Consider the following 72,089-nt stretch of genomic DNA (forward strand, 5'->3'; position numbering starts at 1 on the left):
GCTTTCTCTGTATTTTAAATGCATTAAACTTTTTCAAGACCAAGGTGAGGTGTTGAACTTCCATGTAACTCCAGAGCTTCAAATATATCCTCCTGCCATATGGATTAATGCTGCCATAAGAGATCTGTGCTGTCTGTTCATGGACTTCATCTTTGTATAAATCATTGCAGTATTTGCAGTAAACTGAATTCAGATTTAGCAATAAAAACAGATTTTTAGTCATTTAATTTGTTTTTAAGTATATTTAACCTTTTTTTTTTGTCTTCCTGGGAATCTTAATCTGTTAAGAAATCTCATTATGTATTTTTTAGAAACAAGGGCATCTTCTGGGCTGGGTTTCAGTTACAAAAAGTGTTACTGAGGTTACCTAGAACTGCCTCTCCACCTCCTTTAGCCCTTCCTCAGACCACTTTAGGAACCAGCAGTAAAGTACCAACAGCAGTAAAGTACCAGCACTGAGACATGGGTGGAAGTTTTCTTGTCAAGGAGAGAGAGGAGGAAAAAAAAAAAGGCACCTTGCTTTGACAGTTGAGAAATCTACTCTGCTGTTCAAGAGTTTCAGCCTGGATCAGTTGTGGGTGTTGTTTTTTTTTTTTTTTTTTTTTTTGCCCCCCCCCCCTTTTTTTCCTTTTTTTTTTTTTTTTGCCCCCCCCCTTTTTTTCCCCCTTTTTTTTTTTTTTGCAGTGCATTTCTGCATTTGATAAAAGTACTCACTGAAGTATGTTAACAGAGTTTAGATTATATATTTGTTACCAGAGACATGGCAAGGTTTACTCAGGAATACTGCATTAACTCTATATAACACCCATTGTAAAATCCACTTTATCTTGTTATGAGTCAGAAAAAGACCAACTCTTGTTAGCATGATGCCAGGGTGAAGGCATGGCCCTGTAACTAACATGATTTTTTATACAGCATATGTCCTTCCATAAATACAATAGTAAATGGAGAAGAAGCATGAAACTAGCAAAAAAACTGCTCCAAAATGAGTTTCATTTTATGTAAGTCCAACTAGTGATGCAAGTAAGTATTCATACTTCAGTCATTATTCAGCAGCCATCCTGCAACAATGGCTTGAAAACTGCTCCTTTAATCTATAACTTAATGATTATTTTCATGCTGCTTCCCTGCATACAACATGCATTTCTGATTGGTGCTAAGTAGGCACCAAGACATGCCAAGACCTGTACAGACAGATCGCATTGCAGAGATGTGTCACATTTTTCATATACTTTCAGGCAGGAAACAACATCTGGTCCTCTAAGTCCAGTTCAAGTAATTTCAGTCCATCATAGCAATGGGCTGCAGGACTGAGTGCCATAAAAAGTCATACTAATTTTGCATCTAAATTCTTGCTGTTTCAGGATTGGTGTTGGCCTGATCCTTACAGTACTGGCCTGTAATCAACGCTGTTCCTTAACATCCCTCCTGCTAGACCCACAGGACTAGATGTGTTATTTACAGAGCTTAGTAAAAAGCTACTGGACTCTTTTAACTGCCTCTCTTCTGTCTCTCCTCTTTGGTACCTGCTCTAAACCACTCTCTGTTTGTGGCCGGTGGCTTGCACAGAGCTTCGAAGAGCAGCACGCTGATCCTTTCTCAAGTTAAATCCTGCTATAGCAGCTTCAAACAAACAAAAGCCATGGCTCTTCCAATTAACCTGTACTAGCACCTATGACCCAAAGCAGCTGTCTTCCACCTCCTCTCTCCCTTTTTTCCCCCCTTTTACCTGTGCTGAGACAAATGGTGAGAAGGATCAGTGATGTTTCACTGAGAGCTGCTGCAAAACTAAGGTCAGGGAAATGTTTCATGGAATTTCTTCCTAAATTACAGGCTTGCACAGAATAGTCATTTCCAAAACTAATCATTCTGAAATCAGAGACCTTTTGAAAAATATTTCAAACATAACTAACCAACTCAGACACGTTTACAAAGTAAAACCCTTCCCACAGCAAAATATAACTTGCAAAGAAGTAAATTCTCATTTGAAATTCATTTAATAGCCTTATTTATTAAATACATTATGTAAAATCTACATCATTATTTCAGTTTTCCTGTTTACACACAAGAGGATTTTTTTTTCCCCCCCACATGATGCAACAAGAGCTTCCCATAGCTATCTTTCTATGGGAGATACAAACATTAAACACTACAAGAATTCCTGGCTCATTTAACTCTTTTTTTCATTGCCTTCCCTTTATTTTCCTCCAGCCCTGACAAACAGGCTTGTATTCCAAAAGTGATTTTTAAGCAGTTCCAAGGAAAGTCTGCTGCTATGAACTCCTGGAAACAGGGAGAACTCCTAGAGAGGTCTACAATTCTTCCTTTGACAAGAAGTTCTTATAGGAAAAGGCAATCCTTTTTTTTTTTTTTTTTCCTGATGTTGACTTGCAAAAATAACTTGAGTGCCACCACCTGAAACATGTTGATATACATGGCGCCATTTGTGAGAATTCAGGTACTTGTGGGATTTCTATTAGTACTAGGTAGAGGTATTGTGCAAATCCTCAAATGATGCAATTTCACCCCACTTTTCAGCTGCTGGCACTACACAAAGGGAAAAATAGGTATTAGCTACTTTCTTTAAAGCAACAGAACTACTCAACTACCTACAACCTACAGGTAATGTACATGTAAGTTTGTCATGCATCAAAAGCCAAATTTTAACAATATGTAAGAGGGTAGTATGTATTTCCTTTAGCTGCATCCCTGATCTTTGACAGTTATCCTATTCATATATAGAGGTCAGACTGCACCTTTACTCTGACAGCATTATCACACCATATCACATGTTGTATATCTGCATTATCCTAAGATACAACTCTCCTTAGTACTTAAACATTACCCTTTATTATACATCAACTAATTTCTATTTGTGTGTTTGTTTTTACAGAGAAAATGTTAGAATTATATAACCACTCTTTATGGTATTCAAATAAATCTAGATTCCAGATTTTTACAAGGAGGATGAAATGGTAGCTGTTTGTCCAATCCAACAGCTCTTGTGGTTCCTGTTCAAAGGATATGGCACATCCTGTGAAATGAACTAGCCACAAAAAAAGTCTCCAAACACATTAAAAATGTACACACACTGAAAGTAATTTACATTGACAAATAAGGAATGTTGTTAAGGCTGTGCTTCATAAAAAGGATGTCTAGGGTTAAGTAGCCTTCATCGAGGCACAGAATGGGAAGAGATGAGCACAGCTGTCTGTAGAAGAGAAGTTACGTCCAACCACTAGTGAGGTGTGCATGCACGCAAACACAATTTAAAACTGCACAGCTGGTCTTTGTAACAAAACTGAACATAGTTAAAAGGAAATACCATGGCATTTTTAATGGCCACAGTTTTACTTCATTATTAAAAACATGGCAAATATTTCCAAAACATAAAATTCACTAGTTGAATAAATGAAATATTTGAAACAAAGTGCTTCACAGATCTGAACCCTGCATGGTTGTGCCGTCTGGTCTAGAAGCATTTTGTAGACATCATAGGAGCATTTCACACAAAACTGAAAACGTCACTCAGGTGAATAAGAAACAGGACATTTCCACAGACATTTCTAAAGTTTTTCACTTTCAAGTAGTTGAGTTCTTCCAGCCACTGGGTTTTGTAACAAACGTGTGCTACAGCAGTATGGGTTCATGGATTCCTTTAGCAGCAAAGGCCTATTTCAAAGGGCACGTGGTCTTTTCGGATTGATCTGTTTACTGGCCTGTTCCTCCTCTTGTAGAGCTGCACGGAAAGATTTCACTTTATCTTTAATGAAAAAAAAGAGAGAATGAGTATTGATGTGCTTACGCTCATCACAGATCCTGCAACTACACGCTGCTGCTCCACAGCCTGGCCCTACCGCACAGCAAAGGACGTTCACTCCTCCACACGCACACAAGAAAAGGCTGAGGCTGCAAACCACAAGAGGACTGACATGGGCTTAAATTCAATACTCACCATACAGGCAAGTTGCTTAGCAACTCAGTCCCTTCCCAGATGCTGCTCCTGTCTCTAGGCAGGATAGATTAGGAAGCTGCACAGTTGCATTCCCAACGTGTAACCACTGCACACTTACATTCTGCTTCAAACTTACAGAGTACATGGCTACTTCCTTCTCCTTCCCAGGAGCTTCTAAACTGCCCTTAAAGGCAACCCAATTTGTATTTAGGTCTACAATCAGTCACTCCTGTGCAGTCTAAAACCCCCCAAATTTGATTCTCCTATATTTTACCATGAATGTAGAAAAGCATTCATGATTACATTTTTGAAGATATTCGCCATAAATAAACGTACCATTCCTAACAAGAGAATTGGAGAAACCTGAGGAAGGAGATATGGCATCCTTTCCTATTTCTATTCCTCTCCTTCCTATTCCCCTGTAATAAGCTCAAGAATGTGAGGAGCAGAACCAAAATGAAATTGTAAAGGAATCAATCCCAAAATGACAGGAATAGAAGCCGAAATATTCAGTGACCATTATGTGCCATGAACAGAGCACAAATGTTGCTGAGCAAAAGAACCTTTGACTTAACAGTAATTCTCTCCTGTAAAGTTGTGTATGTATCACACTGACCGTAAAGAAGCAAGGTTCTCCTAAATTGCCTTTGCCTCCAGTGCTTTTTTTCAAAAGCAGTATCTAATAATTATTAAAGACCTGGGAGAAAAATTGGTGCTTCGCCATTGCTGATATCTAAAATGGTCTTATTGTGAAATGGAAGCCATCATCTAGATCATAAAAAGCAAGAGAAAGTACCTCCACTTCTTTGCTAGAGTACAGCAAGAGTGGAAGAAGGCCAGAAGGCAAGAAGACCGGAAGACTGGAAGAAGGCCAATGTCACGCCAGTCTTTCTTCAAAAAAGGCAAGAAGGAGGACCCAGGCAACTACAGGCCAGTGAGCCTCACCTCCGTCCCCGGAAAAGTGATGGAATGGCTCATACTGGCCGTTGTCTCCAAGCACATGGAGGACAAGAAGGTGCTCAAGAATAGTCAGCATGGATTCACCAAGGGGAAATCTTGCCTGACTAACCTGATAGCCTTCTATGATGGAATGACCGGCTGGATAGACGAGGGGAGAGCGGTGGATGTCGTCTATCTCGACTTCACCAAGGCTTTTGACACCGTCCCTCACAACATCCTTCTGGGCAAGCTCTGGAAGTGTGCGATAGATGAGTGGACAGTGAGGTGGATTAGGAACTGGCTGGATGGCAGAGCTCAGAGAGTGTTGATCAGCGGTGCAGGGTCTAGTTGGAGGCCTGTAGCTAGCGGGGTCCCCCAGGGGTCAGTCCTTGGTCCAGTCCTGTTCAATTTATTCATCAATGACCTGGATGAAGGCACGGAGTGCTCCCTCAGCAAGTTTGCTGATGATACCAAACTGGGAGGAGTAGCCGATACCCCAGAGGGCTGCGCTGCCATCCAGAGGGACCTGGACAGACTGGACAACTGGGCGGTGAAAAACCTCATGCAATTCAACAAGGCCAAGTGCAAGGTTCTGCACCTGGGGAGGAATAACCCCAGGCACCAGTACAGGCTGGGGACCGACCTTCTGGAGAGCAGCTCTGCGGAGAAAGACCTGGGTGTCATGGTGGATGATAAGTTGACCATGAGGCAGCAGTGTGCCCTCATGGTCAAGAAGACCAATGGAATCCTGGGCTGCATTAAGAAGAGCGTCTCCAGCAGGTCGAGGGAAGTGATCCTGCCCCTCTACTCAGCCCTAGTGAGGCCGCATCTGGAGTATTGTGTCCAGTTCTGGGCTCCGCAGTACAAGAGGGATGTGGAGCTTCTGGAGAGAGTCCAGCGCAGGGCCACAAGGATGATCAGGGGCCTGGAACATCTGCCCTATGAGGAGAGGCTGAAGGAGCTGGGCCTGTTCAGCCTGGAGAAGAGAAGGCTGAGAGGGGATCTAATCAGTGTCTATAAATACCTCAAGGGAGGGAGTGCAGAGGACGGGGATGGTCTCTTTTCAGTGGTGGCCACTGATAGGACTAGAGGAAATGGCCGGAAACTGAAACACCAAAAATTCCATAGGAACTTAAGGAAAAATTTCTTAACAGTGAGGGTGACAGAGCACTGGAACAGGCTGCCCAGAGAGGTTGTGGAGTCTCCTTCTCTGGAGCTCTTCAAAACCCGCTTGGATGCAGTCCTGTGCCACGTGCTCTAGGTGTCCCTGTGTGTGCAGGGGGGTTGAACTAGATGATCTCTAGAGGTCCCTTCCAACCCTAAGCATTCTATGATTCTATACTGTGGGCAACATACCCTTAGAGGGTAAGCAAGCCATATCTGACTTGCTTGAAGTATTCTTGTAACCTACAGCAGATAATCAAACTGAGTATAATCAAATATTTTATCTTCTAAGGCTTTTTATAATGTGGTTTCAACAACAACAAGCCCCAAGTCCTAAACCCTTTCAATTTCACCAATATAGCATGTGTCATCCAAGGAGACCCAGAATATAAAATCAAAAAGGAAGACTCCCTATATCCTCATTCATCTGAATGAGGTACCAAGCTGACAAGATCATATGAAAAGATATGCTGAAGAGTCTCAAATTTGGATGCTAAAAAATATCTGTGATTTGTTTTCAGCAAAGAGAGGCTGACAAAAGACAGTCGGGAATACTGAAGAGCCAAAAGATACACTAATAACCAAGCTATTCAGGGCTTGACACAGCTCTAAATACACAGACTGAACATGACAGCAGGCTCCCTGGCACACTGGAGTACAATGCAGAAGGAACTGGGAGTTCCTGCTACTTGTTCCTCATTGCTTTTTTTGTTGTTGTTTTTTTTTGTTTGTTTGTTTGTTTTCTCACCCTTTTTTTTTTTTCCTCCTACATCCATCCTTTATTTTGTAACAAAGCAAAGGAAAAAAGCTGCAGGATCAAGCATGTATTTCCTAGAGGTAAAGCAGAGCCTCTTCCTTTAAACCACAATAAACTGAACAAACTTGCTCTTAGGCAGCAGAGCATAGGACAGAGCATGTCCTCACAGGACATGCAGAACAGCATAAAGGAAAATAACACCACACTCTTTTGCTATTAATGCACACAAAAGTGATTAAAATCAGTCTACCTCGAAGTTCAGTTAGAATATCAATTTTTTGCTCTAGAATTGCTTCGAGTTGGGTAGCATAAGAATCTACATCATAGTCTACTTCTTCTGTCATCTCAAGAAGAGCTTTTTCATCTTCCAGCCATCTAATAGATTCCTAGATAAAAGTTAAAGAAAAAATAAATACATTGACAAAGGTATGAATTTCAAAACAAACAGCTGAATTACTCCTTTTTCAAAGACGACCACACTTTTATTGTCTAGTCACTACACTGTAACAGAAAAGGTGGGAAAAGGGGGAAAGAAAGGAGGCGGGGAAGGTCTTGCAGCAAATAAGAATACAAGCAGGAGCTTAAAAAGCTTACAGACTAATGCAAAGCTATGCATGCAGGAGAACTGATTCTGTTAGAAATGCCTTGATTTAGAAAGAGAAAGCAGCTGACAGTTCTATGAATGCTGGATCTGAAATACTAAAATTAATTCCTTCCCTCTGTGCTCGGCAGCTTAAGTAATACTACAAGCAAACCCTATGTATATTTTTTTGGCATTCAGGACAGGTGGAGTTCACATTGGTGGCATAGTATTTATCTCATCTAATGTAAATATATACATCTAAGAATTAATGAAAGGCAAGCATCTCTAGAACACTACTTTTAAGACATTTTTTCACATTAAGAACTGTCTGGTACAGCTTAGAGACTGTGTATTGGTGCAGCCCACCTTCACCCATGGTATAAACCAACAAGCCATGCTGTGAACGAAGGGAGGTGAGCCTTGGACATGTTTCCTGCTGCTGACTGCTGTGGAGAGCTGCAGTCTCCAGCAGAAGGCCAGATGGACACAGACAAGCAGTAACGTGAGACCCATGTAGCTTGTCTCCCAAATTTGTAAGCATTAGGACACGGCTACAGCATATGGCATATGACTTTCACACTGTTGCACATTTTACCTCAGGGCTAGTGATTTTTAACTACTAAATTTCTACATCTGTTCTAAAATGTGTTATTTTTAGATGCCTTAAGTTAGATGTTAGTTAGTTAGATGCCTTAGGTTAGATGTTAGTTAGATGCCTTAATTGAGGAGATGTGTGTATTCCCTACAGAAGGTTTAATGTTCTGCTGTTCACTTGCCGCAGACATGCCAAATGGACAGCCCACCTTAGGGCTCTAAGGCTAAACATAGAAGCACCTTGCATTCACTTCTGGAGATAATTAATTCATACTTATTTTTATTACAACTTACTCTGCGAATGTAAAAGGATTCAAAGCACTAACCAGCATTGCCCTGTGTTGCCAGTACTCCTTCCAAAGACCCTGACTAGTGGCAAGAGGAAACCTTTACTTCTACCTCTACAGAGCAAGTGAACAGACAGTTAGAAATACTTCCGTCTCTTCTAGGGAAACTTTGTATCCCAGAGGGAGATAATCGTACTCTCAACAGAAATGGTGCTAATGGAAACATTTCTGTTAACTGCCCGCTTCAGCAAAGGAATATTGTCACAGATTAGACAGGGAAATTGGAAATGCAAGTCCACTCTGAGAAAGCTCCTTGCAATTACAAAATACGGTCATTAATGCTTGAAAATGACTAAAAGAGAATATATCTCAGTGTTAAAGGAAAAAGTAGGAGCTTTTCTTATGCTATCTTATCCATTTAGAACGTTTATGAAAAGAAAAGGAAAATTTTAGTAGATCTTTGTTGGTGATGAGAGACATACTTTTCTGTCATTCCAGAGAGTGGTGTTTATGGCTCTAAACTGTTTTCTTGTTTGATACAGTGAGCTCAGTGTAATAAAACAATTTAGAAATCTCTGTTTGACTGCAGTAGAATTACCAGATGTTATCCTGTATCTTGAGAATATGTACTTTTTTTTTTTGGAGAATCCTAAATTCCTGGGTTAACATAAAACAATGCAGAGTTCCATCTTTTACCTGAAAGACAGCCCTGTGATCTTCAACAACTTGTTCCTCCATTTCTACCATCTGTGAAACAGCTTCATGGAAAGTAAACAACTGTGGAGAAACTTCCTCTTCCTAAAAACAATAGTTAAGTTTGTTACACTGGAAAGAACTTGACTAAAGGAAATATACTGAACATGTTGCATTCCATCACAGAATATGAAAAGAAATACATGGAAGGTAGAATTTGTCAGAGATGGACTTAGAAGTTTATATTTCTGATATGAAAAATCTTCAAAAATTAAGGGAGAGGGGAATAAGATCAAAATGCTAACAAAGTTTAATTTAATTTATATTCATTAAAATTTTCCAGTCATACATCCTAGTGAATACTGAAAAACTGGGAATTCTACATAAAGAAAACAAGTCAAAATAGTGGAAGATGGAAGTCACAAGAGGAGAACAGTCATTTCTAGTAGGTTTTAGCAGCTACAGAAAACTTGTTTGCTGTCAGGGCCCTTTTTTTATGCACAGCAAAATAGACAACATTTTTTTGAGAACAAAGAATTGCATTCAATACATTTCATGGTATCAAAATGCACTTTGTCTGTTGGAAAAGAAGTATAATAAATGTAAAGGGAAAAATTTTAAAAAAAGTAGCTGTTAATATATGAGAAGAATGCAAACTATGGTATTATATACTGTGGCAACACATAGGACTTTTTCTTTAGACATGAATAGTTAACAATCAAAGGGGAAAGCAGACAGTTTGCTGTAATTAAAGTTTTAGCAAGACAGCATGGTTCTTTATAGCATGGCTTTGACTTTTTAAAAAATATACCACACAGCTTAATCAAATTCTACTTGAACAAGGAAAAAGTATGGTATGAAAGGATATTTAGGTGGAAGAATTGTCCAATAGGAAGCCCTAAGAATCACACAGAATATTCTTAGAAAATAGAGCCCTAGAAGAACTAGATACTAAAATGAGAAACTCCATGGAGAGGTACTTGAGAAAACAGAGAGGAAATAAGGTAGAATAGTAAAGATTTTTCTTTTTTTAATCTTTGAGCAGAATTTCCACAAACTGGGTTTTAATTCTTGTTGAACATTAAAAGAATAATAACTAGAGCTAACAATCATCTGCATGTGAAAAACAGCCTTCAGAGGATGCCTCTCAGTCCCAGTCCCCCACTCATCCCCCAGGAAGACATTTTGGGAACGTTTGTGGCTCTTTTTCAGCCAGTGGTCTGGGGTTTCACTTCAATGAAAATCAGGATGTGGGGAAAGAAAAATGATGTATAGTTGCATTTCTAAATGCAGAGAAAGGCAAATTGACTTGAAATGAGTGTTACATGCATGGAAAATAATGTTCAAAAACACTTGAGTATTAAATAAAGTGGATGGACTTCCCAGCATACTTCTAACTTCTCTAATAAGCAATGAAGCTATACTGGAAAAATGCAAACAAAACAATGTTCAAGCCTAGAGCAGACACTGTGTAGATGTTAGAAGTCCTAATCAGCAGAGAAGAAAGGTGTAAAACATTTTTCTCTCACCCACCAAGAAAATAGATTTTTCTGTATGGGAATAAATACCATAACATGAAAAGGTGAAGTGTCATGCTGTACTTATTAATGATATTGCTAATGGGCTATAAATAGACATTATTCTGGTGCGGTTCTAACACTATATTTATAATCACCTCTTTATATGCGATTCTGTAAACTACTCACATTTTGTTCACAAAGCAATTTGAGATCATCCCTCTGAGGAGAGCTCCCTACACCCCACTGCGTCTCTAGGTCATCGATCTGATTTGGAGCATGGTGTATAATTGGACGGCTATCTCCTGCAGCACTAGGATCAACCGTCAGTTCCTTCACTCTACAATCAGAAAATATTTCATTTTTAAATTAGTAACTTCCTACACAAAATAGTCACAATGAAAAAACAAAGCTCTTTGGATTTATATGCTATTATTTACTTCATTTTCTAAAGGATGATGATGTCAGCTTCATAAGTTTAATGTACTTCAATGCCAAAAAAGGCTCCTAAAAAGCACAGGCCATTGAATTTCAGCTATTACAGGTGAATTAAACCAAAAGGCATTTTTTGGTTAAAATCTTACTAGTTATGAACAAGTAAGAAGGGAAAAATCCCCAAATCTTCAGTGTTAATAACTCTTTAACAAGCAAAGAATATCTGAAAATTGTAAGGACAAGGTCATATACTCAGCACCCTAAAGATCTGACCATCTTTCTTTTTCTGTGCAGACAGTTTTGCTTTAAAGAAAAAAAATCAGTACCTCAGCTAGCTATCATAAGCAAAGCCCCCAAGGATTCTGAAGAAAATAATAACTTTCAAGCAAGTACCCCAGAGAATGAATCCATCTTTTAATTAAAGTTAATTTAATTCAAATAATCTCAAAGCTAAAATATCTTATTAAAATGTTAGACTCTTGCAGAATGAAAATAATTTAAGAGAGTGATAATCTGATTCAGGAAAAAATTTCATTTAAAAATGAGTTTACAAAGCAGACTATCAAAGTCTGAATTTATAGCAAGTATTAAAACAAACTCTTCATATCTAAAGGGAAATCAAGTTTTTTAAAGTAACATTTTTTACCAAAATGGAAGCTGTATTTCATTAATCTCCAGAAGATGAAATGTTTCCAAAGTATGTATGTATCAAAATTCCTTATATTTTTAATTAGGTAGCAAAAAAAGACATATGAATATTATTCAAAACACAGACTTGTCACAAATTTGGTCCACTAAATGTATAAAGGTGACATCGCCATTTCTTTAATGTATGAAGGAAAATAGTGAGCCTGGATAATGTTTAAGGAAGATGAACAAAAAAATGGGAAGATGATTAGAGATCATGCAGAACCATCACCTGCCAAACAAAATAAAAAGTATGTGTGATTCAGGCAAGGGGACTAATGAAAGGTTGGTCTGTAAAATTAGATAGCCAAACAGAAAACTTAAAAATAAAGATTCCATGTGTAGAATGAAGTAGACCTGGTGATTGAAGGAGAAAAGTCGTCATACTCATAAGAAGGAGAGAGATCAGAGCGACTGCCACTACCCTGTGAGAAGGGAATGTCCGAAGGACTAATTCCAAATTCCTTTACTCTGCAGCAGCAAAATATATCAGCAAATTAAAAGAAAATGTTCTCACAAAGACAGTTAAAATGACAACTCTTTTCTTAGTATTTGTCTTTAATAGTATAGCAAGAAAATAAATTATTTTAAAATTTAAACGTAAGTAAACATATTACATATAAACATAAGTCAGCATATCTAAACCTGCAAAAATGAGTCATATATATATCACTAACAAAATTTAACAAAACCAGTGATGCTTTTTTCAGGAAAGTATAATAGAAATGTTTTCAGAGGATTAATTCCAGATTTCACTTAGTTTAATTAATAAAATTTGGTATACATTCAACATTCTACTAAATTGCTCCTTTCATAACATCAAACCATTACAACTGTAATAGTTTGAATTATATACTGCCCGTTATCTTACACACACATGCCAATACTCAGAACCTAAAAAAAAAAAAAAAAAAAAAAAATCACTCATTGTTAAAAAAAAATATATTGATAGAAAAAGTTAAAATACTAAACAAAATACATGAGGTAACTTTACAGTGATAGACATCTACTATATAAAAACATCAAGGGTAAGAAACCAAGGGTTCAACATATATAGTATACTAGAGATAGGTTTTTAGTTTTTTGGAAGTGGCCCACAATACTGCCTACATGTCAGAAAAACATCTTTTGCATTAGACCGACTACCCCCTTGTAAAAAATGTACAGGGTCTTTTGCTGGAATCACTTTTGCAGCTCTTACTCTGTAAGAAGTAGAAAAGTCCAGCCACCGTGACCAAGGTGAATTTTCCTTCCTTATGTTACCTAGATGCCCCATACTCATAAGGATGGAAGTCACATAGAGCAGTCCAAATTGGACAGATTTGCTATTAGCTCCCTTGATGCAGACACAAGCACACTCAGCCTCTTGGAGGAAGCCTACTGTAAACCTTCCTATCTAGCAGTCCTTTTTGTCCAATTAGTGTCTAGCTGGAGGTCCCCAGACAAGCAGCAGCAGACGGAGATCAGTCTCTATAATTTCTCAGGCAAGAAAAAAAAAAAAAAAACAACCACACCCCAAACCAGGATTTCCAATGGGTAAAGCATTTGTTTTTGTCCTTTGTTCTTTGCAGCAAAGGGGGGAAATCTCTGGATTTTGCTGTAAAACCCTGGGCAGTTCTGATTGCAGGCACATAGGGGACGTGGCCACCCCATCGCCGCAGGCACAAGCTGTCAGAATTCCAGCTGGGGAAGCTCCTTTTACAGTCGCAATGGGGAGAGGTCAGCACTTACAGAGAGCAGTACAAATCTCAGAGGTGATCCATCAGCCTCTGGAGCTGCTGGCTTCTCTACATTGGCTACAAAGCCACTGTTTGATTAACTGACTCCTCACTTAGGTACATTGGATATTTGAACTTACGATGCATAAAATTTGAGCCACAGCAATTGCAGAGTTTGACAAGAATATTTGGTATATAAATAAACTTCATGTTGCACTTGGTCAACACATATTTTTGATAAATACACTTGGTATATATAAAACAGTTTGGCAACTCCATGCAATTCTACGGGGGTGATCATGATCATGAATACTAACTACCTCTAATGTAAGAGCTGATGTCTCCAGAGGAGGGGAAAAACTAATAAGCGCATTTTCCATATTCCCTGCCCTCCACACTATATCCATCTGTAGATAATGGCTTAAATGGAGTTTCTATTGATTCTGTTGTAATGATTGTAAAAAGTTACAAATTAAATTAAATATGTGCCCCAATGAGTCTTCTGATCTCAATTTTATTACGAAACGCCAGTATACTAAAGTTATTGAAGTAGCTAAAACAATCATGGAGCAACAGTATTCCAAATTTCAGTGATCGACACCTAGTATAACTATAGACAATAGTATTTTCCATACCTATTTGCGTATCTCAATGTATTTAGAGTGTTTTCACATGATGCCATTCCTGGAGAAATTGTAGCAATCTGGAGAAAACAAACTGCAAGTTAATAAATCATTTTGTAGAGATGGAAGGGTAGATCAATTCAAATTAAATTTATTTTTGATCTCCAGTCTCGTATGAGATCTACAAAAAAAATTGTTCACTACATACAGATGTTCTAATAATGACATCTCAAGAAGAGAAACTTCAAGTCAAAGCTTCAGTTTAATTTTTTTTTAACCATATCCAAAGCATTAAGAATTCAAGAAAATTTCAGTTAATTTCCCCCATCTGACAGTCTTGGTAACACAGCATGCAAATGCAAAACCCTCACTGAAAAATAAGACCCCTCAAAAAGGAAAACATGCAACTCAGTAAAAAACAATTCTAATGGATCCCAGAAACAATTACCAGATTTTTTTTTTAGACTTTTGAAAGCTGTTCTCCATTCAAGCATACTTCATGCTGATTGAAGAGATCTACATTGGCCACAGTCCAGAACAATACTTATTAACATTAAAGTACACGTTTAAGTAATTTCCCTGAATAAAGGATTTTTTTTTCCTGAATTTGAAAGCATCTGTAAATACTTGACAGGTAACTAAGGATCAGACATATCTGGAGTCTATCAGTCTTTCCTTTTCCAGTGAAATAAAATACCCTAAAGATCTCTCTTTTCAGCACTTAACAAAAACAACAATGTGATCAGGCAACATTGGCATCATTATTTGTCCTAGCTGCTCTCAGTAGTCCAGTTCTTTCCATCTGTGCCCCTTTCAGAAGAGCCATAAAGGTACTGTCCAGAACAACCACCCCTATGATCCTGTTCACTAAGATTTTTTTTTTTTTCTCCTGACAGCACAGCATCAGGAGACTGAAACTGATGGAGTTTAGATAATCCTGGTCTTTTCTTTCATCCTGCTCCTGACATTACTGTACAAGGGCAGAGGTAATCATCCTGAGAGGAATTTCTCCTACTGGGGAGGAAGGAAAAATACAGGGTGGGAGGGGGTTAGAAAATCTAAAGTATCTGCTTTATACACTAAGTTTCAACCCCTAATACTGGTACTCACCAGTTACTAAAGAAAAAAAGAAGAAATGTAGGTTTAAAATGATCATATGACTACATGTTTCTTTATTAAGGTTCCCAAAATTCTTCCAGAGTCACTGTTATGTGAAACGTGCATCTTGTGCAACTCTTGATTCCGTTTAATGTTCAAAGTAGATGACATTTGGCAACTGTCAGAATATCAGGGCCAGAAGGAGGTTACAACTTCTTCAGGTGTATAAGGAACAAAGTGACACTGAACGTGGGGTCTGCCATGCGGATAGCTCCTCGAGGGAGGGCACCCTGTGCACAGGACTCAGTCTGTTGAACAGCAATGTCCACTAACCCCCCCCCCCCCCCCCGGTGCCCCCACAACCCAAGGACAGAAAGGACAGGAGGCCTCCAGGCTCCCCTTGCTTCATATCCCCATTCATAGTTCCAGATGAGAAGGGTGGAGAGATCAGCACCATCTATGCTCAAGAGGATCTTTAAGACCAATACTTACTATATTGGCCAATTTGAATGTTGAATCTATATTGTATTGCTTATTAGCCAAAGCGGGAATGATGTCCCCTTTGGGACACCTAAGTCTCCAATGTCCTCCAAGCCTGAAGTCCTTCAAGCCTGGAAGACTGAGGGGGTCTGGACAACTGCAGCAAGTCAATGGCATGGTACTGTTTAAAAAAAATAAAACTATTCTATGTAGTTACCTTGCAGATTTCAGCTGATGATACATTACTGAAAAAAGGATGCAATTCATACTACAGCACATTTCCAAATTTCACAAAGAAGTTACAACTATTTAAAGACAATGGAAATAGTCTTTGAACTATTTAAGGACAAGAGCTTTAGTGAAATTACAACAACTAAGAAAATCCAAACCAACGTATTTAAGTACATCTCTTGGAAACAAACATATATTGTAAAGGGATGCTCGATTTTCCCTCTGATAGAGGGCTACTGGATCTTAAAAGGGATCACATTTTGATGAATTATCTTACATGTTCAATAAATAATATTCTCTAATCAAGTATTTTTTCTGTACTGTAATCTCTTTAATTAATGTTGCCTGTAACAGGCTAAAATATTTGGAGCAAACACAACCACTATCTGTATGCTACCTTGTAGCAGTTATAACAGTATTGTACCTGTAAAAATTCTTCTATACTGTAATTTTCCCTGTAAAGTAGATACTATTCTGAGAATATAGCAGTGATCTGCAAGAAAACTCCTCATTATTAAGCTAGTTTGCATTTTTAGAAGCTCCTAATACTATAATTAATTAAATGACTCTGCTGCAAACAAGCAATCAGCATACCTGCTGGATAAATACTCTTTAATTCAATAAAATACTATAACTTTTTGCCAGCATATTATACAAATATATATAAATATTATACAAACACACCTAAACACCAGTCACGCCATGACAAACCGCAAATACTGCAATGGAAGGATAAATAAATTATCTGGATAAAAGGGGCCAAAGGAAGAAACAGAAGATGGATGAAGCTCCTAGTAATGATGAGGATCCACTATTCCCCACACATGACCACTGGAGGGGAGAAATCCTGGCCCCCTTCCAGGGAACCAGAGAAGATTGGAGATGATTCTCCTCCAAGGCCTCTCCTACCTTTCCCTCAGTCCAACATATGCTCAGAAACCTCTAGACAGTGAGCTTCTTTCTCCATCTGTATTGCAGGAAAAAACAAGAGGCCGCAAAAGGGAGAGCTCAATTTATCGTAAAAATGTACACTGGGTTTCTTTTCTTTCCTTCACTCCTTTTCTTTCCATCCTTTCCTTCTTCCTGACTTTCAACCATAATTCAGCATAAAATGTAATCAACCAAGTAGTTTTTCCCAAATCAGTACCTTGAGGAAGAAACTTCACTAAGAACACTCTTGATAAAGATTGAATTTACACATTAAAAGCAGAACACCACAAATGGTCCTATTTTCACAAAACTCCATTGAAAAATAATAGGAAGAAAAGTAATGCCTCAAAATGAAATGATTTTCTTAACTATAAAGTGATTACAGGGTGAGAAAATTAAAAATAATTCAATTCTATTTCCACTCACTTTCAGAAGCATTTTTTCCCCTGTGATTCAGTACTACATTGAATACACTATTCAGGAAAATAAGCTTTATTTGGAACTAAACACCAGGAGAACTGACCACAGATTATTCTTGATGACTCTCTTAATGCATTTAAGCAGGACAAATGTTATGACAACTAAGAGGAGTAATAATTAAATAAAATAAAAAAGCTTCACTAAAACAGAGACATTTTGTTAGAAGGGGTAATGGTGAGAACTTGTAAATCATTCTCAAGTGTTGATACTTGTATATACAGAGAGTATTTCCAGAAAGGCTAACTGTCCATATCCTTTTCAGTAGTGCAGATACATGCGTAGTTTAGCTTTCTGATCCAGTATAGCATTTGTAGAGCCTTCTCACAATGGAAAGAAAACAATCCTATATTTTCATGTGAAAACTGAAGGACCACCATCCACAGTACTGACAGAGAATAAAAGATGAATAAAAAAAAATGCTATTTTACCACCACTTTCAAACTAGGACTATACTTAATAGCTAAATAGAAGATTAGGCTGTCCTAACTCAGTGGTTTTCAAGCTATGGTCTGCAAATATCTGTGGCTCCTAGACTAATTCCAAGAAATCTGTAAAAGGTAACAAATGCAAACAGTCCAACAGTTGCTGTCCACCACAGAGTTTGCACTTCCATAAGAAGTAATATTAAGAATGTACAAATAAAGCCACTTGAAAGCGAGTGTTTTTTATCTGTCCTTTCGACCACCTGAGAGAATTTTGCTTTTCATACTGATGCAAATACACATATATACAACTATTCATCCCATCTGTTCCAACTACTCCCTGCCTCAACAGCCTTTAGCATATCCTGATGCCTTTGATGCCAACTCTAAATTTGCCTGTCATTTAAGGACTGTACTCTCACCAGCATACATCCAGTTTACTCAGCCTTTCCCAAATTTCAGCTGAAAACTCTAATAAAATTAGGACATCTTTCAAAACAAACAAACAAACAAAAAAACCTCCAAAAAACAACACAGACTTACCATACAGGTACGGGAGTTCTCTCCTATGAATGAATCTCTTAGTACCTGAGTAAGTTTACTTGCTCTGAATGGTGTGTGAGCTTTATTTCGGCCTAAGGCTCTAATGCACTCCTGAAAGAACAAATAAGTTCGTGGTTATTCACCTCATCACAAAGGAAAACATAAATACTACAGATGCAACTTGAATTCATAAAATACAAACTCTGGATGTACAAATTTACCACTAAAGCTTGGATTCAGGAAGTGTTAGGCTTTTCTCTCTCGTTATGTTTGGTGGAAAACTAGGAACCCATACATAACTTAGTACACCAAAAATTTTCTAAATCTCAGCCAAAATGTTTACGCTTATTATATCTAACAAACCACAAGAAAAAAAAAATCAGTGCTGATGGTAAATCTGCAGACCAACAATAATTTCTGATTATCAGCTGCAAAAGCCTGAATGGTGTACAGCCTCCACCAACAGAAGAGGAGGAGTCACTGAGATGTATTAACACTATCAATTAAAAGCAGTAGCTTTGATTCCTGGCTCTACCACTGGCTTTCTTTACAGCTCAGAAGAAAACACTGGTGCATAAACTTTCTGAATGCTTCCCTAATCCACAAAAATAGTTAGTGTAGCTCCATATTCATACACTCAAAGTAAAAATACACCTGAAAACATAAGTCATTCCATGTTTCAAGATACTGGTAAAGTTAAAAATTTGAAATAATGCATCCTCTTCCACTCACAACTAGAGTATGAGGCTAAACTAATATTTGCAATTGGTTGCAGAGTTCCAGTGAGAAATACTGCACAGAAGTAAATATTACACAATTACTATAGAACAGCTAAGTACAACAGTATAAAGCAAGATTATATTAATTTAAACATCGCATTTATTAGCTGACTTTAGATCTAGTACCAATGGGCAAAATAAATTACTTTTACACACAAAAAGGGTTTAAAATGAAATTTCTATTTTGTTGTTGTCATTACTGTCATATTTTGGTCATTAATTCTTGTTCCTGGCTTTGCCTTAATACTTTTTATCCACACATCTCTTCCTATTTATGGTTTCCTTGGTACAGTTTCAACAGAAGTCTACATACAGAGTGTCTTTGAATTTTTTACAGCTGTACATCAAGGGCTGTTGAAATTAGCTCTGATTTTAGGAGGACTCATGGATGGAACGCTTTAGTGCTACACATACAGTTCTAAAACAGTTCAGCTACTCCTTCAATTGCAAATGTATCCTTGTGGCTTTTTGAAATTCCCTAGAAACAGCTTCTTGCAAAAGCCAGGCTAGAAACTGCAGACTGATAATCCAAGAAAAGCACTGCAACTGTGAAACAGCATAAAACAGAACTAAAAAGGGCGCAGAGTGAAAATGCAATGATACAGAATAGAACAAACAAGGGCAAGTAGGCTTAAACTCACAGACTCACAGAATGGTTGAGGTTGGAAGGGACCTCTGGAGATCATCTAGTCCAACCCCCTGCTCCAGCAGGGACACCCAGAGCACGTGGCACAGGGTGGCGTCCAGGCGGGTTTTGCTAAAGTGATTATTTAGAAACTCCCTAGCTGAATTTTATAGAACAGACAGAGCTCAGAAACTGAAATACTGAAACTTCTTGAATGTGAATTTCAAATGCAAACGCTAAAAGGAACTCAGTACTTATAGGTGAGCAAGGCAGTGCATTCCTTGAATTTTTTTCATTCATTTGTGTGTCACTACTATACTTAAGGAGAAAAGCAGATTAGACAGGAAAGGGACAACATATTTTCAACAAGTGATATCACAAACTAAAATCAGTAACAAATATACATGTTTAATTTTTGATACTGCAACCAACAAATTGAAATATTTTAATTTACTGTAATGATTTTAGCTTGCTCACTTCTGAAAAATTGAAATTGTATTCTTTGCTTAAGAGTATGAGGATTATAGGAGGGCACTCTCAGCTTTCAGATCAATGGAGTTTTAACTATTTTTGCTTTTCATCACAACTCAGAAAACCAGGTAGCAAAATGACAACACTACTTCCATGTAGAGACATTACAGAATTAACTTCTTATTCCAAAAATATGAACAGGTTAAAACATTCAACATAGACACTGATATTAACATGACAATAGCAAATCTTGTGTTAGCACCAAAGACCACTCTTCAGAACAAACTAGCTCATTTTGAACTTGATGATTAATATCTTCAAGGGTCTTAACTACCAATGGAGAAGCTGTATAATGTATTTGGGAATAAATGAGAAATGGAGAATTAAGATTTCATTAAGAAAGAGATATGTGTTATTTTACTGCTGTTTAGACCTCTAAAAGACCTCGACTTATTTCCCCTTCCCCACATAATTATGCAGCAGAACTTTTTACTATTACTACGAAGATAAGTTACATGAAAATTAACTAAATATGTTGTATGAGTACTGTACCAAAGGCACCAGGCAGTACAAAAGCTGCAAGTAAACTAACAAAGCAAAACCAAAATAGTTTTATTCCATCGCATTTGAAATAAGCAACAGGGACAACAAAACATTACCTGCATGATTTATTTTGATGGTAAATCAAAACAAACTGTAATTTTGTAATTACTGCTACCAATTTTTCAACATGTCATAGAATTCTGTAATGACACATAACAATTTTATGGTGTTTTGTGAGATCTAGTTATAGGTAGATACAAGTCTTCTCCCAAGTTTATATTGGGTATAAAAGAATAGGCTCAATGATTTGGGGTTTAGATTGTTTATATAAGATCAAAATGCTGATGCAGAGAGAAGTTAACCTAAGTAAACCTCCAGCAATAACAGAGAAAAATTTTGGGACATTCAAAATTACTCTTTCTCCAACTGAGACTGAAAAAAAATGACTTGCCTTATTTAGACTGGATCACTTTAGAACTTTATAAAACACAGGACAAAAATATTTGAAAATTTAAATAATTTTTGTTAACTTCCTCGTGTTCTGGATTAACACATGTAAATCTGTAAAGCAGTTGAGATGATTTGCTATACACAGTAGCCAAAAATGGATTCCACTTTCAAGAGTTATTTTAGTGTATTTGTTCTTTCTATCGTTGTGTTGTTTTCTCTTGTAGTGAATTATTTAGAAAACATTGTTTGACAGTGGTAAATAAACATGCTCTAAAAGTAAATTTTATTTCAATCTGTTCTAAAAACCCTAGTATACTAAGATCAATAAGAATATTTCCAATTAGCATCTCAGACCTTCAGTAACAAAGTAAGCTATTGCTTCTCCCATTACAGGTGTATATTAGAAAAGACTTCATATCAATTAGTGTGTGTGTGTGTGTGTGTGTGTGTGTGTGTGTGTGTGTTTTTAAGCTACATGAAAGCTGACAGCACACTGTTTCTGCAATGTTTCTACTAGGTAATTACCAAGCATACTTTCAGGCATTTAGAGGAAAATCAATACATTATTTTACCTGTCACACAAGTAGTCAATGTAGACAAGCAAAACCTGTGAGAACACCCATTTTAATAGTCACCGCTATTATACAAAGAAGGCTTCCACCTACTCAGATACAATCAAAACATTTCAGTTACCTTGAGTGCTAAAAGGCTCTTGTTTATTTCGGCACCTTCCAGCCGTGTCTGCCTATCTGCACTGGAAGTGTCTGCTCCTCTTTCATTTCCAGCCAAATCAATCAGAGAAAATTTACCATGCAATTTCCCTTTCCTTCGCAGAATAATCTGAAACACTGCATGGCTTCGAGATGAGTGCGCATTTGCAGAAGTCTGACCAGATGTCCTTCAAAGGAAAGGAAAGGAGGGAAGGACATATGACTACTGGCTGGAACACATGAAGGACTACACATGTTAAATATACTAAATATACATATTATAATATAAATATAATACTAAATATACTTGGAATGTTACTTTTTCCAAGGCAAAGTTCTCTGTCTTCCTATACATGTTGACAGTGTCTAACATACCTCTGAACACTACAGATACAACCCTAGTAATATGAACATACTATAGTTATACCTATTTTTCCATCTCTTCAAACAGAAATGGAAGATTAATAGTGTTCTACCTTTCTCTTAAAAGACAAATAATATCTTCAAATTAATCAGATCTTCAAATATCTCAGGCTATCAGATAGCTTACATGTAAATTGCCAATTGTGCTTTTTATCTGAAAAAGCAGCAGTCTATGAAAGACTGATTTTATAAATGATGAAGCTGGATTTTAACCAGTAAAAGTAAAAATATTAACCTCTGTCACTACATATCAAGGCATGCCTTAGTTCTAAAGAACTAAGAATCGGGCAGAATTCCAGATTATTAATGATGTGAAGTTAGGTCAGTGAGCTGGTTACATAAATGCATACAGTTTATACCCTGTAGAAAAATCAGTTCTTATTTCTCTCTATGAGGCAAAGCAACTCTGAACTACCTTAATTCAAAAGGCAGGCAAACTCAAAAAAAAAAAAGTTGATGTTCTGATTCTTTTATTTACAATGAAAAACTGGCGGAAGCCATGGGAAATACCTGCAGCTGTTGCCTATTTCAATAAGTTTCAAAACATCTTCAACACATTTGACTTCCCGTTCCTGTAATCCCACCACTTGAACTTGCTGTTTACCATCTTCTAACACTCTCAATTTTGTCTTCCTGTTCAACAAGTCAAAAACCTTAGGAAAGAGGAGGGAAAAGAAACCAAACAGTTAAAACAAAGGAGCTTTAACTCCTTTTATTTCAAATCCCATATCAAAATATTGCAAAGCATTCCATGCAAAGACATGATTGGAAAGCACAAAAAGTTTTTATACGACATGCTCACAATCCTTTGAAACAAAGAAATTCCTCCTTCCTCAGGAAAAGGCCAAGTACTTACCTTACCACTGTAGATCTCAAAAAATGTTGCATATACTTGAAGTTCTAGCTTCTTATAATTTGGCTTCTTTAGCATTAAAAACACATCTCGAGCTGTGAATACATTTTTAAAAAATCTTAGTTATGTATTTTCACTTAGTAAAGGTTAATTCCTACATAATACCCTATTTTACAATATCTCTCATATTTTGCAGTAAAACTTGTAGGGTCAAGTCAACCAAATCTAAAACACTGCAGATAAAACTAAACACATTCCAAGATAAAGATCCTGAAATTGGTAACTCTCTTATTGATCAGTTACATTTCTTATATATTTCAAGTAATCTACATATATCAAAACAAAGACTTTGCATTTAAGAATTACTTTTGATGATTACCAAAGCACCTGTAATGCAAAAATATAAAGGCCTTTTATTTGTACAACAGCAAGTAGAAAATTTATTGACTTCAACTAATTTGCCAAAAGACCAATAAAGTCACTCACCTGCAAGTGCATATATTCCTTTAGAACAATCTTGGTTCTTTCCTGAAAAGTCACCACCCATAGTCTAAAAATATAGAAAAAATACTTATACACAAGTATCACAGAATTGTAGCTTACACATTTGTGACTTATTAGAAGTCATTTAGTTAAGTGTATATTATTCATTCAAAGAAATATGTTGATGTGTAGAAGAAATACTTACATGGGTCTTTCCGCTGCCTGTTTGCCCATATGCAAAACATGTGGCCATTCCCCTTTCAAATATCGTCTCTACTAATGGTCGCGCTGTAAATCTTAAATGCAAAAGGAAAAAAAAAAAAAAAAAACCCATAGTATGTAAGAAGCTTTAAGATGCCACTACCACAAGGCCCCTATACATTTTACTGTCACACAGAACATCTCCAAACTAATCCTGAACTAGAAGCTACCAGTTTGAAGCCATTAGAATATCCTAAATGATTAAGCAAAAGCTACAAGCTCTCTCCCATTGATTTTGGAAAAAAAAAAAATATATCTCTTAAGCCCAAAGAAAAAAAATCCTTGTTTTAATGATGCAACATAGCACTACTTACTACATGGAGTTTGCAGCTCCCTAAACATAGCATTAGAAAATATGGAAGTAGGACAGATAAATACTTAAGATTTGCCAATACAGAAATTCTGCTTTTCAACTCAGCTTCCAAGATTTACTTGAGGTGACAGCTGGCCAAAACCGCATTACACTTCTAAATACTCTAAGAACATACATACACTGAAGAAAGGTTCCAAGAAAACATACATCCTAGCTCATAAGAAAGTAAAAATACAGGGACTCCTACAGAATTATTTGGCATGTTAGAGAATCACAGAGTATCACTTTTCTATTTTAGAGAATTAATTTCTGCTTAAAAAATGCACTCCTATTACTCCTACTCCAGCTGCTTATCACCATTACTTTATTAACATCTCCAAAAGCAAAGGCTAACTCTAACAGAGGAAGCGTCAATAAATCTTCTTTTTAAACTTCTTCCCAATATTTACATGCTATATATGTTTTGCGACAGAAACAACAATGATTATTTAGAAAAGAACTGAGGTGTTACAACCTCGTCTCATTCTATTTAAGAATAAACACAAGATCACTTACAGATATAATATGGAGAACACTGGCCTAGAAAGCTACTAAGGCTTATGAAAAATTAGAGTTTAACCAAATCATTGGTTTTAATTAAAAAGTATCATAGGATTCCTGATGAGCCACAGTTTTTCCCTTTTTTTCCCTCTCCAAATATTTATTTCCTTTATTCTCAATAGGATATTTCCCCATAAATAGGTATTGGTTCTTTTGATATTTAATTAATTTTGATATTTATTAAAAAAATTTAAAGCAATCTATTCACAAAGAAAAGCACACTACATGAAATCCATTTGAACCCAATTAAACATAGATATTTTGGCAATTTATAAATACATGGACTTAACTATACCTACTTTAAAATAAGGCAAAATACAAATAGACCTATAAAAAGGTTTGTTAGGGCACTATACAACTCCAAAGGGTACCAAATCAAAACATTCCAACTTTCCTTCCATCAATAATCTTTATTTATAATATTGATCTTTCAGAAATACAAACTGCAGTTTTTAAATCAAAAGACATATCAGTTCAAACTCATGTGTACACTCATGTTTAGTACTAAGGAAAACTTGCAACTCAATGTTGTGATTCCTGGATTCAGACATACTTACAACGCAGCTTAAGTAACAAAAAAAGAAAGAAAAAAGAAAAAGGGCAGAACACTTCTCACTGTCATACTGAAGGAACATGCTGAAGAAAATGGAAATAACTTATCACCCACTGTAACCCTGGAATTCTGGTGAGAGTGTACTATGATTCCTATTTTGCTCTTAATCCTTGTAGTACAGAAGTTCTTGAAATGGATTATCCTTCAAATAATAATCATCTCTGTGTCCTAATATGTCAGAAGAAAGAAGCCTGTACTACTACACAGACTTGACATTTACTCCTTCGGTATGGATACAAGTGCCTTTTAGTATTTTCTTGTATCATCATGAACTATGCAATCAATAAAAACCATCCAGAGGAAACTCAGCACAAAAATACTATAAACTTGTAAGCAAAAAACCAAAAACAAAACAAACAAACAAACCACTGTGCTTGCAACTATAAATGAGAAACAATAGGAAGGATGGAGATTAAAAGGATTGGTTATTAAGCAGTTAAAATGCCGAAAGGCACATCACCAGCCAGATGGGTCTCCCCACAGATTTTCTGTACTGGGAAAGAAAGGATACTAGAGATAGAAAAATTGCAGAGAGCAATCTCCAAGGGCATAGTTCTGCTGAAGTTTACTTCAGAAGACTCTTTAACAGACTAAACAGGCTTTCTTTTTGCTATCTTTCCCCTCTCAAGCATTAAACATCAATTTTCAATGACTTTTTATAATTCTTTTGTTACATATTTTCTCTTATGGGCAGACAGAACATTAGCCTCCAACATCCATCAGGAGACAACATTGACTTTCTCTTTCTAGCTATTGGATTAAAACAAAAAATAAGATTTTTCTCTTCCATTCCTCTCTAAGGCTATGGAAAGCACTTCTCAAACATAATGAAGCTCATCTCGCATCAAATTCCTTCCTCAATCAACATTCCTTACAAAATGTTTCACAGCATTTAGGCTGTGTACAAAGATTTTAATTCTTTCTATACTTGCCTGCTACTATTATCTACTTACTGACTTGGAACACACAAATAAAGAGTTTGTTCTAAACAAATTAACTCAATACTTGGTGGACTATTTTCAAAGCACTATGTGCATTAGTCTGTGCCAACCTGGAGAGTAAAACAGAGGAATAAAGGAAAAAAATAGAGATCCAAATACCTTTGGGGTGTCTTTTTAAAAAAAAAAAATCACAAAAATACAGCTTTTTGAGTAAGATAATTTATCTCCCCTGTACATTTGTGTTCCATCACCTAGATTGCTTCCAAAAGCCAAACTTGCTCGAATATCTCAGAAATACACTTTCTCCCTACCCTCTACTAATTTGTTTCCATCGGTTCTCTTTATCTTATATTCAAACTGCAAGCTCTGTGAAATTGGAACTGTCCTTTTGTTCTGAGTTTCTAGAAGACCCAAAATAGTAATTTTTGCAGTTGCTACATGGATACAATATTGTGTTGCATGGATACAATAACTGAATAACTAAGTAAAAGACAGCCAATGAAGCTTCTCAAAAATTCAGTAGCTGAGAAGGCAAACATTATACACTATAGTCTGGAAAGGTAGAACTATATCTACGATACGTTCAATATCAGTGGAGATGAGGATGCAGATGGAAAATTCAGTATAAATGGAGTTAAACCAAAAATACACAGACGGAAGTATGGAGGTAGCAATGCATATATCTCATGACACAGAGAAAAAGAGTGAAGTCCATGACCAAGATGAGCCCAGTTATTGACAGGGGAGATAAATGAGAAAAAAAGGTTCACAAAAAAAAAAAAAAAAAAAAACATATACACATACCTGTAAACCATTTCATTAGGAGCCGTGTCATCAAAGGCATAATCAAAACGAAAAGTTTGGTTTTCTAGGTACCTTGTTAAATCCACCTTTTGTTTTGGTTCATGTACCATCACAACATCTTTACTAGGAATTGTTATTACATCAAGGTCTTTCATTAAAGTCTCTACAACATAAGTGAAATTTTTATATATATATATATATATATATATATAAATAAAACTAGCAAACTTTTTTTTTAAAAACATTTTTCATTGTTTACATCCTTATAACATCTAAGACAAGACAGCTCCTCCAAATAACAACATTGCAATGGACCTGAGCTTCTGATACCTAGATAGCAATCTGCTAAATATGAGGTTGTATTAGAAGCATTCCAAAGTTGATTAGAAAAACCTAGATCACTAATTACAGTACTATCATTGTAGACTGGTACATACTCTATAATAGCATACAATGAATTCTACAATGGATTTGAGTCTTTTCCCTGTGGTTCATGTACTGTTCTATTGATTACTACCATACGCTTTGAGTTTTTAGGAAAAAAATGCTCTTCTGGAGACACTGAACTCTACAGACTAATGCTGCTTGTACTGTCAAACTTAAAAATAAAAAAGGAGGATGTTAATTTCTTTGTGTTTTTATTTTATACATTTTTAAGCTTTTTTTTTAATCCTTAAAGTCTAATATTCAAAGCTTTCTAAAAGAAATATCTTGCCTGTGTCCTAAAAGAGATTTTCCTTTGTAGATTACTACCTAACCTAAAATTTTAAGTCTTTACTAGAGAAATATTTCAGATCAAAATACTTTATAAAAATTGCCTCGTAAGCAGAAAAAGATGAAGAAAAAAAAAAAAAAAAAACTAATGATGCTTCCCATCACTGGGAATGAACAAAAGCCATCTAGATGTGATTTCAATACTGAGTTCCCAGGTTATATTTACTACACAGCCCTACAATTTACGGCTAATTGCATGAGATACAAGTCATCAAAACACAGAGAATTCACTGATCCATGATATGCACAAAAATAAAGATCCTTTGTACATATAGTCCAGATCACTAATGTGCCTGACTTGTGTTTCTATGTAAAATTTCTTAAGGCATACAATTCAACAATTTGATGTGACTTTATAAAATCAGATAGAAATTATATGTAAGCATACTGACCAAACAGTACCATGGTTACCATTGCATGGCATTACACACAAGCAGGAGTATGCATTCATGCCTCTATATAATCACATTTCAACTGTACTGTAATAAAATAAAATGTAATTATTCTGCAGTAATCGTAGAGGAGAAACAAAGAACTTCTGAAAACAGATATATGAAGCTCAATTCTCTGCAGCAAAAGATTTTAGTTAAAGCAATCAACATATTTTTTCCTTAAATGATTGTTTGCAATAAGATATTTACCTCCTTCCAGCAATTTGTTGTGACAACATGTTCCTTGCTGATGAAAATTTAGAATAATGTCTCTGAAAACCCCTGTACACTTCTCAATCAACAATTAGTGCTGACAATACCTAAAGACTTTGGTGAGGATTCTGTGTTTGTAAAACTGACAAAAAATGATTTTTTTTACACCTGATTTCCTTCAGATGATTTGAACACTGTACATTACTTCAAAATACAGAACATGAAAAGTGTCTATAAGCACCTCAAGGGAGGCAGTGAGGAGGATGGTGCTGGCCTCTTTTCACTGGTGGCCACGGACAGAACTAGAGGTAATGGCCACAAACTGAAGCACCAAAAGTTCCACAGGAAGTTAAGGAAAAATTTCTTAACAGCGAGGGTGACAGAGCACTGGAACAGGCTGCCCAGAGAGGTTATGGAGTCTCCTTCTCTGAAGATCTTCAAAGCCTGCTTGGACGCAGTCCTGTGCCACGTGCTCTAGGTGACCCTGCGTGTGCAGGGGGGTTGGACTAGATGACCTCTAGAGGTCCCTTCCAACCTTAAGCATTCTATGATTCTATGTTTTTGACATGTTATTACTGTAATTACTGTAATAATAAAGGAAACAACATATTTGTATTCTTCCTCTTCAAGTGATTAAGCACTGATATCTTTGATTCTTTTTTTAATTCTTCAATTTTAACACGTAGAATGAGAAATACAGTTTCTTGTGAACTTTCAGAATTTAAGTGCATGTTCATTAATTCCTCTGCATTATAATTTATTCTTAAAAATGCAAAGTTACCTTAGTGCCAACCTCATTTTTTTACTTAGACACTCATCTTCCTACAAACTGTTTAGAACTGTTTTCATAATAGGCTCCAAATCATCAATACCTATCAATCAATTTCCCATTTATCTTTTCCTTTCCCCTCAGATATGCTTGCTAAAGTATTCCTCAATATCTACTTCTGACAGTATAAGAATAATAAATGCCTCCTATGTTTTTTCAGGAATCACAGTAATCCTGAATCCTTTAGCTAGCAAAAAGAGAGGGAAAGAAATGTCTTTTAAAGAGAAAATCACCTTACTTTACTGAATTCAGACAGGTTCTAGTTCAGAAGAAAGTGCAATTAATAATTTCCAAGTGAAAGTAAAGAATTTCATGGGAAAACTTTACGGGATTTAATAAGAGTTGAACACCTAAATGCTTTTCTGGAATGAAAACTCCAGTCTGGTGAACAGACAGTAAGAAAATCTTAACAATACTCCTATATATCAAAACAAGCTAGTAGAGTCTGATTCCAGTATCTAAACATGGGTGTTTAGTGCCATTTTATATGCCCTAGGGTAACTTGTCCAGCCCTAAGATGCAGCTTCAGGAGATACAAGTCTCCAATTTGTCTGTAATCCACTATCCCTGGGAGGATGTCTTGGATACCCTTGGGTGCTATCATGTCATAAGATACCTCTATTTAGGAACCCTAATCATACCTGAAATGTTTGATTCAAGGCCACTTGGAACTATAGAGATACGTGTAAAAACGTGTGGAAAAAAAACATTGGGTAGCTCACTGATCAGAAGATCATTTAAACAGTGGTTAAGATGCACTTAAAAAGAATGCTGTTCCTAAAGTAGTATAAAACTGGTCAGGAGATTCCAGTTAAATTAATTTCCAGATCAACTAAATACCTCTTAGATGACCTTGGAAAAAAAATTATACTGCTCTCTGTGCCTTAGCTCCCCATCTATAATCTATAACAGTGAAAACTTTTTACCCAGTCTCTATCTAGGTTATCTATAAATCTATGAATTTTCTCATTCTGTAATGCATATTATCTAACATTTCAGCATGTGCAGTGTTTCTACATCTCTTAATATAAATATTATCATCAGAAGCAGCTTTTCAGAGAAAAAGCCCTGCAAAAAAAAATATGGTCATACCTTTTTTATTGAGAGGTCGTTTTCGTACACAAACGCATATCCTGTGTTCATCAATCTACAAAGAAAAAAATCTTTCAGCGAATTACACCCTAATTCCAGTTACACGATATTTTATCTCTACTTTTTAAATGAATTAAATGATCAGGTAAAAAGAGACATTTACAAGACAATGAGTCACCTGATCTTGCAAAAGTATCTGCACAATAAACATGATCCAAAAAGGGAAAACCATAGATGAAGAGCAAAAACACTCCCTTGCACCTAGAGGCCTATTCTGTAGAGAATCCTATGGAATACTAGGTACATCTTGGAACATAACAAATAAATACAGTTGTATTAGTGTAGATAAACTGACAATGGAAATTCTTAGGATCATATTGATTTATATAGAGATAATCAATATAATTTAAGAATTCTGCTCTTCCAGCTTCTCTGCAAATCAAAGACTGAATATCAATCTTTATACTCAACTATTTCTTTCATTAAAAATTATTAATTTCATATAATAAAACTTCAATGCCTACTAGTTTCAGTATCATTGAGTTACTGAAAAAATAAACCCACAATATAAAGAAAACTAAAATATATTAAACTGCTTACTGATGATTTTTATAGACACAAGTATATTCAAGCTTTTAACAAATGAAAAAAATATATCAGAAATACAAAGGGATGGAAAAAAAAAATCACAGTTCCTGTGGTACTTACAGGATCTGCAGTTGTCAGTGGTCTATAATCCAAACTTCCCCTGAAATCTCTTATCATACACATAATTTCATAATTTGGGTTTGTAGCATCAACATCCTAGGAAAGTAAGCAACAGAAGTTCCAATATACTTTTTTTTTTCTGAAATTGATTTGTTTAAATATTTTCCAAATTAACTTATAAAAATACACATTAGCTGAAATTTTAATATTTCTGCACAATATTTCTGAACTACTGCACAATAACATACAGACTACACACTCGATTCTTCTTATTTCTTTTCTTAAGATGAGATATGGCAATTCAATGGACAAATGAATATATTCTATTAACAGAGATACTACAAAACACACGGCAGAATACAGTACAAATATCCCAGCCGCTCTAAATGCACTCCTGTTGGATCCAACCTGATTGTGAAATGATGTTGATCCTATTACTAGCTAACTCCTGAGTTAATTCCTACACTTACTCATGCATTGGAAAATATTTCCAACACTTGAAGTTCCAACAAAAATAAAGGCGACCCCCAGGATACACGATATAGGAGACTATGTCCAAGATTGCAAGTCTTCCCATCACTAGAACTGGAGCCATAAGTAATATAGTTAAAAGACAAATAAGAGGCCACACATGAAAATCCTGCAAATCACCCAAGAAATTAGCTAAAGCTGCTTCTGGACTGGTTGTAGAAACTAAAACGGCTTGTAGAAATGGTATAGGCACTTTCACACAACACTGAATAGGGGGGTTAATAAATTGAAATAGAGCTATCTTACATCTCTGCATCTGTGACATGGTTAATCCTCATCTTAGATAAATCTGTGCCTTGGTAATTAGAAGTTGACTGCACCTGTAAGCTTTTCACTCTGATTACAGTGAACTAAAAAGTACTTACCAAAATTAGTAGTACAAAATGCATTAATGCTGAAATGTTTCCCTCTACAATACAGAAATGGCTACTGCTTCTTATGGATACAGTACTTGCCTAATATTCTTCAAAATCTAGTTAAAGCTCTTCCCTGTTTGAGGACAGTGTTTTTGTTTTGCTGTGTTTCACAACAAAAACAGAACACTCAAAGCAAAAGAAAGAATAGCTAAACAACATCCTCAAGACAAATAAAACTTCCTCATACAGGAGCTAAAGACTCAAATGCAAAGAGAGTCTTCTTGGAAGTGAAAGAAAAAAAAAGAAAATTCTGTCATGTAATATGTCAAAGAATTTAATATATAAAACGAAGATATTTGTTTCTTACAGACAAAGACACAGTAATGTTTTCTATTTCTTTAAATGGGTGAAAAATCAGAGAACACAAATTCCACACACATCATTTTAGGTCAGCTTAGTCGTGGTAATTCTTATGTCATTAGTGGATTAGTAGGACCTATTTAGGGAGGCTAGCACATATACAGAGGCCTGTCAACAAGATTATGCTACTAGCTTTGCTAAAGCTTTTACACTATTGTGACAGAAAGTCATTTAATATGAAGAGATTTTTCTAACAGGATTAGCAACTTCATTTCTTTCACCAAAGTTTCTAACAACACCTTGCCAAGTTGCCTGCATGATGCAAAGCTAAGACAGATTTTAAGGAAAAAATATCACTATTCAAACCTGAGTCTCAAATACTTCTACTAAGCTTCAAGGATCAGATAGAACAATTTATCACAATGTTGTAATACTTCACCTAGAATAACTACCTTATCTAAAAGCCAAAGGTTTAATTGTATTTTGTCAATGTATCTTCCCCCAGAAACAGTTATCACCTGTACTTGATTTTTAAATAACTACAAAAAGAGAGATAAGATGTTACAGAAATTACAAGCAATGATTTCTGCAAGAAGAAAGAGGGGAAAATTATTTAAAATAAGTTACCAAAGCAATACAACCATGCACCAATAAATAAATAAATAAATAAATAAATAAATAAATCAAACTTGTATATAGGATGAAAACATTTCGAGACTGTAACAGTTCATAAAAGTTATTGAAGACTGCAAAAAGCACAAGAATTTTGCATACATCTTCTCTTGCTGAAGTACGTTTTCTGTCTCTGAGCTAAAAATACTAACCTGAGCTCTTTTTTCTCTAAGTTCTTGCTGATGTAGCCTTCGTTTTTCGCGTTTCTCTTGCAATTTTTCAACCTCTTTTACACAATTAGATTTTCTACGTGCTTAAAGAAAATGATGAATATTCAAAAATATTTTCAGTTTGTTGCATAAATTTATTATTTACAATAGAACAATCATATTAATTAATTTAGCAATAATTAGAATCCATGTATTTATATCAATTAACTTCTCAAGCAAATCTGTATTAATATAGAATTAGTACAGCAATTTAATTTCTAAAATTTATAAAATAACTGAATTAGAAAAAAAAATCATGGGACAAGACAATAATTACACAAACAAAAATATAAGGAAGATGACCCTCAAAAATTATTTGGACAAATACATGTGATCTCTTGGTTTGAATTCAAAGAAAAAAAAATAAGCAAGTTAAAAAAGAACAGCCATGGTTTAAAAAAAAGAAAAGACAAAGAAAAAATAAACTCCAAATGCTGGCATGACTAGGACAAAATTGAATGTTTGTTTAGCCACAGCACTCTGAAAAAGCTTCTTAAGGAAGCATACAGACAACTGCATATATAGACTTTTTGTCATTTATGGACAACAACATAATCCAAGAGAATGTACATGTAATGCCCAGAATGAATGAATCCTTTATACACGATTTACATACAAGGGGGTCCAAATTCCTTTTTTGCAGCTTGAACTGGAGATATATCTGAAACACTACCATTCTGTTGTGAGGAGGAAGACTGTTCAGGAAGCTGAGTAGGCCGTGCACGTGCAGAAGCAACCACTGCAAAAGAAAAACACAAAGCTGATATAGGTATGAAAAAACAACATTTTCTATCCATCTGCAAAATACTTTATTATGATAAAAACAAAGCGCCAGTCAAAAAAACAGCAATTTACTACATTAAAAAAGTGATACATTCAGAAAGTCTATTAATAAAGACATTCAGTATGTCGACTTTTTTTTTTCTTTTTTAATAGTGTTACATCCCAACACAATAGAATTATTAAATACCAATGCCACAAATGGATGTTGCAAATACAACTTATAATGTACACATAATGAAATATGTCCTTGGAGATCTGCAGTACCGCAGTCTGAAGTACTGAAATTTTATTTATGCTGTGATAATACCCAAAAACATAGTAAGAAACAAGGCCCTGCTATTTCACCTTCTCTAAGGATTACAAAATGGTTCCAATCCATTTAACCTATAGCTTCTGGAGGAGTGATATAAATGAAAAGCAATGAAGTGCAGCACATTCTACAAGTGAAAGAAACAAACCTTTCTGATACAGTATTACAGGGGATGTAGGCAATTGATATACCTAACTAAATCTATGCATTGATTTTATATGTAATAAAGATGGCAGTTTCTAAAGGTGCCGAGTGATGTCTGTTCTTCATGAATCCTGTGGGAGCTGTGAGCATGCAGATCTCATTGGCAGAGCTGAATGTTTTAAGCTGTTTTTCAGAGAGTTACTTCAAAACAACTTCATTTCAGCTGGCCATTTGCTTACACACAGTACTAAAGTGGTCTATCAGGAGGAGCATGAAGGTGAAGGCAGTAGCTCTGATTATTACTTTTGAGAGAACCCTTCCAAACAAGCCCAGCAGAGTATACAACATGCAGATAACTATGGAAACAAATAAAATCAGATAGACAAGACAAATGCCCAAATCAGTTCCAAATATTATGGGACATATAAATTATAGCATGAATTAAATACACTGAACAGAACAGTATGTTAAGAAAATTACAAGACCAACAAATTCTTAAGCAAAACATGAATTGTAAGATGCATAGTTTCCATCAAAATGCAAGTTACAGGGCTTATTCCATACCAAACAGATCGCTTAATACAAATGACAACTTGTATGGATATTTGATGCAATCAGGCAATGCCAAGAGCAGAAAAACTTTCAAAACAAAAGAAAGTTGACATTAAAAAATAAAATTATAAAAAGGCAGAAAGTGAGAAGGAAACCATATCAATAGAATGTCTCAAATTTAGATCGAAATAGTTTGAAAAAAAAAAAATATATATATATATATATATATGTCCTGATGAATTTCTAATTTGTTTACACCTCCAGAAGCAAATGACAGAAGGGTGAAAGTGATCTCAATGGTTCTCCAGAAGAGATAATGAAGACTTGCAACAAAAACAAAGCTAAGCAAGTCAACTTCTTTTTCAAGTTTAAACAGATGGAATGGAATCTTATAATAACTTGAATTCACACAGAATGGTTGCGATTGGAAGGAACCTCTAGAGATCATCTAGTCCAACCGCCCTGCTCCAGCAGGGAGGCCTAGAGCATGTGGCACAGGATCACATCCAGGCAGGTTTTCAATATCTCCAAAGAAGGAGAATCCACAACTTCTCTGGGCAGCCTGTTCCAGTGCTCTGTCAATTAAGTCATTAATTTAAAAAATAATGTTTGAAGATATCCCATCACCATCATGAACAGAAGTCAGTTAAGCTTAAGCACTCAAGAGAAAAATATCAGCAGTTACTAAGCAATTACTATTCCTTCTTATATTCTAAATACGTTACATCCATATTCAGCCAATACATAGTTCATTCGCCCACCCTCCTGTGATAGTTCAGCAGCTTTTTTGCTGTTGACTGTAGACTGAGAAATTACCTCTGGGGTTTAAGCAGTCTTTCAATGAACTCTTATACAGAGACTGCTAGAAAACTGAATGTGTAAGAACTTTTAAATGCATCACTTACTGTGTATTAAAGCACTGTGAAGGTGAAGCAAACTGAGCATGCTTCAATTTGGAAAAGTCAAACATGATTTAATGTAGCATAATTAATGAACTTCAAATTTTGCACCTTCATGTCATTCATCTTAACCTTCTTAATGTTATATTGCTTATATGGCATTTGCATATCAATACTGTTTGTACAGTACCCATTTCTAAAAATTCATAGGAATAATTCCAGGAATGATGTGCTATGTCCTTTACATCTCTTATAAGTAGATACTGAACTAGAAATGCAGAATTAGTATAGAACTTTATATCTGCATGTTTTCCCATACTTTGACATATTCCCATATTTTTAGCTGCATGAAATGGAAAGATACATTTACCTCTATTATCTCTTGCAGGAGTGTCATTCTTAACTGGTACCACAGTTCGTCGACTCTATAAGGAAAGAGATCTCTTATTTGATTATCTTATCATTGAAAATATAAAGTGCAGCCCCACCTTTTCTTATTTCCAATGAATAAAAATAATATGACACCAGCAATAAAGAAAGGTGATTGCTGCAAAATCTCTCCAAGAAAAGCATGGAATAAGGAGTGGTTGAACTATAGCTACTATTTCACAACAACCTCAAAAACCTTTTCAATATATTTTCTTTATATAAATAGTGATATAAACATTAATCCTCAATTCCCTCTTTCTCAGACAAGTTCTTAAAAAATGTGTTTATCTTTCCCTATCCACCATAGGAAAAAAAAAAAAAAAGCAGAAAGCACTTATCAAGCAGATCCACATATTAAAAGTTAGACTTAAAAATTCAGGGAAAATAACATGCATAGGAGGACTGTAAGTTTAATATGTACATTTGGTAGGCATTACCAACCTTCACAATTCTGTTTACTTTGGCTGATGGAGTAGGTGGTGGTGGTGTCTCTGGACTAGGCTCAATATCTTCATCAGGTGCAAGATCTGGGTTAAGTGAAAATATGCTCTCCAAGTCAATCTGTTTAAAAGAACATAACACACGTTTATAAGCCTTCGGATAATTTCACCCTCTCCATTTCTCCTCTTAAGTTTGAGGATACATAATAACTATATTTAGTGTTTTAACACCTCTGAAACCTCTTATTTGCTAAAAACACCTTAAGCTTTGGCCTTTGTATTGCTTGAAAATATACTAATTTCAGAAAGCAGATGAATTAAAAATGACCAGTAGATATCCACAATTTTATAAAGGGATAAAATTAAAGCAAAAGTAGTTAGCATTACTGTGGTAAATTGACAATTACTGTAGAATATGAAAGACATTCTATAAAATAGAGAGACCTCAACTACTTGGCATTTCTTAGATGATTCAAAAATTAAAAGCACAGGTGGAAGCCATGCTAAATTTATCACTTATTTATTTTTCTTGTAAGTGTTACTTATTCATAATGCCATAAGGGTGCGGGGAGGAGAGCTGGGACAGGGATTATACCTCAAAATAACTGGTTTCAGAACTATTGAAACCTGGTTTCCTGGAGACCTTAAATGATTTGCTAACAGGTCCAAAATTTACAGGGACAGGGGTAGTGAAGCATAACCGAGACATGCAGAGACACAGTTTCACAAGGAAAACAAGGCTGGAAAATTATTGTGCAACAAAAATAAACAAACTAGAAGTTCCGTTCTACAATAATACACACACTAGATTTCTAACCTAGCCCTCCCACTAGTTTCCTGCCTGTAACTGCAAGTCATTGTCCCCCTCAACAATTTGATTTTTCTCCTTGTAAAAAAGGGATAATGAGAAAAGTCTTTCTAATCTGGTTCAAAATCAATAGATGAAAAGCACTATCTGAAAGCTATGACACAGATCTCAGGAAGTCAAATTTCATACAACAAAAAACAAGGATTGTCCAACAGTCTGGAACCAAAGAATCACAAATTAAAGATTTTCATGTCTTTTTGCTTTCAGTGAAAATTCCAAAGCGCTATGCAGCTTTTTCTCTTTTTAAGAAAAAAGTTTTAAAACAATTAATTTTACCTCTTTGCCTTTAGTGTCTCCATTTTCAATCCATTCAACAGTCACACTTTCATTATCTTCATTTAGAGATGTTACCATAGCTTGGTGAATTCGACCTAGAAAGTAAATGCAAAGAATAATTTATTAACACGTGGAAAAGTTTCTCATAAATTATTTTAATCCCTGTACTGGAAAACAAAGAGAAAAGCAGAAAGGAGGGCTAATAAATAAATAAATAACGATCCCTGACCACTTACTGTAAATTGGCTCAAATCTAATTCATAAAGGGAGATTCTAATAAGACACTGAAATAGAAAACTGATGGTAAGCCAGTAGATCACCCTGTGAAAAATACAGTTTAAACCCTTCTTTCTTTGACAAGTTTTGATAGCAATTCCGACACCATGAATCTCCTATGGGCAGGAAGGTTTACTGTGGTACACCACACAAAGGGCTTTTCTTTTCTTTGTTTTTTTTTTTTATTTTTTATTTTTTATTTTTTTTCCCTCTCACCCTCTGTCCCTTCACAGGCTGCTACATTAATTGTTCTGACATAGGAGCAAAGCACCTTGAAATTGCATTCTGATATCCATTTCTGATGAACATTCAAACGATTGATCACTCAACTAAAAGCAAATTCCCTGCATCAACAATTCAGATCATCATTGTAGAAACAATTGTTAACACAAATTGCTGGAGTCAAACTGGAGTTGAGTTGCTATTGCTAAGTCTTCTCAAACAAAAGAGCTAAAGTTAGCAAGCCCCTGTAAAGTACAATAAAATAGAAAATTTTCTGTAGGGAGATGTTTTTTTCCATCTTAAATATATAGTGCATCACAAATTCTTTTAATATCATCTGTCGCACCTTATTTCCTGCACATGGTAGTGAGGAGCAATTGTAATAACAGACCAGCTCTGCACTAAGACCCAAGTGTCACATTGATTTCACATCATTTCTTTGCCCTGAGAGTACCAAGAATTGGGGTTTCTAAAGAAACCAAGACAAAAAAACAACCATTCCCCTAATACTCTCCTCTGGTCAGCTATAACACAAACAAGCAACCCCTTACTCTATATCATATTTGAGAAGAAAGAAGAGTAGTAAAAAGGAATGTTAGAATCATTTTTTTATTAATATTAACTCTGGGGGAAAAAAAAAAAAAGTCCTATAAACTCAGAAACACAGCACACTTGCTCTTAAAGCTTTATACATGCAGAAAGATTGCAGGAACTCCCTCAAAAATCACATAGGTTTAATTTGTTTCTAGCTCACAAGGAGCCCCCACGTACATCTGCAGGTATCTCCAGGAGGGCAGCTGGAGGCCAGCGCAGCTCCCTCCCTCTGTCACCAGCCCAGGCACCTCTACGGCCTGCACACCAGCTACCTGAGCAACCTGGCATCTGTGACGGCAGCAGACAACCCTGCCCCTCTCCACCTACAGCACTCGCTCACATCAATCCATTCCTTCCACATCCTCCCCGACCATCACCCTTCAGTGACTATTTCAAACTCCAGCATCAACCTTAAGTGAAATCCCAGATAATCTTGCTCTATAACACATGCAACAGAGCTTTATATATTTAATATTTTATTTTATTTCAAAGGCTATTTAACCATTCATTTCCAGTTAAGTATAAGTAAATAAAGAGGCTGCAAGGCTCACAGAAGGTAACGGTAAATCTATGTACTCTAGTACAAAACTAAGGAGAACAGATTAACTAAAACTCAGTCAAAACATCGCAAACCCAGGACTAATTCAGTAGCTAGGACCCCTGGGCAGCACTGTATTCATACATACAATACTTACCTTGCTATGAACATAACATACCTACATAATCATTTGTAACCTCTGGACTTGTCCCCGTCCAACATATAGTCATAGGTTCAGTCCTCCATTGAAGAAGGTTAGTAGTTCTTTACAAAAACAAACAAACAAAATGCCACATCCTCCTTCTGCTCCTCGACTTCTATTTCCTTAGTATCTTTCTCTTTCAAGTTCCAGGCTCTGCAATTCCTTACATTGCCCGTGCAAATCTACAGAAAAAGTCTGGATTCCTTCACTTTTTCTGAAACCCACAATTTGTATCAATTTGCATTGTTATCACTTGTTGCATAAGCTGTTAAGATAGGGTGAGTAAATAATAACAAACACCCTATCATGATTTACTCACTTCATACATAACAGCCAACATGCATGAGGGTCATAGTTTTAAGCTCCAACATGTGCATCAACATGTGCTGAGAAAAAGCAAGCGACTACCAGGGCAATAGCGGTGGAGTGGGGCACCCCTCAGCAGGAATCCAGAGACCAGCAGCAAGTGCTCAAAAGATGCATGGCAGGAATAACAGCCATGGCCTCCCCTAGATGCACAGGTTTTCCTCCAGTTTCCTCACCCAACCAGCGTTTGTTGCTCAATCCCTCATCCTGCCCTGAGGACCATGGCCTAGTTCTAGCGGTGACGATGTTGCAGGAGGCTCACAGGGCACGGCATTCACTCCTGCACGGCATTTCCATGGACAAGCACTTCCGTAAAAGTTTTCCTTGTGCAAGGTCTTCAAAAGACCTTTCCACTAACTTTTCTGTAGTTAATAACTCTAGTGCCCCCATTTTGTACAAAACCACTGTTTCAAAAACTTTTAATTAGCTTTCTGGTTTATTAGTAAAGAAACAGTAGAATCTCTATCTTTCCTATAGCAATGCCACACCCCGGGTCTACAAGGGCATTAAACCTTTTCAAAACTGTAGGAACTGGAAGACTCATCAAGCTTACATTGGTATAATCTACTGTTCTTTTTAATGTTTGGACCAGTTATCAACACGAAAAATATAAGTTCAGGAAACATATTATATACAATGTAATTATTATAATCTTTACAGAATCTGATAACATGCTAAATATTGAGGGAAGACCACTAGTAAAAGCTGAAAGCTGAGACACCATCAGCCACCAAGCAAGGCATATTACCTGTTCCTTTGCTCTGTATTACTTCTTGATAGAGAAGAAATAACACTTTAGAATTAAAGGCTTAAATCTTTGCCGTAACAAGTGAAAGGAGATCAAAGCAGGATGCTGAACGAACAAAAATAGTGAACACTCTCACACACACAGTAAGCTAACATCCCTTAACAAAAGAATCACAATCTTCCATCTCTCGCCAATCCTCATCTGCTCGCCAACCAGGAAAGTCAGGATTATGTAAACGACATTAACAAAACTAAAAATAATGTCTAACTTCTAAATATTCTCAGTTTAAATAGAAAATGTATACTATAATGTTTAAAGTGGCAATACATCTACACAATTTGTTCCTTAAAATCTTTAATGTGATACTAAAAGTCTTCATGTTATTGAACGTCCAGAAAGCAAATTTACATCTTTACAATTGCCTATTGCTCTCTGCAAACAGTATTCCATTATGTTTTTTTCTAGTACACAGCTGAATACAGCAGCTGTGAAATTCAGGAATGCCAGCAACCAATTAGGCTGGCATAAACCTCATCTAGCATATAAAACAAGACCAAGCTGCAAATGCTGAAGTGTAAAAGCCAAATGAATCTGCAGAGAGTGATTGGAGGCAATGTCCTTGATTCCTAATGCACTTGTCTAGAGTTGGTATGAAAACCTGACATGTAAATGTGTTCATGAATGTGCATTCCGACAAAATAAAAGAGGGACAGTGAATAAAGACTATCTTTGCACACATGTCAAAAAGAAAAGGTGAAAGTACAGCCATAGTGCTGATACACTGATTCTTTACTCAGAGTTTCTTCAACTTCCAGTTTCTCTCCTCGCACTAGGATTCACATCACAGGCAAAACCTTTTCTGGGATGTAGTTACACTGCTATAGATCCCAGACTAACTGAGAAGTTAATTGAAAAGGCTTTTATTTGTATAAATAAATTCCTTTGCTCAGTGCATGGCATCTGATTTATCTCCTACAAACTAGATCATGAAGCAAAAATTGCTGCAAATACAATACTAAGACAATGCATATATATTGGATGCCGCCATGCTGAAATTACCTTGTCTTTGAGTCACATCCTTAAACACACACACACCTTATGATATTCTCACCTGTCTCAATACAAGTGAAGAACATCAGCTCTCCATTCCCTCTCTTCCTAGCCATCTTATGAAAACTTGAAAACCAGAAGTAGAAAAGAAGAAGTATAAATACATGCAAAAGTATCAGAAGAATCACTTCCATCATTAGAGTTTTTAGTCTAGCTATTGGTGCAGAACAAGGCTTAGGAGGAAGCAACAAGAGCAAGTAATCACAGCTGAACTCAACATTTTAACTCTCTCAGACTGTCAGCAATGCCAAGGAATAGCAACACCGAGCAGTATTTTGATTCTTGCCTCTAAGTGAAAAGACCAATATCTGCCTGCAAAACTTCTGGAAACTACCACAATTTTGAAGCAGCAACCAATTGTAGGACTAAAACCACAGCTTTTTCATCTTTCTAGTACTCTTCAGTAATTTACGTTACCACAGCTAAAGATGGGTTGGTGTTACAAATGCTGAAGCATTTGTTGGCATGTGACTTGAGCAGCTTTTCATCCTCTCAAGTGACTCAAGAAGTAAGGCTGGATAAAGGATCACAGCCTTCCCCAACCGTCCAAACAAGAGTACATTGGCCTGAAGGGACACTGCATTTGCACTTTGTACACAGAAATTTTATGAAGTCTTAGAAAAATCTTTGAGATAATAGTTGCAACTTTACACATAAGCTCTGGATCAAACTATAGAAAGGAAAGTTTCATAATTTCCACTCTGAACCTATCATTCCTTCCCTAGAAGGACAGCAGGTCTCGGAGTGGTGTACTGAGCCTATGGAAGTGCAACAATATTAGGTGAATTCAAAAACATAGCACAACTGAGCATCTGCTACAGAGCCTTCCTGAGGGTGAGAGGACCTGCCCATTTCTTAGAGGGTTATAACACCAGTGTGAAACATCCAGGATTCTCTTAAACCACATTCATGAGGGACTAATATTAATGTTTCCTCATGAAGGGACTTCTGGACCTGTTGCATCCTCACCCCCTGCCACCACTCACCAATTAAATCATGAAGAACAGATTTTTCTTCACTTTCTTTTAAAAAATACAAACCACAAGTTATACATGAAAAAAAAATATGTTTAATAGAGACACATCATTTGCAAAACAAAAACTCCAAAATTAGTGTATACCAGAATTACAGGGGTTCCAAAAAAATCTGTGTTATAGGCTCCAATTTAAATAATGCTTCTGATGGAAGAATTTTCCTGCTCCTACAGGACTGGAGGGAGGAATGGAGGACTAACCTTCACACCCAAATTATGGCTACAGCAGAATTCCATGAAAAAAAATCCCAAAGGAGAAAGAGAATTCCCATCTAGGGCTCTCCAGTGATGTTAACTGTGTCAATGTTCTTACTTGATCAACATTTGTCATGTTTCTCCCTGTACTGTATATACAGCCTTCTGTTAATCCCCAAGGAAAAACTGGTAGTTATTATTGACAGATGGTTCTTTTTCTGCAACACAAAACATGCTTGATTTTATTTTGTTCTAAAGTTTCATTTATCCACAAACATGTAGCCCTGGCATAATGAACAGCCTGAGACTTCTCTGTTATGACAATCTACCTTTATCTTCTTTGCATCTGTGAGAGAATTGCTTGAGAAGGGGGGGGGGGGGGGGGGAGACTTGGAGAAAAATAGGGCCTAACAGAAGGTATGGCATTACAGAGACTTGCTCGAGGTGACAGTTATCACTTCCAGGATGGTTGGTATGTGTGGAATCTACTTCTCCCCGATTCCCTTGGCAACACAATCTGCCCTCCTAGCACACACTAATAAGAGTGAATGGAGCGTGAAGAGGAGTGAAGACAGGCAGCCAAACTCTGTTGTGCTCCCTGCAGAGGTGGCAACCTGGTGGTACCGTGCAGATGATGGGCCACATAGTGTGATGTCTGGTGCTGGGCCAACAATAGTGGCAGATCAGTTCCGTCTGATAGGCTTTGCTCAGGCTTCTTCTCCTTCTGATCTCATTATAATACCAATACACGACCACTCGGCCCTGAGCATGCTCTCTAGATTTTCTATTAACTCGGGAGACTTTTTTAAAGTCGATGAATAACAAAAGTAAATATGACTAGAGTCACTCAAGCTCCACCTAAATGTAAAAGAAAATATATAAAAGGTGAACTAAGGAAGGAAGAATGGGGGTAAGAACTAGAAAGGAAGAAGAAAAAGGAGAGAGGGAAGACTTCATTGCAACTTCTGGATCAGTCGACAGGCTGAACCCCTTTCCTCCCCTCGGGTCAGGACACCGCCTGAGGAGACTCCTCAAGATTGAGAGCCCTCTCCCATCTTCTGGGGTGAGTGATGATGGCACATTTGTACACATGGCACTAGCTAAGGACCCCACACTGTAGTAGAGAATTTCCTATACCAACATCCAAATCCTGTTTTCCAAATGTTGCATTTGGATAAATTGTGCTATTCGTGAACCCGACCACTTGTCTTGAAGGCAATCAGACCTACAGCCGACAGACTGTGGGTGAATCCGATACTGCCAGAGTTGAGCTGATAGTTGATCACAGTATTGGGGAACTTGATTCGCTCCTAGGAAGGGGATCGGACCGACGGTCCACGGACTGTGGGTGAATCCGATACTGCCAGAGTTGGGCACATAGCTAACACAGTATTGGGTTTCCCTATTAAGGGATGAGTCCAGCCGCCCCCGGTCTCTCTAACCTTTGAGGATCAGCTGGAATGCAAGGAGATTCATCTCTTACCAAATTTGCCCCCCCATAAAACCGCAACAGCATCTACCACAGTTGTTTTGGTTTTGTTTTACCCATCCCATTACTTTTGCCATGTAACCTGCTTTCCTCATTATGCTGGCTGTTACCATAGCTTTAGTGTCATCAGACTAGCGAATGGGTTACTTAGTTCTTAAGTGTTAAAAATAGTACTACCCATTTCATTTTTAGACACATTTCAATATTTATTTTTGTGAATGATCACTACCAAATCGTTTGGCAGTTTTTAAATTCTACAGAGACATCCGAATCAAGTGCCAAGCATACTACAACCGCATTTCATGAGTTCATCAAACCTTTGCAAGATTACATGGGCTTTCAGAACAGAAACTGGTATCTATCCAAATGAAATTTCCCCATATCTGCTTGGATATTTAAGTTTTGAGTAAAAAATACAGTTTAACCTACTCTTCATCTTGAATGCTACCAAATCCATGAGAAACTCTCCACACAAGATATGTGCCCAATTTCTGTACAAAAAAGGAATGCTTTAGAGAAAACAACTATTTATGCCAACTCTTTAACAAATGGAGAAAGAAAAAAAAAACACCCACACATGCTACTCAACTGTAGTATTTAGCTTCAAAATACAAAAAGTGCTTTTCATGTCCCTTATACAGCAAACGATGCAAGCAACTTCTTGATCATCCTTGCTTTCAACAGCAACAACAACAAAAATGAAACAAAGACACTAAAATCTAATTCTACTGTTCAGTCCAGCTGAACTTGGTAACTGTCTATAGTGGTGCATCTAAATAAGGTACTTAGAGCTGTTTCCCAGGGCTGCTGTCACAATTCTGACTGCAATTCATTCTTTATTGTTTTGTTTGTTAGTTTGTTTTTTTTTCCTGGCCTCTCATTTTTCAAGTTGGTCTATAAATTTCCCTTTGCATTCAAAACAGTTTCTTGTGGCTTCCCCAGCTAGAGGAACCCTTCAGTCTTTACTTGCTTTCAGAGCAGGTCTGGTTGCTTTTGGGAGTGGGGGCTAGTTGTCTTTTAACACATTTCAAGATGTGTTATTTCTCATTAGGGAGCTCTTCCAATATTATCTTCCCTTCATTTATTTACTTTCAGAAGATGTAATTACCCCAGAAATCTATGGAAATGGCACCACTGGCTTCACAAGTAAATGTAAAGTGAAGCTCATAGCTGTAACATCTGGAAATGACAGGTACATCCTGCTTCTCTAGGTGTTGAGCTCTGATAGGAAACCTGTACTATGTAGTTAAGGACTGAGCTGCACAGAAACCTCTCAAACAGGTGCACTGCCCTGTGAGAGGTCTCAGCTGCACCACACACAGCATCCTAGCCTGTCCTTAAGGGCAGACAAGTTCTCCGCATATAACTTCGCCACAGAAAAAGAGATTTAGAAGAAACCACCATATTTAACACACAGAAATCTGTACAAGAAAGGTGAGCCTACCTGTATTTGTTCCACCCTGAATAGCACCACCTTTTATTAACACCCACAACCAGGAAAAGATGCAGTACTCTACCTGAGGTCCAAACTGCTTTCCACAGCAACATTGATTACAAAATTACAATAATTCTAAGATTGCCCTCGCTTCTCCCCTTGTCACTTACCACTGATGATTCCCACAATTATTCTGTGAGGAACTAGAAAATCAAGATTTTTCTCCTGTCATTTACTGTTTATGATCTCGCAAATGACAGCAGAAGCACATGATCATTCACTTTGTGCTGTTACAGAATAAAACAGTTGGTATAAAATGTATTTGTTACTCTTCAGCATGATATAATTTGCCATTGAGATGATAACTCCCACTCTCGCAGGATAATCGAGTTTTCTAAAAAACAATGTTACTATTTGTGTTATGATCAGTAATGAATAATTATAATGTATCAAAAAAAAAAAAAAAAACCCCACTGTTTGTTACTACCTCTATAGTTGAAGCACCATTAGGTCCCAGAGTGCTGCTATTAATTTGCACTTTTTTTTTTCCTCCTGTTTTAAAGCAAAATCAAGGAGGTTAAGCTTCAATCACTTCTGAAACTGATGTTAACGTCAGGATTTATTGCTCCATTACATCAAAGTATTTTATTCAGTTAGGCTGCTCTTGTCACTGCTGTGCTGGAATGATTCTTCTTTCTGTGTGGAGGGGAGGCCAGTTCTGTGAGAATCTGTCACTTCACTGTTACTGAACCTATAGCAAAGGCACAGTCTAGGAACACCCTTCCAGTTCTCCACCAGCAGCTACTCCTAGATTGAAATAAAAAATCCAAGTTGTGGAGTTCACCACTTTCTTTTCAGACCGCACCAGGGACAGAGCTCCTAGGACACACAGTGCAGACTGGGCCGCATTGGTAACTCCTGGGATAGCACCTTGCACCGTAGCTCACAGCTTTACTTAAATCTGATCTGTTTAGCACAGATCCATGGCTTTGTAGCATCAGGCAGTGTCCTGAGACAGAAGCACATCTGCAGAACAAAACAGTTGGTGGCTGAGGATCCAATGCTCACACACTGTGTGTTTTGGAGGGGACTGAGGGGTTACTTCAGACTGGTTGGTCTGGTGCCACAGACTGAGCATCCATTAGCTGCTGAAGTGCATCACATCTGTTTCTGGAGTGCACCTTCCTGCTAAATTTTATCCAAAAGGAATTTAGCATGCTCCAAGGCCACTTTCAAAGTGAACTAAAGCACAGTGCAAGCAATTAAGGGGCAATCTGAAGATACACATCCAAAATGCACTCTTGACCTGAACTGAAATGCTCGTATATGTGTGCCCTGCCTATGGTCCCAAGAAGCACCCATACAGCCCTGAGACCTATCTTTTTTTTTTTTTTTTTTTTTTTTTTTTTTTTTTTTTTAAATGCCATTTCACTTTGACCCATCCAAAACAGTGGAAAGCTGCATTACAGCCTGCCTCTGTGACACCAGGAGAGCATGGAGGAGGAGCACATGCTGGGATGTGCAAGAGAACTTGCAAGTGCAATGCTCGCCACAGCACAGCAGCTCTGTCCTGGGCACTGAGAGCCAAAATAGTTCTGGTCTATTCTGAAACCTCAGCCTGCCATCCGGGAGCCAGGCTTGGGCTTTCTATAAAAGGCAGACATCTGACTCACTCCACACAAGAGCCTGCAAATGAAGCAGGATGCACGCAGTAAGAACAATCATGGTTCCAGGTACCATGGTACCAGGACACCCTAGACTAAAACAAGGAACAAGATAAAGTTACAGTGCATACACAGCCATAACACTCAGAAGCTCTGAAACATCTTAACCCTCTCAGCAAGATTTCATGCAAACAAGCACTAACGAATGAGGGGGCTGGGAAAGAACAGGGCTTTCTTTTGTGAAGAGACCACCCAGAATATCAGCTCAAAAACTTAAATGTTAGATCCAGTCAGATATTCAATTGCACTCTGAATTATAGTAGGCTTGGGGTCTCATCCTTCAGCCTTTCAGGTAGTAAAATGTCATGACAATTGTGAAGAACTTCAAAAGCACCTATCAAAAATTAGTGACTAGATAAAAAGGTGGCAGAAGAGCTTAAACATAGACAGAAGACAAGGCACTCAGAAAAAAAAAATACTCTAACTTATGCGACAAAACGCTGAAACTGAAACTAGCAGTTACAACTCAAAAAAAAGAAACCCTTGTTGCTTAATATGCAGATGCAACAACAACAACAGAGAGAGCCAATAAAATGTTGGCCATCACCAGGAAGCTAGAGATCAAAAGTGAGGTCACTTCAAAATTACATAAAGCTTTAGTGCATCCACATCTTAAGTTAGTGTTTAGCTCTAGTCTTCATATCTTAAAAAAAAAAAAAAAAAAAAAAAAAAAAAAAAAAGATGGGGCAGAACTAGAGAAGCTAAAGAGCAGAACAACTAAGATGACCAAGAGGATGAAGCAGGCAGAGATTAGAAATGCTGAGATTTCCCACTTTCAAGAACAATCTTCGTTTTGCCATAGATCCAGAAGGCGATCTCCTTTCCATAGCATAAAGGAAACCCAAACCAAAACAATCCCCAACCTTTTTCAAAAGTTCCCCAGTACCCATAGGTCATTTTCATGGCTCATTGGAACACCCCCCTGCAGCTTTGAGGATTGAGGAAAATTAAAGAACCATTTGTTAACTTTATTCAGACAAGAACGAGATATTGATGTATGACATCAGAGTATTTTCTGTCATCTCTCATCTTTTCCATTTACTGCAGCAGCATGAGTGATGCTTTAGCTTTTCTTTTTTTTTTTTTTTTAAGCTTTTCTGCAACATGATTTAAGATTGAGGGGGATTGAAAGGGTGTGGTGGATACTTCTGCCAAGAGATTAAGATAACTCGGCCAGTTTTTGTGCTCCCTTCCCCCTTTCTTGTTTTGTCTGTTCCTTGAATAGATGGCAGGGACTTCTTTTTCATGATTTTCTCTGCTTTCTTGGAAGCTGACAGTTAGCAACCTAGAAACAATAGCTTCTTGCATCACATAGAATTTTAAAAAAATCTGATTGACAGAATGAGTCATAAATGGCAAATGGTCTGATATCTATAAAAGGTGCTTGTATAAATTTTCTATTTCCTTTACTGAGAATATTTATCATTACTTAATTTATTATAGAACTGTCAACTGTAGCTCCTGGTTAAAACTAAGCGAGAAGTTTCCAGCTCTATAAAAGTTTAAAGCCTGTATTTTTGCCTTATCTTAACAAGGTTCCAGAAGTCCAAGTTCAAAACGGTAAGCAAACATTGAACGACATTTAAATTCTTCTCTATTGTTTGATGAAAGCTTAGTGTAACTTCTTGATATATATATATATATATATATATCTCAAGAGACAGTGATTTATATATTCACTCTTTTCATCACCACCTGAATTCCTATCCCAATAAGCTGTCAAAATGAACAGGGAAGTTCAATTCATAAATACAGCACAGAAGAACATGTGAACAAAACCTGAAATTGAATCAGGAACTTGGAGGATTCCAAAATCTAGAGTGTGCACGTGCATTTCAAGCTGAATCCACTTCACTCTGGCTAGAGCCAAAGAGGAAACACTGAGCTTCGCCACTGTAAATTATTCATGTCTAGCAAACACGTTCATAAATCAGTACAAAATACATCTCAAACTCTTTACATAGTTCAGTCTCAAAGGGAAAGTACCTCATTATATTGATTAACAACTGGACTAAAAAAATCCTAGATCCCAACTCTGCAAGAACACAAATGTACTCCATATGACACCTTGATTCTAAACAGGTCTTTAAACAAAGGCAGCTTGCTCCCTCCCTCCACTCACGTGTGCATTTGGTGCACTGGAGACAACTCTCTGCATACTAGTCCATATGAAACAGGAAATACTGAAAATACCCACACTTTTCATATCTAGGATTAGGCAGACCTTTCCTTGCCTGATAGGAGCCATGATAAACTCCAACTTGTACTTTTCATAGAATCATAGAATCATAGAATCATAGAATGCTTAGGGTTGGAAGGGACCTCTAGAGATCATCTAGTCCAACCCCCCTGCATACGCAGGGACACCTAAAGCACGTGGCACAGGACTGCGTCCAAGCGGGTTTTGAAGATCTCCAGAGAAGGAGACTCCACAACCTCTCTGGGCAGCCTGTTCCAGTGCTCTGTCACCCTCACTGTTAAGAAATTTTTCCTTAAGTTCCTATGGAATTTTTGATGTTTCAGTTTCCGGCCATTTCCTCTAGTGTTTCAGTTTCCGGCCATTTCCTCTAGGAGAGGAAGACTTTTCTGTAAGTAAGACTTTTCTGTAAGACTTTTCTGTAAGACTTTTCCAGTTTGGAGTCAGCAGCTTACACCTCATGCAAACAAGACTGCTACTAAGTAAAAACAATACACTATATTTATTGCGAAGCAATAGACAAAGCAGCAGTGTTTGAATAAAGCAGATCAAAAGCCTCTACTATCATATTCAAGCCTTTAAATAGCAAAATCACTAATTTTTCTTCTTCAAGAGCCAAATATAATATTAGACTCAGTGTTGCTGAAAATGCATCCATTCAAAACAAAAGCTCAAGAAATTGTGATGAAGTGGCTTAGTTACTAAATCTAACGAATAATTCTCTTAAAAAAAAAAAAAATCACTTAAATTCCTGGTTAGAAGAACAATTATCTTCAAGAACTTCTATTTACTCCTTTAAACCAATCAATTCTAGAATTAAGTTGGATTTCTAGCAACATAAAAGACAACTGAATTTAAACAGTAACCAAAAATCTCTTGGGTATATTCTGCTCATACAGATGACTCACTGCGCTATAGACATTCAAAAAAATTAAGCACAGATCTAAAATTCATTCAGTTTTCTAGGAAAGTATTCTAGTGTAATTTTTCAAGCAGCTTTATCACCTTTTGTCTATCAGATATAAAATTTAGTTTTAAGGATTTAACAATGAACTTGAAATGCACTGAATTTGAAAGCATCAAAAATATCTCCCCAGAACACTCTTCTACTCAGAAAAGGCAACGCAATCTAGGTAACATGGACCCAGAGGACTATCTATGGCTACTTTATTTTCTATGAGTGATGAACAGGTTGCAGAGAGAGTAGCTAAATATAACAATATCCAGCCTAGTATTCACCCTCCAACACCGGTTCCATTTTAGAAAATAATTTAACATGATGGATGTACTCCACCCATCTTCTAGCAAATCAAAGGTTTATGGATTGATTAAACTGACCTGCTTTTCATGATACTTGCTGGGTATATGAGTAAAATGCATTTCCAGGATGTTTGATATAGCCAGTACTCTCATAACTGAATACTTATTACAGATTTCAAAGCACCCCTTTTGAACCCACCAGGTCAAGTGGAAAGCATGTCACTCACCTATCTCTCACCTGCCTATCTCTGGATTGGGAACAAGAGCCAGCTGTAGGCATTTTAATTCTTAGATTGAAAACAAAAATAGCACCAAAATAGTGATATAAGAACATGTGTTTTAGGGAAGGGAATGGGTGCAGGAAAAAAAGTGCATATATACAGACACTGTAAGAACAGACTCACAGATAAAACTAATAAGCTTAAGACAATCTACATCTGGATTATGACAGTTTGTGTTCTCTAGCCTCCCTCTCTCTTTTCTCATAGTCCTAGTTTTTTTTCAGATTGATCATTTCCCTGCCAACTTACAACATATTTGACTAAAAACTAATGCTGATGCAGCAGAAAGCCAAAAGCAGCCCAGATTTAACCCAGTTTAAACAGCTGTGTAATCACACCAATAGTCAAGCTACACTGTAGCTAACTTAATTATGATGCCTGTCTAAAAATCTTAAGTATAAAAAAAGCTCTGCTGAAACCCAGAAAAAAAAATGATCCAAACAACACAACTAGGAAAATATATCTGAGTGTCTAAGCTCAATGCAGTATTGAGAATATTTTAAATAAAAGCCCAAGTCACAATAAAATATACTGAAGATTTGGAAAATACAAAAGCAACTAAACTTAAAAAAATAGCATTAGAAGGAACTGCAACACAAGTAAGAATTCACTTATGAAAAGAGACAACTGGTAAAACTGGATAACATATATAAGCTTTCAAGCAAAATGAATTGCTCATCTACTTGAATGCTTGTTCATATTCTTGAAACAGGTGAGTGATACATCAAAAAACTATCACAGCTAAGTAAAACCTTCTACCCTAGCGTCATTTGAAAATACCTGCTTTAAGCATCAATGCTTCCCCATATAACTATGCTACAAAAGCATTATGAGAAATTAATTATTAAAAGCAAATATCTTCTTAGAAACTTTTTAAATTACAAATACCATCATGCTTGACCATAAATTTTGTTTACTACACACTTCCCATGAGCGCCAAGAGAGCTGACGGACATCTTGCTAGGCCACTTTCTATCATCTCTAAAGGACATGGAGAACAGGAGAGATGCTTGAAGACTGGAAGATGGCTAACGTCACCCTAGTCTTCAAAAGGGCAAGCAAGAGAACCCAGAGAACTACAGGCCAATCACCTCCACCTCTGTCCCTGGAAAAGTGATGGAACAGCTCATTGTAAATGCCATCTCTAAGCATATGAAGGGTAAGAAGGTGATCAGGAGTAGTCAGCATGGTTTCACCAAGGGGGAAATCACAATCAACCTGAGAACTTTCTACAATGGGACACCTAGACAGGTAGACAAGGGCAGAGCAGTGGATGTTGTCTATCTTGACTTCAACAAGACTTTTGACGTTGCCTCCCATAACATCCTCATAGGGAAGCTCAGGAAGTGCAGGATAGATGAGCAGACAGGGAAGTGAACTGAGAATAGGCTGAAAGGAGGAGCTCAGAAGGTTGTGATCAGTGTTGCAGTCTAGTTGGAGGCCTGTAGATAGTGGTGTCCCCCCAAAGTTAACAAAGTTAAGACTGCTTGGGAGTCTTAACTATGAACTTCTGTATCTTACTGTTTGCATTACTTCAGAAATCTAACTTAAAAGTTAGCTTAAATCTTTAATCGAAAGCCACTGATTCTTTTCCTCCATAGAAACTATATTTTAGAATAGGTTGACCTCATCATTCTCTTCCTGATTTCAAGATGCCAGCAATACAGTATGATGAGGAAGAAAAGATAACCTAATAACAATAAGAGAGAAAAAAAGTTCAAAAGAAAAACATATTTTATGATACAAGCAATTAATGTTGGCAAAGACAAAGTTTAAACATAATAGCTGAATTTATACTGTTACTTACATCTCAAACACAGAAAACACAACAGCACATTTCACAGGTCAATTCAAAGAAAATGTTACACTTTTGTGCCACACAGGAAAGAAGCTCATCTGGTAAACACTTCATACTGTTCATTCAATTCTTCGTTTTGTGCCTCAGTAATTGGACATATGAAAAGAATTCAAAAGGCTAATTCACCTTCTAGGGCAAATAAAAAGAGATACTTCTGGGATGACACTACTTTCTACTCAGGCATGGCCTCTTCCCAACTATTTATCATCTCAACAATCCCACAGCATCAAGGCAAGGTCTTCAGTTCATAAAGCCGTAAGAAGAAAACATGACTGTACGTGGGCACAGGCAACAGGCTACTATAGAGAGTGGTCGAAGGAGCAGCAACTTTACCTGGCAACCATAAGACAATAACCCCATAAGCCTGCAATACAAGTTGTTTAATCCAGCAACCATATACAGCTTTAAAGACATTATTGCTAGCAGTTCTGTACTAAACATGCTCAGAGAACTACAAAGACAAGAAGATTCTCTAAAGAGCAGGATTTCAACTCTTGTCATTCAAGAGCTATTTATACAAAATACAGAAGACATACATAAAAAAAAATGAGAATCTGAAAACTAAAGCGAAAATCCACTTGCTGAATAACAAATAGCTGAATGTTCAAAGTGTGATTTTAAAAAAGCCAAAGCAAGTTTAATGCACTCTTCTTGGTCAACACTTCTGCAGGTACTAGCCCCAGAAAGTCTGGATATAAAAATACAAGAATGATTATACTAGACCAGCCTAGATGTTGGACCTATGGACTCAACTGACAAAAGCAGACTTAAAGCTCTGTGTGTGATCTGGGCACTACAGAAGGACAAAGACACATTGTGTCAGTCAGAATGGCTTACATAGGGATTAGGTAATAAGAGTCAAATGACTTAAATGTGGTAACAAAAAAGCTTAATCACAGGGCAAGAACAGATATATGTCACCAAAGGAAAAAGTTAAAGCACATTACCATTTAAATCTACCCTGAGGAGCTTTTAAAATAGGGCAAACCTGAACAGAGTTTTTTATAGTATTAAATACCTTCTACCTTGCTACAAAATTGTTGCTGTTGGGAGTTGTACATAAAAATCAAGATCATCACAGAGGATTACACAAAAGACAGAGGATGGTATGGTCCTTTCAACAGTAAGAAATACCAATTTTTCAGAAGTCAGGCATTAAAAAATATATTAGAGCACACTTACAAAATTCAGTCTTGACAGTGTCTGAAAAGTAAACAGCTACCATGATGTTTTGGCAAACATAAGGAGAGAAGAATTGCCAATAGCTTCTGGGACTAGATGGATTATCTTTGACTGTGACCACTTCCCAACGTTTCAGAGACAAGAGAAGAAAATACTGAAGTAGGCAATTACAGAACAGCACAGCCATAGGGATGATTTATTCCTAGCTCTCATACATTAGAGGTTATTTAAACTGCAGACCAGTAGGGACAGCAATTACCTTTTAAGACTGCTACATTTTTAATTGTTACTGTAACATTGGATATTCCTACCACCCATATCAGCATTCTTTTTTTTTTTTTTAAATCGTGCTAGGCTTCTGGACTCAATATGCTCTCATTAAAAAAAAACTATATGACAATTTCTTGTTTATTCCCTTTTATCAATTTATGTTTTCTTGCTGACTGCTTCAGTTCTACTATTGGGGAAAAAATGGAGACAAATTCATTATCTTTCTTTTCTATACCACGTTAGCTAATTTCTATAAAATTACCATTTTTCCTTTCCTGGAAGGTCTATCAAATCTTCAGTCACTTCCTTCAGTCGGGTAGAATTTCAGATTTACAAAGACAGAGAGAACGGGAACAGCCTGAGGACGAAATGGCTAGAACACAATTGGAGTGAAAAAGTAAAGGAAAAATACCCATCAGCCTCCTAAAGATCTGCAGGGCATAAGACAGACTTATCCTACCTCAGCTAAAGATTGCATCTACCAAAAAAAGTGATCTGGCCTTTCTCCAAAATAGCTGTATAGAACCCTGCATATCCTGTTCTTACAGGTACAAATTCAGAAGTAAGGCAGCAGACAATTATCTGAACAAATGGAATTCACAAACAAATGATCACATTTACAATCTCAGAAAGGAACATCTTCTGGATGGGAGGAAACTTCCATTTCAGCTGGTCCCTTCCAGCCCACACTTTCATGTCCTGTGCTTACACATGCTGAGGCACATTTTTCAAGACTGGTAATGCAGCCCGTTATTAGCGATTCACAAACTAAACTGAATGGGTTCCTTTTGTTCCTTTCCCTTTCTAAGTCATACTGCAAAGGTATATTTCAAGCAACATTTGTAAATTGCTTGAAATAAGGCATAAATTTCCATATTCCTGAAGTGATCATAAACAGGCAAACTAGGTAACCAGTTAATATGCTCTTAGTTTACATAAGCAGAATTAGTTATTCCATGTAATTATAACTGGAAATGTCATCTGTAACTCTAGACAACATTTATGCCATTGTTTATACGCAGAGAAAAACACAGGCAATCAGCATCTGCACTGTCAGTTCTTGAAAATGTTGGCTTTTCTCCAAATACTGGTTTTCATGTGCTTTTGGCCATGAGTGCTAACACCACATTTCATTTGTACAATATTGTTTTCTACTCAGTCCAATAAGAAATCTCTCATAGAACCCTGAAACTTAATTAGAACTTCTCAAAATGATAGAACATGCAGCTTTCCTTTCCAGGACGTTCAAGTCTCATTCTCACATTTATTGTCTTATATGTCTTTGCAATTTTAATGTAAGGAACAAGTATGAATTGATGTTTTACATTGTGCTTGATGTTTTACAAAAAAAATATGTTCTCCATGATTCCTTAAACAAAAAGGAGAATGCAGAGTTTTCTGGAATTAATAAAGCTCTGCATTCAGGAAAGTATTTAACGTAACTGGTGGACAGATGGAAAAAAATGTTTTCTTTTTCAAATTATCCCATAAAGAAAATAAAATTTTATTCTCCTCTAGATTCAGCAAATAAACAGATAGACAATGGAATTTTAAATATATTTAGTTTTTAAAAAAGGACTTCCTGCAGAGAAAGCAATATGTGAACAATAGCCCAGACCAACACACTGTTTTCGTCAAAAGTTTCTTAAATGGTTTTAGTGGTGCTTTCAGCCTAGGGCAGCTGATAAGATACCTAGCCCTAATTGCACCTAGGTACAGCTCTGAGTTGAACAGATCTGGGCAGCTCACTGTTACTGCAAGAAAAGATCGTCCTTCTTGCCTCCCTCCCAGCCATGGATTTCTGGCAATCTGTGGTATTTTGGGGGGTCACAGACCCCTCTGTGAGTCAGACTAGATCAGCAAGACAGTTTGCAGGAAAAAACACAGCTGGTGGGCACAGGCAGCAAACCCTCCCCTGCTTAGATCATCCTGACTGCACGTGCAGCCACGGTTCAGGTTGGCACCCTGCCTTCTGAAAGGCAATGCAATCTAAAATTGATCTAGTGATGACAGTCTGCCAATATCCTTCTCAAAATGCTCCTTTACATATACCTAGGACAGTTTCTCATATAGTTTACTGGGAGAAGAACCACAGAACGCTGTCAATTGCTGGGCCATAATGTATCTTCTCCTCCACAAGAAATACAGGGATATATCACAGCAACCAGACCCCAGCAATTCTAGTAAGAAATTTCAGTGTGGTTGCTCACATGAGGACCCATCTAATACAAATTGTTCAAAACCTACCGCCTGAGCAACTGTGAAGATATGTATATTACTAAGGTGCAGTATACTTAATGTGCTGTATCACATATGTAAGTGATATAGCAAAATATGTAAATCATTCACAGTAATAAAAATAAGTATCATTATGTTAAAGACTTACTGCTCTCCCTTCTGACATTGCAAGTGAGAAGAATTCTGCAGAAAGGAAAAAAGTAAGTAAAGCATTCTCATGCATTATCTTATGAAGACAACAAGTCATACAGTAGCATTTATTCGAAGTTCATCAAAACTTCAGGGAAGCAGTTTTACAAATTGCTATGATGAAGTTTTCTGAAACCTCAGATCTGTAGGAAGTTAAGCAAATAACTGCTAAACCTATCAGATTCTTCAAAGCCCACAAGTCATTAAGCACAAATTGAGGGGTTAGGTATAATAGAGAGTCCAGCTAATTTCGAGTAATAGATTTTTATTGTAGGGTTGAGCTGCAGTAGGGAACATCAGACAGACAAGCTGCATAAAGATTTGCTGCCTATCTATCTCCTGCCTCATGCCGAAGCCCTACAGTCTTCAGTACCTTAGATCTTCAGGTTTTTCTTCCTATGAAGACATTAGATTAGTCTTTAGAAAGCTCCTAAACACTAGGAGGAAAAAAAAAAAAAAAAAAAAGACTTTACAGAAAACTCCAGCTTAACCCCACCCACCTTGGTGGATCTCATAGATCTCACCCAGGCCAAGAACAGATGACATCTTCCCCATTGGATTAAGGAGCTGGTCACACGTGACCTGCCATTGATTCAGCCATTGAACTTCTCATTTCAATTCTCTCCATCTGGAGAAATACGAATAGCTGGTAGCCTAGATGGGACATACACACACTCCCTTTATTCACAGCATTCCTAGGTGGCACCACGCAGGCTCCTGACAGGAGATGCTGGGCAGGGTGAGAGACACGAGCTGCCCAAGGAGAGAGGCTCATCATAGAAATAAGGAGTCACGGGCAGGGGAAAACCTCTTTTCGTGCTTCAGCCCTAGGAAACAGCGCTTTGCCGAGCAATGGTAGCGCCCGAATGCGTTTCTGCCCGTGCACAGCGTTGTGCCATTTGCTCGCGAGCAGTTCCGAGCAAACAATAAGTTATTTCTTTACACAAGGCCTTTGCTCCCTCCATCACCTAACCCCTCCCCCGGATCCTCCCACAGCCCCTTCCCGCAAGATCCATCTCGACCCACCACATCTCCTCGACCCTCCCCTCCGCGCCGTCCCCTCCCCTGCTCTCCCCCTCCTCCCGCCCGCCACGCCCTCCCCTCGCCCTGCTCCCCCGTACTCCGGCGCGGCCCCTCCCCGCCCCCCCGGCACTGCCGCAGCCTCCGCGGCCCCCGCTCCCCTGACAACGGCGGCGTGCGCCAGGCCCGGCCCCTCCCCTCCCCTCCCCTGCCCTCCCTTCCCTTCCCTTCCCCGCGCACACAATGGGCCGCGCGCAGCCCCCTCCCCCCGCGCCGCGGGCTGCGGCCGCCGCCTCCGCACTGACCATCGCTGCGCTTGATCTCCACGTAGATGCCTATCTGGATCTTGCCGAAGTTGGCCGCTGCCATCGCTTCATGGGGCGGCCGGGGAGAGTCGAGGCGTTGCCGGCCGGACGCGCAGGGGGCGGGGGGAAGGGAAGGAAGGAAGGCGGGCGGGCGCGCGCGGCAACAGCCTAGAAAGAAAGAGGAAGAGAGGGAAGAACGACAGGGAGGAGGCGGCGGGAGAGAGAGAAAAGGCGCCGGCCGGATACAAGAGGCGCTGGGCGCTGCTGCGCCTGCGCACTTGGCCTGGTGTCACGGCATCACCGGCGCACAGGGAGGCGCAGGAGGCGGGGGCTTGGGCCTCCTGGGCCTCCGCCTCCGCCTCCTTGCTCTGCGCGGAAGGGGGCGTTGGGCCGCGCTGTCTGGGCACGGGAGCGCACGAGGCAGCTCCCAGACCTTCCGGCTCCGGCGCCGCCCGTTGCCGCCACCCCGAGGCGGCGAGGCCTGCGGCGGGCACCCCGTGTCCCGCCTTCCTCCCTCCTTTGCGCGCCTGTTCGGCAGCAGATGGTGACCGAGCCGCCCTGAAGTGCTGATGTAAAAGCTTTATGCATCCCGTGTCTTCTCCTAAGGCTCCCTTGTACCACACAGAGCCACTCGCGAGCTTTGTGCTCACTCCCCATGCGGCCGGCAGCATTTCCACTGACAACCCCACCCAGAGGTGACTCCCTCGTGCCTCCACACAACGGTGTTCAAAATAAGGGGCAGAGCTGGTGTCCCTTGCCTTGTAACAACTCCAGCAAGAGGCATTATTAATTATTATTAATCCTTGTCCATCACATCTCTCCTCCACAAAGGGCAGTTAAAGGCAACAAAGTGTTAGGCCGTAATCTCAATAATCACCCGCACACTCAACCCGATGGGTTAAAAAGCAAGCTTTTATTACCCGGCCGGCGGCGGACCTCTTAGAGTTTGCCTGAGATCCGCACCATCTTAGAAAAAAGTTTGTGTTTTTATAGATAGCTGCAACTCCTTCATACATTATTTGCAGTTACCAGTTCTTCACAGCTGATCTTATCTCATGGTTGCAGCAAGAGCAGGGTGGCTCAGCATAAGTAGCAAGCTATGTTCACAGAAGCAGATAGCAAAAAGCAAGAGCATGGTGACTCAGCATAATTAGCAAGCTATGTTCACAGAAGCAAATAGCGAAATTAGGTACCTAGTCACCTCAACCTTATTAACTTCTTATATGGCCCCTCTTTGCACAGGGTCCTACATTTCCCCACTGGCTGTTGTCCCCTGCCTAAAACCATTGAGGTAATACTCTTCTCCTGGGAGTGGGTTATAGTACGTCCTCGTGACCATTATTTTTGCCTCTGAAATTGTACTAGCGATATGAGTGCAGATGCATTTTAAGATGCAAGGGATAATGAATCATAAAAATAAGAATTAATAATAAAATAAATCATAAAAATAAGAATTAATATTATGGGACCAGCTATTGCAGACATTAGGGTGGTGAGCCATGGGGACCAGTTATGCCACGACTGGAACAGATTCTGTTCTTGTGTCCCGTGCTAATATTTTTCTTTTAGATTTCTGCGCACCATGGCTAATGTTTCCCTAATGACTCCTGACTGGTTTGCATAAAAGCAGCACGTTTCTCCAAGAGCTACACATAGGCCTCCTTGCTTCATAAAGAGAAGGTCTAGTCCCCTTCTATTTTGGAGGACTACTTCAGCTAAAGAGTCTACTTGATTTTCCAATCTTCCCACTGCCTCTTCCATATATCCCATATCTTGGGCTACACGTGAGCTTAAGTCCTGCAATCCCTGTTTTTGAGTGATTAACGCAGAAGCCCCGACTGCAGTGGAGCCAGCTATTCCTGCCCCAACCAGTAATGGAATTAAGATAGGGGCAGCTCTTTTCTCTCTCCCATGATGATGTTCAATGTAGCTCAGGTGGGCTCTTCCGTTATCTCCGTCATACAAATACACTTGGGGTAGAATATATGCTAATACACAGAAATCAGGCCCTGTGCCCGAGGATTCAAGTTGCTGGGTGTTTACACAGTCAGTCAGCCCGCCCACACAGGCCCACCACGCCCCTGTCAGGGCCTCATAATATCTGGTTCTCGTAACATTAACTCTTAATGTTCATTTACAATTTTTCTGGTACAAGGAGGGTATCCTTCGCCGTGCAGCGATCAAGCATAGTCCTGCTCCCTGCACATCCACAAGGGTCAATCTGGGGTGATCCCATGTACACTTGTCTGAGCGCTTCCTGGGAGTAGGTGCTCCTTCAGTAGCCACGCCTATATAGTAAGGGGGTCTCGGATCTAGGCATAGCCAGCAATCTTTCTCAAAAGTAGGGGAATGTTTCTGTATTGTTATGGAGACCCCCTGGGTCAGGCCCGCGGACATACAGCCGTAGTCCCCACGTCTTGCCCGTATCCCAGGTAGTTCCATATCGACCCCAATACTGGGGTTTAAAAAGGATCAGTTTGCAGGTTCCAGGTATACTGCATTTACCCTTCGGACCCCGCTCTATTCTTATGAAAGGGTCGTGATGTCCCCAGGAGGATTCTGTTTCACAACCCCATTGGGCACCCAGGATTTCCTATAGCAGGGCATATGTAGTATTGTACCTCCTGTAGTAATTCCTCCCCCACAATGGGGACCACATCCCTGAGCCGCTGCTGCCCGTGACCCCCTGTTTGGTACCCTGTTCCTCCTGTTGCCGAGGCTCGTCGTATGAGTATCCCTATTTTGCATAATCAATTGTTATTTCAGGGGCATCACTAGTGCTTATTGACTGGATTGTGCTTCCCGTTACAGTATCCCTAATTTCCCATTTCCAGTTAATGGGGCGATAAGGACTGTGCTCATATCTTAACCCCAAAGTTTGCATACACACTGTTAAAATTAACCAGGCTCCCCATATCTGTCTACTCATTTTCTCTGCATTGTGACCCTTAGTGGGTTACTAGGGTCCTTGGAAATAATCCACTTACTTATCTGAATCTGGATTCGGTTGAGGAGGAGTTGGTTTCACATGGGAGTGATGAATCCATGCAGTTTTTCCAGCGACCTTTACCGCCGTTGGAGTGTGAAGTATCACTTGGTGTGGCCCTGTCCACCAAAGTTCCAATGACGCTGTTCGGAACCTTTTGATGTACACCAAGTCCTCTGGTTGGTATGGGTGAGCTGGCTCTTGTATAGGCTTCTGGCTCTCGTAGTGGTCTCGCAAGCCTTGGTGTATCTGCTCTCGTACCTTTTGTAATGCCCGGAGGAACACTGGAGAGCTGTTAGTAATGTTCACGGTTTTCAGGAATAAAGGCAGGGGTTTCCCACAGAGTATTTCATAGGGGGATAGTCCTATCTTATATGGGGTGCACTGTGCTCGTAAAAGCGCCATTGGGAGTAAATCTCGAAGGGCAGGGCTCTGGAGCGGACGCTCGTGCTGGAGCTCCTTCTCCGGAGGCGAACAGAGTGAGAGGCAGCCCCAGCGCCAACCCCCGTCTGGGCAGTGCTGAGCTCCCGGCCAGAGGCAGCTCTGACTCAGCGGGGGCAGAGCCGGCAGGGCAGGCGGGAATTTAAAAGCTGCCCCCAGGGAGCGCTAGCGACCAGGAGCGTGGTGTGCCAGTTAGTGCAAGTGGGGATCAGGGAGTCTCCCCCTAGGTGTGGAAAAGAATCTTCTCCCCAGACTCTTCCAGCAGCGGGAGATCAGGTGAAGCCATGGTCTCCACTCGGCAGAGAGCTTCCACCAGGAAGACTGTGGCGACACAGACTGAACCGCCACAGAAACATGCAGCGGTCCAGGTTTCTGGCTGCAGGGAATGCCTGAGCCTCTCCGTGCTACCGGGGAGTGGCAAAAACACAGCCTGCCTTAGGTGTGAGCAGGTGGATGACCTGCTCAGCCTGGTGGTGGAGCTAAAGGAGGAGGTAGAAAGGCTGAGGGCTATCAGGGAATGTGAAAGAGAAATAGACTGGTGGAGCTGCATTCTGCAGTCTTCCCAGGAAAGCCACTCAGAGAACCCCCCGATTCAGTCAGAAAATCCAGTACCCTCTTGCCCTAGGGCAGAGGGGGCAGAATTAACAGTATCCAGGGACGATCAACAATGGAAACAGGTCCCCACTCGAGGTGGCAGAAGATCCCTTCCATGGCCCACCTCACCTCCACCTGTGACCACATCCAACAGGTACGAGGCCCTGGAACTTGGGGATCAGATAGAGGAGGTCATGGACCAAGGCCCGTCTAGGGGGCTGTCTACAGAGAGGCAGTCAGGTCCACTCTGTGAGGCTGCTCCCCCTAAGGAGAAAAGGAGCACCCGGACGAAGTGGCGGGTGATTGTCGTGGGTGACTCCATGCTACAGGGCATGGAGGCACGGATATGTAGACCTGACCCCTCATCCAGAGAGGTCTGCTGCTTGCCAGGGGCCCGAATAAAGGATGTCACAGAAAGGCTCCCAAGGCTTGTTCAGGAGTCTGACTATTATCCTCTGGTACTGTTTCATGTGGGCACTAATGATACCATGAGGAAAATGAGGGATATCAAGCAAGACTTCAGAGCCCTTGGGATGGCCGTCAAAGGTACAGGAGCCCAGGTAGTGTTCTCCTATATCTTGTCAACGAGGGGAATGGATTCAAGGAGGAGAAGGTGGATATGGCAGATGAACAACTGGCTGCGCCGCTGGGCTTGGCAACAGGGTTTTGTCTTCTGTGAGCATGGGACTCCGTTTTATGACCACCAGCTAGTGGGAAATGATGGGATCCATCTCAGCAAGAGGGGCACACGTCTCTTTCCCAAAAGGCTGGCCAACCTGGTTAGGAGGGCTTTAAACTAGACAAGAAGGGGGAAGGGGAGTGTCACACAGACACGGCGAGGAGTGTCACACAGCCTAGGTCAGATGGCTTCCAGCGGGAGTATGCTAGTGGGGAAGCGAGGATAAGAAATGATCACGGAGGGTCCTCTTTCACCCTTCCTGGAAAACCTGCGGGGTCAGTTACTTCCCTGAAATGCCTGTACACCAATGCACGAAGCATGGGGAATAAGCAGGATGAACTGGAGATCTGTGTGCGGTCCCAGCGACATGATCTCATTGGAATCACAGAGACGTGGTGGGATAGCTCGCACGACTGGAGCGCTGCCATGGAAGGCTATGTGCTCTTTAGAAAGGACAGGCTGGGAAGGCGAGGTGGTGGAGTTGCTCTTTATGTGAGAGAGCAACTGGAATGCATGGAGCTCAACCTGGGAGTGGAGGATGAGCGAGTTGAGAGCTTGTGGGTAAGGATTAGAGGGCAGGCTAATGTGGGAGACACTGTGGTGGGTGTCTGCTACAGGCCACCTGACCAGGACGAGGAGGTTGATGAGGCCTTCTATAGTCAGCTGGATATTGCCTCATGGTCACAGGCCCTGGTTCTCATGGAGGACTTCAACTACCCCGACATCAACTGGAAGGACAACACAGCCAGGCACAAGCAGTCCTGGAGGTTCCTGCAGAGCGTCGGCTACTGGACCTCGTGCTATCAATTAGGGAGGGCCTTGTAGGAGATGTGAAGGTGGGGGGTAGCCTCGGCTGCAGTGACCATGAGCTGGTGGAGTTCAGGATCCAACGAGGAGGTGGCAGGGCTGTAAGTAGCCTTGCAACGATGGACTTGAGGAGGGCCAACTTTAGCCTCTTCAGGGACCTCCTCAGAAGAATTCCATGGGCTAGAGCTCTAGAAGGAAGGGGGGCCCAAGAGAGCTGGTTAGTTTTCAAGCGGCACTTCCTCCACGCCCAGCAACAGTGCATCCCTGTGTGTAAGAAGTCAGGCAGAGGGGGCAGGAGACCTGCGTGGATGAGCAAGGAGCTTGTGGCAACGCTCAAGCAGAAGGCGACGGTATACAGAATGTGGAAAAAAGGGCAGGCCCCCTGGGAGAAATACAGGAACGTAGTCAGGGAATGCAGAGATGCGACAAGGAAAGCTAAGGCGCGGTTGGAACGCAATCTGGCAAGGGACGTTAAAAATAACAAGAAAAATTTCTTTAAATACATTAACAGCAAAAGGAAGATCAGGGAAAACGTGGGTCCGCTGGCGGACGGGATGGGCACCCTGGTTACAAATAACACAGAAAAAGCAGAGTTGCTGAATGCCTTCTTTGCTTCGGTGTTTACCAAGGGCAGCCCTTTAGATTCCCAGGCCCTAGGGACAAGAGAAGAAGCCGGGGGAGAGGAAGACTTGCCCTGGGTAGAGGAAGATTGGGTCAGAGAGCACCTAAGGAACCTCGATACCCACAAATCCATGGGCCCTGATGGGATGCACCCCAGAGTGCTGCGTGAGCTGGCAGAGGTCATAGCTAAGCTGCTCTCCATCATGTTTGAAAGATCCTGGAGAACGGGGGAGGTGCCGGAAGACTGGAAGAAGGCCAATGTCACGCCAGTCTTCAAAAAAGGCAAGAAGGAGGACCCAGGCAACTACAGGCCAGTGAGCCTCACCTCCGTCCCCGGAAAAGTGATGGAACGGCTCATACTGGCCGTTGTCTCCAAGCACATGGAGGACAAGAAGGTGCTCAAGAGTAGTCAGCATGGATTCACCAAGGGGAAATCATGCTTGACTAACCTGATAGCCTTCTATGATGGAATGACCGGCTGGATAGACGAGGGGAGAGCGGTGGATGTCGTCTATCTCGACTTCACCAAGGCTTTTGACACCGTCCCTCACAACATCCTCCTGGGCAAGCTCCGGAAGTGTGGGATAGATGAGTGGACAGTGAGGTGGATTAGGAACTGGCTGGATGGCAGAGCTCAGAGGGTGGTGATCAGCGGTGCAGAGTCTAGTTGGAGGCCTGTAGCTAGTGGGGTCCCCCAGGGGTCAGTCCTTGGTCCAGTCCTGTTTACTTTATTCATCAATGACCTGGATGAAGGCACAGAGTGCTCCCTCAGCAAGTTTGCTGATGATACAAAACTGGGAGGATTAGCTGATACCCCAGAGGGCTGCGCTGCCATCCAGAGGGACCTGGACAGACTGGACAACTGGGCGGTGAAAAACCTCATGCAATTCAACAAGGCCAAGTGCAAGGTTCTGCACCTGGGAAGGAATAACCCCAGACACCAGTACAGGCTGGGGACTGACCTTCTGGAGAGCAGCTCTGCGGAGAAAGACCTGGGTGTCATGGTGGACGACAAGTTGACCATGAGGCAGCAGTGTGCTCTTGTGGCCAAGAAGGCCAATGGGATCCTCGGGCGCATTAAGAAGAGCGTCTCCAGCAGGTCGAGGGAGGTGATCCTGCCCCTCTACTCAGCCCTGGTGAGGCCGCATCTGGAGTATTGTGTCCAGTTCTGGGCTCCACAGTACAAGAGGGATGTGGAGCTGCTGGAGAGAGTCCAGCGCAGGGCTACAAGGATGATCAGGGGCCTGGAACATCTGCCCTATGAGGAGAGGGTGAGGGAGCTGGGCCTGTTCAGCCTGGAGAAGAGAAGGCTGAGAGGGGATCTAATCAGTGTCTATAAGTACCTCAAGGGAGGCAGTGAGGAGGATGGTGCTGGCCTCTTTTCAGTGGTGGCCACCGACAGAACTAGAGGTAATGGCCACAAACTGAAGCACCAAAAGTTCCCCAGGAACTTAAGGAAAAATTTCTTGACAGTGAGGGTGCCAGAGCACTGGAACAGGCTGCCCAGAGAGGTTGTGGAGTCTCCTTCTCTGGAGATCTTCAAAACCCACTTGGACGCAGTCCTGTGCCATGTGCTTTAGGTGACCCTGCGTGTGCAGGGGGGTTGGACTAGATGACCTCTAGAGGGCCCTTCCAACCTTAAGCATTCTATGATTCCCCAAATTCATAACTGTGCATATTGCCTGGATTAGTCATAGCATATAAGATTGAAATAACTGTCTGTGGATGCATTGAAGAGCAGGGGCTCAAGGTTAGGAACCAACAGCAACTTCATTGTAGCTACAAGCGTATATATAGCCCCCAAGCATGCACTGTTCCCATGCTGTTCACACGCTTTCCCCGCCATCAGCCAATCCCTTGACTCTGTTGTCTTGTTATCGGCCATATGGTAGCTATCCAGAGGCCAACGCATCCCGGAGCTGTGCCTGTTTCTTAGGTTCCCCTGATCTCCCTGGCCAGTTTTGTCCGGCTAGCTCGCCCGGGAGTAACCCGGTGATCTTTTACCTACTTTTACAGTGCCCCACAGCCGTCCAGAAAAAAATCACCAGTTTGGAAGTCACAAAATTATGGAAGCTCTGAAAAATAGCAAAGCTGACTGTGCTTATTGCAGTAGACACCAGTGCGGTCATTATGGCTCTGGCTCATACATGATGTACTCTCTTATTCGTTCCATATGCTGCTCCTGACTGTCTGGCCCAAAGCAGCTATGTATCTGGGGTCATATTTCATTATGCTTTGCTATTGATTGTATGAAACACAGACCAAATTCCTGCTATATAGCCAGCTACTCTGAAAAAACATGAGCAAAAGCAGCTGGACCTATGTCTGTACACGCCTCTTGCTGCTAACAGGTAAGCCCAGAACAACGAGACATGGATATTTATATTTAGGCTTCATCTGCCTCCTCCCTTCTTCATTTCCCTTTGCCCTGCTTGCCACATCATCACGGGAAATATCAGAGCATCTGTAATAATAGCATTGTTCTGGGCTCATCTGAGTGATAACTTTCCCTTTCCTAAATCCCTTTGCTATCCAACATATATTTTCAGTCAGGAGGAAATATCCAGTGTTATACTACCTGCGAAAATAAGCTTAGCAAGAATACATCTACCTTGTAGGTTGATCTATTATTAGATCATACTTTTTGCCCTCTTAGCAAGGTGTTTGCAGCAGGTCAGGTGATTCTGCTCTGTAAAAATGGAATGGTTTCCTCACTTCTTAGAAGCTATCCTGTAACTTTCTGTAATCATTAGCATGCAGTACTAGCAATAGGAGCTGTTCAAACTTGAAACATTTTTGTTTTAACACAAAATGTTTTGGCCAAGTCATGTAGATTGCCAGCACGCTCGTGCGCCATGCTGCCCTCCCTTTTGTAAAGCCAGCCTAATCCCTGCAGGACCTTGTGCAACACCGTGGCAGCCCCAAGCCCGTGCTGGGCTTGGCGGCACCCATGGAGAACAAGGAGCTCGGGATTGGAACCAGGATCGGGGCTCAACTTGCCTGCGCTTCAGCGGAGAGCTGGAGAAGCACGAGAGCTTCTTGCAGTCCCTCCATCGTGAGGCGGTTAGGAACTAAGTTCAAGCTAAAAGCACCTTCTCAAGGAAGACATGTGCTAGCAGAAGGGGAGCATATGAAGTCAATATGATTGTACAGCAAACCCGAGTTCTTGCTTCTAAGCACTAGCTGTACAGCCCTCTACCAGTAAATATCTTCTGGTATTATGTTTGACAGTAAAGATCCTTCCGGTAGTGCATGAATTGTACAACTGGCACACAGAGGGATATACATTGTACCCATAATGATACATACTTCTATCAAGTAAAATTAATGGTCCAAATGCTTTCTTATCATAGTCATTAAAACTGCAGAACTGCAGTCTTCATTTTTGTCCCCCTACAAGAGAAAATTGGGTCCAAAGTCAGACTTTTTTTTTAAAAAAAAAAGAACATACCTGCATAAAATCTTAAAAAAGAGAGAGAGAGATAATAAACGTTGCTTTATAACAAAAGCCTCATTACTAAATAAAATTACTTCCTTAAAATGAAATTGCCTTCAAATAATTTGTTTAAAATAGATAATCTATCCTTACTTAACAGGTTTCTTGGAAAACTTAAGTAGTTTGTTTGCGAATGGACATATGGATGTTTTTGTCTGCACTAGTGTCTGCACAGGAAAATAAAACACATTTAACAGATTTATCATTTTTTATACCTATGTAAATCTAACTGCATATACTAACCATTCATCTGTGGAAATTAGAGAGAAATGATATACACAAACTATTCTAATCAGTTGTGCATTTGACAAATTAAACTGCTTAAATTTATCATAATTAAGATTTTAAAAATATATCATATCAAAGGCTATTTATGTTTAGAGAACTCATCTGAGTTATGAGCACAACAGATCTAAAGTTTTGTCCTTAATGTAGAAAAACACAAATATTTTAATCTTTTATTGTAATAAACAGCAAAATTAAATGTTACTAGTGCCCTGTCTTCTATTTTAGGTCAGGTCATGCATTCTTCTGTATAATAAATTAAGGGATAGAGTGAAACTGTGTTCCTTTTCCTGGGTTTTAGAAACTGCGAAACTTATAAAGTAGAATAACCATATAGTGTTCCAGTCCTTGGACAAATGCCTTACCTTTTCTTGCTTCACCAAAACAATATGAGAAAATACTAGGATTGGAAGAAATTACTGTTATTGCTTTAACTTCCCTGTCAAAGTAAGTGTTAACTTCAGTACAATTACAGCTGAATGATGACTTTAGTTTCATTTGAAATCAAGAATTCCTTTACTTTTGGTGAACAGTGTGTGTGGTGGGGGAAAAGAACTCTGGCGCTTTGTGGTCAGAGACATGCATAAGCACTGAAATACTATTTGTTTTTAAGAAATAACCTGCATTGACATGGATTCCACAGGAAAAAAAAACAAGCAAACAAACAAACAAAAAAAAACATTAGTTTGGGTGAAAATATAAATGGGATGAGACTTCACTTTAGAGTAGAGCAGGAATTAGTACTTTGGAGAGTTCTTTTCTGCTCAGAAAAAATGTCAGGAGTTCTGTCTCTGAAGCCTAAATCACAAAAGCAGAAGTGCTGAGTCATGGATGGAAAGGCTTTTGAAGAAAACGCAGTATCTAGCTGAAAGGCATGGAATGGTTATGATCAGAAATAGCTGTTGATGTAAAAGGAGAGGAATTATTCAGAAATATCAGCACACTTGGATGCAATGTGAATCTGATAGAAAGTTCTTGCACCTGAATATAGATAAATGAATTCAAATGTTTCAAAGCTGACTAAATCAAATGTACAAAGGAAGAAGTGGGGCTAGAATACTTTCAATCCGCTTGCTAGAATGTATTTAAATATATTTAACCTTTTTATACTTGTACAAAGTAGAACATGTATAGTGAAAATATATCGGGGAGAAAACTGCTTTTTATGTTCTGAAAATGAATAGCCATGTTTTGAGGTTGCTCTCTCAGATTGAAGAAATGTATTTATATAAATTTCTCGTTACTAAACTTCTGAATATATACTCACAGAATGCTGCAGAAAGTCCTCTGAGTCCCAAAGCCTTCCCTAAAGCAGATAATTTCTTACTTCTCTTATTTCTTGTAGCAAAGGTATAAATAAATTTCTCCTTTTTCTTAGTACAGTGTATTGGTGAAAATTCAGGCTAGTGATAGAAAGGTTTACAGAAGATAAGAGAAGTTAATTTTATCCCCTTTGGACTTAGAACAGTGCTCTATAGAGTGCCTTCAAGAGCCCATCCACAAGATTTATTTTTTTCCAAGCCTGAGTCTTTGTAACAGTTTTATTCTTTTGTTTTCTTAACATGATGAGAAGCAAAAAGAGGGAGCATAAATAGCATTGTGATTACCTCAGAAACGCGACCTCAAAGAGGAGATGCTTTCTCCAAGCTTGAAAAACCTTTTCCCGTATTGTTTCCTGCAGGAGCTGGGAAGCAGATGTTTGAAGGCACCAGCTGGCCTGGCAGGTTGGTCAGCACAGCAGCCCTTTGCACCCTGGCCACACGGGAGGAGGTCACTGGCACTGGGGCCTCAGCTGGATACCACTGCCCAGTGTAGATAGCAGGGCTTAAGAAAATATGGGGACAAATAAAAGAGGGTTTAATGGAGAGTAACAGAAAATGATCAGTTGTTTGAAAGATGACAATTACTGAGGATAGGTCGGAAAAAATGGCTTTTTTAAAATCCTGGATGATTTAAGCGTGACAGCCTAACAATCTTCCCATATGTAAAAGGGGTGAGGTAGGGCAATCAATTGTTGATGGTGTCTTTGAAGGTCTGGACAAGAAGTAATCAGTTCAATTTGCACCCAGAAAGACTCAGGGTACATTATAAGAAAAAAAAATATATCTATTTAAGTATAACTGGATCAGATTATACAGAGAGTTTGTCAAAATGTTCCAATGAAAGTGATTGAAGAAGAGATTAAATATCCCTTAGAAATGGTATACACCCTGTCTCTGAGCAGGTGGCCAGGCCAGATGACATCCTTCAGATATCTGCAGCCTTTTCATTTTTATTATATTTATGACAAATCCTTTTCCTCTAGTCTAAGGTCTTTCTCACACCTGGATTAACGGATTAGATTTGAACTTCATGACTGTTCTAATTTTAGCCATGAGTTTAATACTGTGTGTTCAATCATCACCCATATGATTTACATGATAACTTAGGCTTGCCTTCACGAGGATGTCTAAATAAAGAATCCATATATGTCAATATATTGGTAATAAAAATGGGAGATTCTTTTTTTCCCAGTATTATAACATACAAACCTACTGACATGCCCTTCAGGGGCGTTAATATGCAATTCTTAGTAAATAGTCAGAATTATCATTTTTCATTTCTATTTCTGAGATTATAAACTCAACTACAGAGACAAGAAACAGCAGGCAAACCAGACAATCCCAGGGCACGCAGTACCCGGGCATCTAACTCAGAAACTTTTCCTCAGTGCTCTCTCTGTTGCTCACAGGACAACAGCCATTTATGCAAAGCAAAAATAGGAAAACAAGAGGATCCAGTTATGCTGAAAAAGGCTTATCCTGTAACTTTCCTGCCTTCATAACTTTTTTTTTTTTATATATATATATATGGACTGCCTTGTAAAAAGGATTACACAATGAGGTGATTTTTTTGGCAAATTGTTCAGCCACAGAGCAGAAAGAATAGTGAAAAGAAATAGAATGTACTGAGAAGTGTTGAAATGGGGAACAGCCAGGCATGCACCCCACAGGAAACAACCCATGAAGCTGCCACACATCTTACAAAAGGGTGTTTAATTTTCAGGTATTATGCTACAGGAACTGTAGCTTTCTGTTCTCAACTGTGATTATCTATTTAAGAGTCCTAATTTGAAAGAAAAGAAGAAGAAATGTCTTTGAAGTATTTAATTTTTAGAAATCTAATAAAAGCAGCTTTGGGCACTCAGTGCTCTGAGAATGACGGGCTGAAGTTAAGTACTTAATTTTATGTGCCCTGGGGTTAAAAAAAGATCTCATAACTTCATTTTCTTATTATCTTATAGCTCGTCACATCATTTTAAGCTATCTTTCTGTAATGGTCAGGTGCTCACCAGCCAAGAAAGAAGCAGAATCTCTCTGGATGATGATCAGGTAGCAGACCCAGGGAAAACAATATGCTTTTTTTTATTTTTTTTGAAAATAAAGTTTCAATATCTTCACATATTTTGACTGGAAATAGTTCCTCATAACGATCTGTCAGTGCACATGTAATAAACTCCTGGCATCAGGATAACTTGAAAACAAAACCTGGATCACTCAAGCTACCTACCAACCTGAAGGACTGATG

General features: G+C 38.9%; 1 protein-coding gene across 3 annotated transcripts; it reads right to left on the minus strand.

Annotated features, from left to right (window-relative positions):
- Positions 1 to 2,127: 2,127 nt before the first annotated feature.
- Positions 2,128 to 58,731, minus strand: LOC104577658 (kinesin-like protein KIF2A). 3 transcript variants are annotated; one of them, XM_088535676.1, is made up of 21 exons: positions 58,614 to 58,731; positions 37,882 to 37,976; positions 36,739 to 36,858; positions 36,239 to 36,293; positions 33,797 to 33,919; positions 33,124 to 33,224; positions 31,053 to 31,148; positions 30,345 to 30,399; positions 27,006 to 27,168; positions 23,679 to 23,769; positions 23,477 to 23,540; positions 22,994 to 23,085; positions 22,648 to 22,790; positions 21,698 to 21,902; positions 18,137 to 18,247; positions 13,965 to 14,032; positions 11,999 to 12,082; positions 10,679 to 10,829; positions 8,976 to 9,077; positions 7,066 to 7,201; positions 2,128 to 3,763 (listed from the first exon to the last, which is right to left on the minus strand). In XM_088535676.1, the coding sequence occupies exons 1-21, from the start codon at positions 58,675 to 58,677 to the stop codon at positions 3,678 to 3,680; spliced, it is 2,205 nt and encodes a 734-aa protein (XP_088391802.1). In that variant the 5' UTR covers positions 58,678 to 58,731; the 3' UTR covers positions 2,128 to 3,677. The 3 variants fall into 3 exon arrangements, with proteins under 3 accessions (XP_088391802.1, XP_088391801.1, XP_088391803.1); XM_088535675.1 differs by having other exon boundaries at positions 11,969 to 12,082; XM_088535677.1 differs by lacking the exon at positions 11,999 to 12,082.
- Positions 58,732 to 72,089: the final 13,358 nt, after the last annotated feature.

This window comes from Tinamus guttatus, unplaced genomic scaffold, assembly GCF_059628265.1.
Source record: "Tinamus guttatus ecotype Peru unplaced genomic scaffold, ASM5962826v1 Tinamus_guttatus_pri_ptg000640l, whole genome shotgun sequence".
NCBI classification, from domain to species: domain Eukaryota; kingdom Metazoa; phylum Chordata; class Aves; order Tinamiformes; family Tinamidae; genus Tinamus; species Tinamus guttatus.

What these genes read in the sequence shown, in the direction of transcription:
- LOC104577658 (XM_088535675.1), bottom strand. Translation starts at nt 58,677, where the DNA reads ATGGCAGCGGCCAACTTCGGCAAGATCCAGATAGGCATCTACGTGGAG. An exon ending in GGAGATCAAGCGCAGCGATG is followed by an intron (nt 37,977 to 58,613) that starts GTCAGTGCGGAG and finishes TTTACTTTCTAG; the next exon opens with GTCGAATTCACCAAGCTATG. An exon ending in CAGGCAGCGGAAAGACCCAT is followed by an intron (nt 23,541 to 23,678) that starts GTAAGTATTTCT and finishes CTATATTTTTAG; the next exon opens with ACTATGGGTGGTGACTTTTC.